This window comes from Pristiophorus japonicus, chromosome 2, assembly GCF_044704955.1.
Source record: "Pristiophorus japonicus isolate sPriJap1 chromosome 2, sPriJap1.hap1, whole genome shotgun sequence".
In the NCBI taxonomy this organism is placed as follows: domain Eukaryota; kingdom Metazoa; phylum Chordata; class Chondrichthyes; family Pristiophoridae; genus Pristiophorus; species Pristiophorus japonicus.
In genome coordinates, this window is record NC_091978.1 from 33,232,959 (window position 1) to 33,305,047 (window position 72,089).

Consider the following 72,089-nt stretch of genomic DNA (forward strand, 5'->3'; position numbering starts at 1 on the left):
CCAGGGTCCTCATTCCTACAGCAGCCGTCGGTGGAGCTCTCGGACGCCGGATCCGAAGAAGAGCTGGTCCTTCTGAGAGTGCACCATCACAGGACTCATGCAGACCATAAATCAGCTCAGATACCCGGTGACTCACAATTCAAAAGTACGCAAGAGCAGAGAGTGGTGGCAGGGACGGCAGTGGAGAGACCGAGTCGGAAGATGCAGACCCCCTCCAAGCCCTGCTCAGCTGGACACAGATGCAGTACCCTGGGGCCCAGCGATGAAAAGGATTGTCAGTGAAGGGCAGCAGAAAAATCTGCGACATACTGACAGACCTTCCATGCACACTGTCCACAATTGCGTCCACAATTGCAGAAAAAATGGAGGCGCCTGCCTCAAGCATGAGTGGGTGGATCTTGCAGGGCATGGCCAGGGTGTCTTCTTCCATGGATAGAGTGACCAACCGGTGGGACATCAATCGCGGCAATCAAATGAGCCCATGCAGGCCTTGAGCACAGCTGTGCAGACTTTGGATTCCGACATGAAAGGCGCCTTAAATAGGATGGCAGGCACCTTAGCCATTGCCTTTCACATATCCGCTTCGGGCTGCTCCCCTGCAGAGTGAAGTGCGGCTGGCCCATGAGAGGGATGATGGCGAAAAGGGTGATGGAAATGGGAACTCCAGTCAAAGCGCTTCCTCTTCTCGACCGTTTCCCCCCTCCCCGATGTGGCACTTCCTGTGCCAGTGGCCAGGTCTGCCCCTGCACAGGTACAGGTGGAGCAGTCTTTGGCGGGGCTCTCATGGGATCCAAAACCCAGAGGTCGTTGGCCAAGTGCACGCAACTGTCAGAGCAGGGATCTGAGAAACCTGCCTCTGCCTCTGCTCAAGCCACAGCGGTTGCACCACATGGGAGCGGTAGGAAAAGGAAGAGAAATGCTTTGTAGTTCAACAAGGATATGGCCCTGGATGTTAATGCAAATGTTAGGTGATTAAGTCTCCGTTGTTTAGTAGAAAATTTCTAAAAGTTATTACTTTGCCCCACTTTCCAACATTGACCATTCTTGGTTGCTGGTTGGCAACTCACTATTTCAGTTGCTTGTTGATGAATGGAAAGACAGGGACCAATGGGGGGCGGGGGCGGTGTGCAAATCGATGGTTGGTTGGTTACAGGGCTGCTTTGTGTCAGTAGGATTGGGCGGGGGACGCGGGGGGCAGGGGAGGAAGAGTGGATGTCGGATATGATTGTTACATCGGTCCAGTGGCAGTGGCTAACTGAACTGTACGGCTATAAGGAATCCATGACAGATTGGCAGTGATGGTATGGGTTTGGGGGTTCCTCGTCATTGGAATTGTCCTCGTCACCTGATTCTTCCTGCAGCTCCAATCCTTGCTGCCGTGCACGCCACCATCATTCTAGAGACCCTGGCTGGTGAGTACTGAAGGCTGCCTCCAGATCTGTCCAGGCACCTGAACTATATCTTGAGCATGACAATGGCCGGCTCGGTGACCCATCTGGTGCTCATATGAATGCCATTGTACTGCTCTTGGGCTTCTTTGGTGTCCCTCATTTCCAAGCGCCCATCCCGAAAGTCTGCTCACAGGTCGAAAGTGATCGGGGAGCTTAGACTGTCATGCGATGAAAGCATGATGGCAGCTCCCCTGGAATCGGGTGCACACCTGCACAAACCTTCTCCCGTGGTTGCACACCAGCTACACGCTGATCGAACAAAATCTATTGCGGTTGACGAACACTCCCGATTGGTCAGGTGCTGCGCAGATTGTCACGTGCGTGCAATTGGTGACACCCTGCAGCTGCAGGCCGCCAGCCAGAGACGCAAACCCGAGCGCCCACTCATGCTGACTCGTGGCTTCACAGACAAAGTTGACATAAATGCCAGCCCTGGCAAACAATCGATCAGACATCTGGCTTATGCGTTTATGAACAGCTGACTGCAGATCCTGTTTTATTTATAAAGCTTTCACTGCCTGCTCACCTCTCGTTATCATTGAAGTCATTTCATCCTTAACCACAAAGGCCTTCATCCAGTCTGGCCTATATCACCTTAATCACCTTGGGCTTGATTTTCGGTCCTCTGCCGCCCCCGCTAGTGCTCCGGAGAGTTAGCACTTCCGGGCGGGCGGCCAGCTTACAGCACCCCGCCGGGACATTCGGCGACTGGTTGCGACACCGGCCCGATATTTCGATCGCGCCTGACCCTCAGCACTCCATAGAGCGCGCTGCTGGGAACGCCTGTGGAAGTAGGTGTCCCAAGCTGTAGCGGCCACAGTGAGGTATGTAATCTCGACCGGAGGGAAGGGTGACTGATTTTGTTTTTGCGATTTATGTTGTGGGAATGTTTTTAGTGGGTTTTTTTTCAGATCCCCCCCGCTCCCCAAGGCCTCACTTAGGTTGCTCTGAGGCCATTGTTTAGCTCGGGATTTTCACTTGCTCAGTGTCCTTAATGTTCCCTGCAAGCTTCTTCTCGTACTCCATTTTCCCTGCCCTAATCAAACCCTTTGTCCTCCTCTGCTGAGTTCTAAATTTCTCCCAGTCTCCGGATTCGCTGCTATTTCTGGCCAATTTGAATGCCACTTCCTTGGCTTTAATACTATCCCTGATTTCCCTTGATAGCCACGGTTGACCCACCTTCGCTTTTTTATTTTTATGCCAGACAGGAATGTACAATTGTTGTAGTTCATCCATGCGGTCTCTAAATGTCTGCCATTGCCCATCCACAGTCAACCCCTTAAGTATCATTCGCCAATCTATCCTAGCCAGTTCACGCCTCATACTTTCAAAGTTACCCTTCTTTAAGTTCTGGACCATGGTCTCTGAATTAACGGTTTCATTCTCCATCCTAATGCAGAATTCCACCATATTATGGTCACTCTTCCCCAAGGGGCCTCGCACAATGAGATTGCTAATTAATCCTCTCTCATTACACAACACCCAGTCTAAGATGGCCTCTCCCCTCGTTGGTTCCTCGACATATTGGTCAAGAAAACCATCCCTTATGCAGTCCAGGAAATCCTCCTCCACCGTATTGCTTCCAGTTTGGTTAGCCCAATCTATGTGCATATTAAAGTCACCCATTATAACTGCTGCACCCTTATTACATGCACCCATAATTTCTTGTTTGATGCCCTCCCCAACATCACTACTATTGTTTGGAGGTCTGTACACAACTCCCTACTGCTAACAAACATGCCTGTGACCGACATTGGAATGGGGTAATAAAAAGTAGACGTGTTGGAGCTGATTATCCCCAATGGGTGGAAGTCATGTCTAATCGTGCTTTTTTAAAACATTTATTCAGGGATGTGGGTGTCGCCAGCTCATAAAAGCATGAAATTTCCTGGGTCAGCTTATCCTCCTCCTTATTCACTGATGCACCAGATGCAGAGCCTGGCTCGCATGTAAGGAGCATGTCTGCAGTGGTGAATGGAAGGTTGAGAAACTTAAAGGGACAAAGACAATGAAGCGGAGGTGTCACAAGTAGGGGAATAAAACCTTTTGGAAGATTTAAAAATCATTTCGATCTATTGGTAGCCTTTTATCCAAGGCTGGAAGAGCAAGGGAGTAAGAAGCGACAGACCCGAATAACTGTTTTAAAAAAGCACCATTAGACATGACTCCCACCAGTTGGGGATAATCAGCTCCAACATGTCTACTTTTTATTACCCCGTTCCAATTCTTCACTTTTTACTGCCACGGTTCTGCCACTGAAACAAGGAGAGACAGTTTTAGCAATGCAAACACCCGAGCCGGATTTTCCGGTCCTCTGCGCTCCGGGTTTCGCCCCGGAGCGGCATGACAGGCAGCGTTCAGGTCTCCAGCGCCCCTTCGCCATCCTCCGGTCCGGTTTTGCGGCGGTGCCGAGCAGCACCACCAGGAAGAGCTGCAGCGGGTGTGCAACGCCTCTGGTGGCGACACCGGCACGAGCTTGGACTTTTCCCCGGACCGTCCGCCCGGAAGTGCGCCCAACAATGACCACCTGGGAAATGAGTGCGGTCCAGCATTGCCGGCGGTGGTGAGGACGGTAAAGTTCTCCGAAGGTAAGTGCGAGTGTTTCTTCTTTTAATTCTGTTAGCGATTCGTGTTGTGGTGGCATGGGCAATGTTTTGTGTGTTTTTTTTTTAAGGTTCCTCCCCAAGCCTCTCTCGGAGCACACAGGGCCCGGCACTTTAGTTCGCGAGTTTCCCATTTTTGTGCCACAAAAAGTGTACAACGCCTCCCTTCGCACTGCGCCCCCTGACGCAGGGCCCAGATACCGAAACTTCCTTTACCAAAGGGCAAACTATTCCCGGCCGGTACTTTTCCCTCCCCCGCCTCCGTTTTTGCCCCGAAAACACAAAAGCCTAAAATGCAGCGCAGGGAGCTGGTGCATGGATGTCACTCTCCAATCCGTATGACAGAAGCTTTAAATATGAAAGCAAATTACAAAATGAAACTGCGGTAATTCAGTTCTATTTATTGAATAGTTGGACCCCACGTTATTTTCACTGATGTGCAATATTACATTTCTCAAATGTCACATTACATTTGACATTTGTCTGCCCAATTCCGTGACTGATTTGCACCCTTATGCACATTTTTTGCTGCATTCTCTTCACATAACAGAAAAATGCAATTCGACATGATAACAAAACCCCAGTATTAGGCAAAGTATAACATTATCAAATTAAAAGTCAATCAGCAGATCACAGTAACACAAGGGTTGTTAAATTAAATTAATTTTAGATACAAGTTTTAAGACATTGACAGTGTCACCTTCTTTCTCGCTCTACATTGCATTAACATTTACTTCACCAATTAGAATGGGTAACACAGAGGTTGCTAGTCATAAGAAAACATAAGAAATAGGAATAGGAGTAGGCCATTTGGCCCTCGAGCCTGCTCTGCCATTCAATAAGATCACGGCTGATCTGATCTTGGCCTTAACTGCACTTCCCTGCCTGCTCCTCATAACCCTTGACTCCCTTATCTCTCAAAAATCTGTCTATCTCCACCTTAAATATATTCAATGATATTCAGTCATATAGAACTTATACAAATACAACAAACTAAAGGTAGTCGATGGTTTCTTAGCTTGGGGGGGCGGGGGGAGATGAGAAAGAAGAAGAATGCCAATTTTACTGTAAAACTAAAGATGCCATTGAGCCTTTGCCTCTTCCATTCATTAGTAGAAAAGAGGCTCCTTTAGCCTCCACCCAGACAATGCAGGGGGTGAAACTGGCCTCCGCCAAGAGGTGCAAAATGGGCCGATCGCGAACTGACAGCCCGTTATACACCCTGCTCGATTGTCCTATCGGAAGTCAATGGGAATGAAAATCAGATGCAGTGTAATACGCTATCAGTCCTTTTTGTGCTATTGGCGGAGACCAATTTCACCCCCGCAGAGTTTATGTAAGAGTTTGAAATGTTTATAGTCAAGAAAAGGTTATGGGGAGGTGGTGGTTCAGAGAGGGAAAGAAAGAACTTGCATTTATATAGCGCCCTTCATGACCTCAGGACATCCCAAAGCGCTGTACAGCCAAGTGTAGTCACTGTCATAATGTAGGAAACCGCGACAGCCAGGTCCCACAGACAGCACTGTGATAATGAACAGATAATCTGTTTTAGTGACGTTGGTTGAAGGATAAATATTGGCGAGGGCAATAGGGGGAAGTAACACAAGAACGTGGAACAGGAGGAGGCCATTCAGCCCCTCAGTCCTATTCGGCCATTCCATTCGATCATGGGTGATCTGTATCTTAACTCTGTCCACCTCCTTAGTTTTGTACCCTTTCATAACCTTGCCTAACAAAAATCTATCACTCTCTGTTACAAAATTTTCAATTGAACCCCAGCCTCAACAGCTCTTTAGGAGATAGAGTTCCAGGGTCCCACCACCCTTTGTGTGAAGAAGTGCTTCCTGACATCACCCCTGAATGGCCTAGCTCTAATCTTCAGGTTATGCCCTCTTGTTCTGGACTCCCCCATCGGAGGAAATAGTTTTTCTCTAACTACCCCATCAACTCCTTTAATCATCTTAAACACCTCAATTAGTTCACCTCTTAATCTTCTATACCGAGGGAATACAAGCCAAGTATATGCCACCTGTCTTCATAATCTAACCCTTTCAACTCAGGTATCATTCTGGTGAATCTGCACTGCACCCCCATCTATCGTGAGGTGTGATGCCCAGAACTGAATGTAGTACAATGGGGTCTAACCAGAGTTTTATATAACTGTAACATAACTTCCACCCCTTGGTATTCCAGCCCGATGGAGATAAAGGTCAACAGTCCATTATCTTTTTAATTAGTTTTTGTACCTGCCCACTAGCTTGCAATGATTTCTGTATGCGGAATCCTAAATCGCTCTGTTGCTGCACAGTTCCTAGCTCCTCGCCATTTAGAACATAAACTAATCTACCTTAGGCCTAAAGTGGATGACCTCGCACTTTCCTGAACTGTATCTGCCACAGTTTTGCCCACTCATTTAATCTATCAATGTCCCCTTGCAAGTTTCTGCTCCCCATCGACACTATTTACTGTGTTCCTTCATTTAAGTCAGTCAGTTATTGATATAGTAAAAAGCTGAGGCCCCAGTACAAATCCCTGGGAGACACCACTCGTCACATCCTGCCAATTTGAGTGCATACCCATTATCCCTACTGCCTCGTTCTTCTTCAAAATAGTGCCTTGGGATCATTTACGTTTACCCGAGAGGACAGACAGGGCCTCAGTTTAATGTCTCATCCGACAGATGGCACCCCTGACAGTCCAGCACTCCCTCAGCACTGCACTGGAGTGTCAGCCTTGTGTCTCTGGAGTGGCACATGAACCCACAACCTTCTGACTCAGAGACAAGAGTGCTAGCCACTGAGCCACGGCTGACACCTGCAAGAGGGGGGGTTTTATTTAATGACTCTAGCATCTAAACGGCAAGACGTGGAGAAACACACAACGTTTGGCAGCGTATCTTCAGACAACTGCCATGTGGGGGACTTCCTCTCACCCTCAGCTCCACGGACAAGCAATTCAATCAACAGTTTCCAAACAGCTACCGCTGCTTTTGTTATGCCCCTCGTTTTATTAGAACGATAACTGAATACAGGAAGGCACTTACGATGAAGAAAATCAAAACGAGGTTAGAAGTGCATTGATTTAAAAACTAAAAAATAGTAGAGGAGTGTAAACATTAACATGACTAAAGCATTATCAGAATGTGTTAATTGTACGTTATACCCACATAAAAATGATTTGAACATACCCTTATTAAACAAGATTATAATATTCTACTTAAAGAAACGGTACATTGAAGATGCACTTTTAGTCCAGTCCGTACAAGATCTCACTAGTAAGTGGTTTGTTGGTTATTGAACTTCATGCCCTTTCCTTGGTAGAGGTCTTGATACATTTCCACGAGACGGGCCGCCTCTCGCTCACCAGAAAGCAAAGCACCATGGGTCGTTGAGTAGTACTTTCTGTGAGTGGCCTCCCCAGCAAATAAAATCTGCATCGGCTAATAGGAGCGAAAATACGTGTTACTAAACAATAGTTCTAATCTCTTTTTATTTTGCAAAATTCAAATAAAAGTTTCACCATTTCACCAGGCAACTCTAGACAAGTGAACATTTACTGTCTCCTTTTTCTAATGAAAGTTAGAGTGCATCTTCTCATTTTCCCGTTGTCAAATGGCTTAGGGAGACTGCCTCATGGGGTGGACTGTGCGGGGATGGGGCGGGGGGCAGGATAAGGAACCTCTCCTATTTGCATTCCTTCTAAGCAAGGAACAATATTGCTGTTGGTATGCTTAAGTCTACAATTAGTTTACCTGTTCTCCAGGGATGTGTGTATCTCGAAGGTAACAGGCTAGGGATGTACTTCATTAAGAGAGGATAAACAACTAGAATCATAGAATGGTTACAGCACAGAAGGAGGCCATTCGGCCCATCAAGCCCGTGCCGGCTCTCTGCAAGAGCACTTCAGCTAGTCCCACTCCCCTGCCCTTTCCCCATATCCCTCCAAATTTGTTTCCTCCAGGTACTTATCCAATTCCCTTTTGAAAGCCACGATTGAGTCTGCCTTCAGACAGTGAATTCCACATCCTAACCACTCGCTGCGTAAAATACATTTTCCTCAGGTCGCCTTTGGTTCTTTTGCCAATCACCTTAAATCTGTGTCCTCTGGTTCTCCACCCTTCCCCTAATGGGAACAGTTTCTCTCTATCTACTCTGTCCAGACCCTTCATGGTTTTGAACACCTCTATCAAATCTCCTCTCAACCTTCTCTGTTCTAAGGAGAACAATCCCAGCTTCTACATTTACAGTCTATTCATGCAACTGAAGTCCCTCATCCCTGGAATCATTCTCGTAAATGTTTTAAGCAGCCTCTCTCAGGCCTTCACAGCCTTCCAAACGTGCGGTGCCCAGAATTGGACACAATACTCCACTGGAGGCCGAACCAGTGTTTTATAAAGGTTTATCATAACTTCCTTGCTTTATAAAGGTATATCGTAACTTCCTTGCTTTTCCTACATTGAGAAACTTAGATTAAATGCCACACCCTCAATGTTGAAAAGATCAGCAGAGAGAAGACTAAGTAAGACAATCAAGATAGCACTTAAGTGATGACAATCATAAGTTTAAAAAATCTCTAGTCTGTAGGAGGAAGGCTGAGGATAGTAGGAATGTTGTAGAGGGAAAGGATGAATTAGTGTAGGAGACAATTCCATCAGGCTTGATTTCAACAGTGAGGATGAAGTGGGGAGCAAGGGCATATTTTGGAGTGAGTTATGATGATCTGGAATGCATTGCTTGAAAAAGGAGGGGGTGGAAGCAGATTCAAATCATAATTTTCAAAAGGTAATTGGATTTATACATGAAAAGGGATAAAACTGCAGGGCTGCGGGGAGAAAACAGGTGTAGTGGGACTATAGGTACAGCATTGAGAATCTGGAAGCTTCGGGACCGAGACCGTTCCGGATTCTGCATACCTCCGGACTTCGGAACGTCTTTCCGATGTCCCAAGTCTGGAAACGCCTGGGCCAAGTTAGGTAGGGGAGGGGAGGGTTGGTCGGGCAGCTGAGGTATTTGAGAGTTCGGTACTAGATGTATGGAAACGTCCACTCTTTCAATTCTTACTAAATACTAGCCCAAAACAGGTCAACTTTATTACATCCCAAACATGTAGCTCATTATTTCAGACTCTCTTACCAAATGTCCTTTTTCGATTATCCCCATTCTGGCAAAGTATCAGGTGAGTAAGCTTTATTTTCTTTATTAAAATGGAGCAGGTGGCGACTTTTGTTTTTTTTTCTGAATGTAGCTTGTGCTTTGAGGTAAGGGCGGGGTGGGGGGGGGGAGGGTGTCGGATTGCCGAGGTGGGGGGCCGAGGCAGGGAGGTCGGACAGCCGAGGTTGGTGGGGAGGGGGGGGGGGTCAGAGGTCGGGCAGCTGAGGTGGGGGGCCGAGGCGGGGTGGTCGTGCAGCCGAGGTTGGTGGGGAGGGGGGGGTCAGAGGTCGGGGGGCCGAGGGGGTCAGAGGTCGGACGGCCGCCCATGTCAAATAAAAAAGATTTTCCTTTTACAGCACGAGTTTCTTGTCTCACCCGCATTAATAGATGTAAAGGGTCAACAGGCCTTGTCTTACTTGAAGTCAGTCGTACCCGTGACTTCCAAACTGTGCTACTGCTCGTGTCCCACAGCATTCTGTTCTGCTACAATCTGTAGGCAGTTAAACTTCCAAGGTTGCTGCCACCTAATCAGCACTGCTTTATTTACCTCTCTGCTGCTATTTTTAGCCTCGTCGCTATCAGGTACTATGAGCCTTGGCCTTTCACTTTCGTTTGCTAAAAGCAACTTTCCAGAAAGGTTCTATGATCAAAGACAAAACTTTCCATTTTACATATGCAGCAAGTGTGTCGGCTATGTACAGTCACTATTGTGTGAGATCCCGTGAATATCTTGTTCCCTCGTGTGGACATCCCACTGACGGTAGGGCCTGGGGTATCAGAATTTGAGACCACCAAAGGTCAACAGTCGCCTCCCCCCCACCCCCCCCATAACCTTGTAAATATAGATGTGCTACTTACAGCTGCTTTTGTGCTTTTTGGATAAGGCAGTGGCTTTGCAAGTTTCTCGACATCTGCTCCGCTCGACCCAACTCGAGTGTAGGAGTAAGACCCGCGGATGTAAGGGTTGCTGCCCCATCCCGACCTCAGGATTCTCCGGGGTTTCGGAATGTCTGGATTGCCTGCGGGTAGAATTCCAAAAGAGTTCAACACATGCACGCCAAGGTACAGGTCGTTTGCCCTCCAAAATTTCGCCAACAGGCTCTTCGGTGAACAAGGCAAAAAAAAAAATAATCGATCCCACTTTGAAACGAGGCGATTTTGGCAATTGGCTCAGATCTGAGAGGAGTTGTGCAAGTGTCGGGAATAAAGCTTATAATCCGCACAAGTGAAAAAAGAATTTCAATGTACAAGAGTGGGCAATAAATGCCAGCCTTGCCAGCAACCTCCACATCCCGTGAACCAATAAAAAGCCATCAATGCTTCAACCTCTGACCATCTGCCAGTCCAAGGTACGTCACAAATAATGGGATTGAACAGTGCCATTAAGTTGTGCTTTTGCCACAATCTGTATTAGCTTTGGGTTTGGGTGTTCTTGAGGTGATAATGTACCAATTACAGATGGATAGATAGCCAAACATTGTAAATTTATTTACAAAATGGAACCTGAATAAACAGTTGAATACCAAAAAATCTTATGGAGCAGCTTTAAACTGTGGGAATGGTACATACTGTGCACAATGTGAACTGTTTGTGCACGTTTAAAAAGGCACCCAATGTGTCTGTGCAAGCCATTTATGCAATTTAGTTAACATGAAGCGGTTGTTTCTGGAATAACGACTAGAGTGCCCAATGTCACCACACAAGTTCCCACTTTGTGGTTGCCGCAGACTAAACGCACTGGTCCGGAGCTTCCATGTGATCTCCGCACAGACAACAGTGGAACCTGGGCGGAATTAAGTGAAGTGGGGCAAAAGATCGTGGAATTTTAAGCATATGAGAGTTACGCCCATAACCATTTTACGTTGGATTACACTGTTGGGTTCATGCTGATGAGTTTGAGTGGAAATTTTGGATCCAACTCCACTTCGGCAAATCCGGTGCAGTGCCCAGCGATTTCTCATGGTATTTTACTGATTGCGCCCCCTAGCAGAAACTCCAGGCCTGTGCGATTATTTGGCTCTCAGTTAACACACATTTAAAAAAAGAACTGGATGACGACCTGGTCCGGAAGAGAGCTGTGGAGTCCTACTATTGATATTGATAGTCAACTGTCCGCCATTTACACCCTATCTAGACTCATCTTTTGTTTCCTAACTTGTGCGATTACCATCTCAATTCTGCCCATCCTCCTCTTTTGGCTCTCAAATTTCTCCTGCCTTCCACCCTATCACCGACTTTCCCTTTTGTTCTTTCCTCCCCTCCCCCTTTCAGGGCCCTAGCACTTCCTTAAGAATCTGTAATATTTTGAATTATTGCCAGTTCTGACGAAGGGTCATCAACCCTTCACATCAATCGTTCACAATCTCGCCATCAATAGAAAACTGGTGAAATCTTACCCCCACAATGATTCCGGAGGTGCTGGGGCCATGGAAACATCATGCTCAGGCACCCAACCCAGCAAGGATGTACAAAGGAACATTACATCACTGGGCTCTTGTTCTGTGGATGGAGCAAGCCCCTGTGGCAGTAATGATACGGCTCAATATCATCTGTCGCTTGGGCCAGCTCCTCCGCTATTCAGCCCACTGAGGTGGTGAGATTGCAGCCCAAGAACTAGATGGCAGTGGTCTTAACTGTCGTATCCACCTCTGTGGCCCTAAAATGGTCACTCCAGCGAGGGGCTTGCTGTTCCACTTAGAAACTTAGAAAATAGGTGCAGGAGTAGGCCATTCGGTCCTTCGCGCCTGCACCGCCATTCAATATGATCATGGCCGATCATGCAACTTCAGACCCTACTCCTGCCTTCTCTCCATACCCCTTGATCCCTTTAGCCGTAAGGGCCACATCTAACTCCCTCAACTGGCCTCAACAACTTTCTGTGGTAGAGAATTCCACAGGTTCACAATTCTCTGAGTGAAGATGTTTCTCCTCATCTCGGTCCTAAATGGCTTATCGCTTATCCTTAGACTGTGATCCCTGGTTCTGGACTTCCCCAACATCGGGAACATTCTTCCTGCATCGGAACTGTCCAATCCCGTCAGAATTTTATATGTTTCTATGAGATCCCTTTCTCATTCTTCTAAATTCCAGTGAATACAAGCCTAGTCGATCCAGTCTTTCTTCATACGTCAGTCCTGTCATCCCGGGAATCAGTCTGGTGAACCTTCGCTGCACTCCCTCAATAGCAAGAATGTCCTTCCTCAGATTAGGAGACCAAAACTGTACACAATATTCAGGGTGTGGCCCCACCAAGGCCCTGTACAACTGTAGCAACACCTCCCTGCTCCTATACTCAAATCCTCTTGCTATGAAGGCCAACATGCTATTTGCCTTCTTCACCGCCTGCTGTACCTGCATGCCAACGTTCAATGACTGATGTACCATGACACCTAGTTCTCGTTGCACCTCTCCTTTTCCTAATCTGTCACCATTCAGATAATATTCTACCTTCCTGCTTTTGCCACCAAAGTGGATAACCTCACATTTATCTATATTATACTGCATCTGCCATGCATTTGCCCACTCACCCAACCTGTCCAAGTCACCCTGCAGCCTCTTAGCATCCTCCTCACAGCTCACACTGCCACCCAACTTAGTGTCATCTGCAAACTTGGAGATATTACATTCAATTCCTTTGTCTAAATCATTACTGTATATTGTAAATAGCTGGGGTCCCAGCACTGAACCTTGCAATACCCCACTGGTCACTGCCTGCCATTCTGAAAAGGACCCGTTTATCCCAACTCTCTGCTTCCTATCTGCCAACCCGTTCTCTATCCACATCAATACATTACCGCCAATACCATGTACCTTAATTTTGCACACTAATCTTTTGTGTGGGACCTTGTCAAAAGCCTTTTGAAAGTCCAAATACACCACAGCCACTGGTTCTTCCTTGTCCACTCTACTAGTTACATCCTCAAAAAATTCTATTAGATTTGCAAAGCATGATTTCCCTTTCATAAATCCATGCTGACTTGGACCGATCCTGTCACTGCTTTCAAAATGTGCTGCTATTACATCTTTAATAATTGATTCCAACATGTTCCCCACTACCGATATCAGGCTAATCAGTCTATAATTACCTGATTTCTCTCTCCCTCCTTTTTTAAACAGTGGGGTTACATTAGCTACCCTCCAGTCCATAGGAACTGATCCAGAGTCTATAGAATGTTGGAAAATGACCACCAATGCATCCACTATTTCTACTTCCTTAAGTACTCTGGAATGCAGCCTATCAGGCCCTGGGGATTGATCAGCCTTCAATTTCCCTAACACAATTTCCTGACTAATACGAATTTCCTTCAGTTCCTCCTTCTCGCTAGACCCTCGGTCCCCTAGTATTTCCGGAAGGTTATTTGCGTCTTCTTTAGTGAAGACAAAACCAAAGTGCTCCTGTTCACCAATTGCTCTGTGCCTCACCCTCTGTGTTGTCCTCAAGCTGACTAGCTAACTGGCCCCTGAGTTGGGTGTCTCTGTGCTGGTGTGTGGACAGGTGAGATACAGGGAGAGGGTGCTGCTGGTTGAGGAGGCTCCTGCAAAGAGAGAAAGACTTGGATTTACGTCGCTCCTTTCATGACCACTGGACGTCTCAAAGCTATTTACAGCCAATGAAGTACTGTTGTGCAGTGTAGTCACTGTTGTAATGTGGGAAACACAACTGACAATTTGCGCACAGCAAGCTCCCACAAACAGCAATGTGATAATGACCAGATAATCTGTTTTAGTGATGTTGATTGAGGGATAAATATTTGCCAGGACACCGGGGATAACTCCTCTCCTCTTCTCCGAAATAGTGCCATGGGATCTTTTACATCCAACTGAGAGAGCAGACAGGGCTTTGGTTTAACAACTCAACCAGAGCTCCTGAGAAGATACGAGAATGCAGCATGTAGTTGAGGCCAATTCACTAAATATATTCAAAAGGGAGTTAGATGAAGTCCTTACTACTCGGGGGATCAAGGGTTATGGCGAGAAAGCAGGAAGGGGGTACTGAAGTTTCATGTTCAGCCATGAACTCATTGAATGGCGGTGCAGGCTAGAAGGGCTGAATGGCCTGCTCCTGCACCTATTTTCTATGTTTCTATGTTTCTATGTGTCGGAAGTATCTTTGGTATTGCAAACTCCAGGCCGAGGATTTCCCTCCTGATTCCCCATCTCCAGCCAGCTCCAGAGTATCGTGGCACTGAAAGATCCAGAGACCAGGTCTGGAAGGATGAGGTCACTAATAGATGCTTCTCCAGTAACAGTAGCAGCCAGCTCCATTCTCCTGTAAGCTGTGAGGCAGCAATAGAACAGATGACATGAGCAGCGCCAGTTAACAAGACCTTGTGTGAAGGGCATCTGTGACGAGAAAGACGTGAATGCCTGCATGAGGTGCCTTGTTGCCTTGGCAACATGTACGAGTAGGGCTTGTTTGTGCTGGGTGTAGGACTGGTGTGCAAGGAAGGTGGTGAAGAGTGAATCCTTGAGGATATGGAACCTCGCTCTGGTAAGAGGGAGGGATTGTGAGGGAAGGCCTACGTAGTAGTTCAGTGATCCGGTGCGAGTCATTGGTAAAGAGCGCCAAGAGTATGTCAAGCCAGTGGCCTACCTTGCCCCTTCTGGTGAGAAGGTTACATTTCTTCCTACAGTGCAGCCAGGTGTACTTTGCAGTGCTGGTGACATTGACAAAGTCCCAGCACCTCCTGCCATGCTTTCCGGCCACTCTGGTTGGAACAGCTCCAATCTCCTCTCCTTTACTGCCCGTAACATCAGCTCAATGCTGCCAAAGCAGGGCCCCCTGCTTCCTCCAGGAAGTGGGTCCCGCCATTCTATACGGGCTGAGCAGCGGGAGCAGAGTCATAACATAAGAAATAGGAGCAGGAGGCGGCCATTTGGCCCCTCGAGCCTGCTCTACCATTCAACAAGATCATGGCTGATCTGATCATGGACTCAGTTCCACTTCCCTGCCCGCTTCCCATAACCCTTCATTTCCTTATCGTTCAAAACTCTGTCCATCTCCACCTTAAATATGTTCAATGACCCAGCCTCCACAGCTCTCTGGGTGAGAATTCCACAGATGTACGACTCAGAAGAAATTCTTCCTCATCTCAGTTCATAATGAGCGATCCCTTATTCTTAAACTACACCCTCTAGTTCTAGATTCCCCCACAAGGGGACCTGTCGAGCCCCCTCATTATCTTATATGTTTCAATAAGATCACCTCTCATTCTTCTAAACTCCAATGTGTATAGGCCCAACCTGCTCAACCTTTCCTCATAGTCTATGGGCGAAGGCACATAGAATGGGAACAAAGGGCAGCAAACTAAAGACACAGCAAACAGTCGAACACAATGCAGTCTGGAGTAAAGACAGAGCAAACCAGCTGCCACTGCTCAGACAGTCCACCATTGATTCAGGGTGCAGAGAATTATCCAGAGACACAGCCAGAAACACTTGCTCAGCTCACTGCATCAGCTGGCACACAGCAACATGTCCCTTTAAGCCAGTGGCAGCCTTTAAAGTCCCTCGTAAGGCATCATCCTTGGCTCAGTCGGTAGCACCTTTGCCTCGTCAGAAGGTCGTGGGTTCAAGTCCCACTCCAGGGACTGGAGCACATCATCTCAGCTGACACTCCAATGCAGAGCTGAGAGAGTGCTGTACTCTGAGCTGCCGTCTTTCGGATGAAATGTTAAACCGAGGTCCCGTCTGCTCTCTCAGTTAGATGTAAAAGATCCCATGGCGCTATTTCGAAGAAGAGCAGTGGCCTTCACTCTGGTGTCCTGGCCAATATTTATCCCTGAATTAACTTCACTAAAAAACAGATTATCTGGTCATTATCATGTTGCTGTTTGTGGGAGCTGGCTGTGTGCAAATATTCTTCTGCGTTTCCCACATTACAACAGTGACTACACTTCAAAAGTACTTCATTGGATGTAAAGTGCTTTGGGACCTCCTGAGGTCATGAAAGGCGCTATATAAATGTAAGTTCCGTCTTTCCTTTATATGCCTTTTCTCCCACTTGTGTGAATAGTAAATTGTGTGCCCCCTTACGTAGCCGGCGTATGCCCACCATGTGCACATTAGACCCCAGAGAAAATTGGGGGCACAAAGCTCAATCTCCTAGCAGAATGCATGTCCCATCCAAACTGTATTCGCGGACCATCCCATGAGGAGAAAGGTCCGCATAAAACGTAAAAGTGGGGGACAAGTGGCCATATGTGACAAGTAACCACAATAGAACACCACAGTTAACACCAGAAAAAGTGGAAAGGCCCAACAAGATCAACAACACATCGGTGGAGATTGTCTTGGAGTGCATCCAAAAAGGAGGATAAAGGGAATAGAGAACAGAACACCAATGTGTACAACGCCCCCACAGATACCACAATACCTCCACTGAACTTTAACAAGCCATGGCTCTGACTTGACAACAGAATGTGTTCACTTGAAATCCAATGAAGAACTAGCCGAATTGCATCACATGACTAAGTTAAATCATGCCAAGTTTTATTTCCTTCAAGGAACATAAAAACATGCCAAAGGGCACTCAAAAAAACAAAGTTTCCTCTTATTAATACCAAATCCTAGCTGCTAAAGTAACTTTCTCCAGAATAAACTTTTACCAATGTTGTTTTTTCAGGAGGGAGAGAAGAATGTTACAATGCTGAAATTGACAGAAAAGGCTGGAAGCATACACGACTCAGTTGCTAGTGTGCTCGTCTGAGGCAGAAGGTTGTGGGTTCATTGTCTCACTCGAGAGACTTCAGCGCAAAAATCAAGGCTGACACTCCAGGGTAGTACTGAGGGAGTGCCGCACTGCCGGAGGTGATGTCTTTCGGATGAAAGATTTGCTTTCTCAGGCGGATGTAAAAGGTCCCATGGCACTATTTCGAAGAAGAGCAGGGGAGTTATCCCTCGTGTCCTGGCCAATATGTGTCCCTCAATCAACATCACTAAAACAGATTGCTGTTTGTGGGAGTTTGCTGTGCACAATTTGGCTGCCATGTTTCCCAACTACAGCAGTGACCACACTTCAAAAAAGTATCTCATTGGCTGTAAAGCACTTTTGGGGATGTGCTGAGGTCATGAAAGGTGCTAATTGAATGCAAGTCTTTCTTTTCTTGCCCTTTCTCTTTTAAACCTTATTGTCCGTTGCCAGCAGTTTCCCTTTCCTTTTTAGCTCTTCTTTTCAGTTAAATTCTAGATCCTACTATTACAACCCCCCACTTGTTGATGTGCCTTGGGAGCTCTCTTTCCCTGCATTCAAAGGCATTCTGCGATTACTTGTTGCTGTTCACCCATGGTACACATTGACAAGATGAACTCGAGCACAGCTGCTTTAAAAAAGGGAGCCAAGATCAGCTCAAAGTCTTGTCAATTTTTCTCAACATTTCAGTAGATACTTGAGACAACAAACCATAGTTACAGTACAGAGATGTCCTGCTTAACATGAGAGTGTAATCAGTGACCCCAGTAACAAATCAATGGAAGAAGCTCAAAAACTATATTTTATGATGATGCTTCAGGTCTTCTTTCTTAACTCTCCTACTATTCCTTTGTATCTTCTTTCCTCTGCAAAGCACCTTTAACTACATCAACGGTGCCTTTTAAATGCAAACACGTCATTATTGTCCTAACTCGCGCCAAGTCCTGCTCACCCATCAACCCTGTGCTCGCTGACCTACGTTGGCTTCCGGTTAAGCAGCGCCTCGATTTCAAAATTCTCATCCTTATTTTCAAATCCCTCCATGGCCTCACCCCTCCCTATCTCTAATCTCCTCCAGCCCCCCCCCACCCCGGGATGTCTGCGCTCCTCTAACTCTGCCCACCTGAGCATCCCTGATTTTAATCGCTCAACCATTGGTGGCTGTGCCTTCTGTTGCCAAAACTCTTTCCTCCTTCAAGGCACTCCTTAAAACATACCTCTCACCTGCGCTAATTTCTACTTATGTGGCTCGGTGTTAAATTTTTATTGCAAAGTACTCCTGTGAAGCGCCTTGGGACATTTCACTACGTTAAAGGCGCTATATAAATATGAGTTGTTGTTATTGTTGAACCGATTCAGGGGATCCTATTGATAACATTTTGGGGCAAGAAGCTATTTGGTGGGAAATCAAACTCATTTCCATTACTGAAGTGACTATCCACAGGCACAACCCTCGATGCCTGCTTTCCCAGAGATCCTGGTCCAACGAGTATACAAAGCCAACTGAGTCACATTGATAAGCCATGTTCCAGAAGTTGCTAACATACTTAGGAACACAGTAACAGGAGGAGTGGATCATTTGGCCCCTCGAGCCTGTTCCACCTGAACTTGAAGGGTTACTTTTACTGCAGAGAGAGAGAGAGAGAGAGAGAGGAGAGAGAGAGAGAGAGAGAGGACGAGAGCGACACGTCCTTGCCTAATTTGCCGCTGTGGTACAGTGGGTAGCACACTCGCCTCTTAATCGGAAGGTTGTGGGTTCCAGTCCTACTCCAGGGACTCGAGAACAAGAAAATCTAGGCTGACAGTCCAGTGCAGTGCTGAGGGAGTGCTGCACTGTCGGAGTTGCCATCTTTTGGATGAGACGTTAAAACGAGGCCCCGTCTGCTCTCTCATGATCCCATGGCACTAGTTTGAAGAAGAGCGGGGGAGTTCTCCCCGGTGTCTTGGCCAATATTTATCCCTCAATCAACATCACTAAAAACAGATTATCTGGTCATTATCACAGTGCTGTTTGTGGGAGCTTGCTGTGCGCAAATTGGCTGCCGCGCTTCCCACATTGCAACAGTGACTACAGTTCCAAAAGTACTTCATTGGCCGTAAAGCGTCTCGAGACGTCCAGTGGTCACGAAAGGCGCGAGAGCAATGCAAGTCTTTCTTTTAATTTAATCTCAGAACTCGTCAACACTCAGTAGATTGCACATGGATTGAGGAAAAATGGTTCCTCCACCAAGAATCCCTGTACAGAATGGAGTGAAACGGGAAGCAGGTGGTAGAGTGTGATTCCATACAAGTCTCCTAAATGACGACTTGCACTGCTGCAGAGGCACCCGCGAATAGACCACAGAAAGAACGTTAATAACCTGTAAATCTTCGCAGCAGTTCCGTGCAAGTCTCGGCCACCGTCTCATCGTCGTATCGTTCCATGATAATGGCTTCCTCGCCACAGATCCAGCCGCTCAGCACGTGGCCATAGCGCTCGGGCGGGTACAGCACGTCGAAGCTGCAGATCTTCTTGTACCACAGGTCCTCCGGGTAGGCCAGGCTGTCGCTCTCCGCGTCGTCCTCCCACACAAATTGGATGCTGTTGCACTCGGGGCTCCAGAAGGGCTCCTCGAACTCCAGGAAGATCTTGTCCGTGGTGCCGATGCCCAGCATCTGGATGGCCAAGACCTTCTCCTCGGGCAGGTGTGGGTGAAACATGGTCTCGTGGTACTTCTTCAGCACGCCCAGGGACATGGTGATGATCACGTGATCGGCCGGGATGAACTCACAGTCCTCGCACTCCACGTACACCCGATAGCCCTCCTCCTCCTCCTCCTGGCCGTCCAGGTTGTGGCTCGGGAACGAGCTGTTGATAAAGTGGATTTCCTTGCTGACCGAGTGGTTCCAGTGAATGCACTTCACCGCCTTGTTCAGCTGGATCACCGACTTGGGAATGCCGCGCGCCAGGATCTCCACTACGTTAATGAAGCCGCTGGGAATGACATGGTGGGCACCGGGGATCTCTGTCCACTCGCCAAACTCGCTAAGGGACACTTCATCCATGCTGTGGCAACTGCTCTCACAGCTTTCAACCTGCCAACAGGAAGGAGAAAGGATTAAAAAAAAAAGGGGGCAAAGTCCTGCCCTGCCCCAACCCGAACGCTCAGAGTCAGATCGCCGCGATTCCAACCGACGCGAGAAAGTGCGGAACGGGAGATGGCCCTCCGAGCTACCCTCGTCACTGACCGTACAGAATCTACCCCGGTCATGCACTCGGGCTCTCCCCCCACCCTTCAATCTTCTGCCTGACGGATCTGCATCAACACTCCTCAATCCACAACATTAATCAAACAAAACGGCAGAATATTCAGCCATCTTCATTCCATTATACAAACTTGAGCCGCTGTCCTTTGCCTCGCAACCCACCCCCCCACCGGCCACCCCAGCACCCTCACCCCCCCACCCACAGTACAGGAACCAGTGGAGTATTGGATTATCTCTGTCTGGAGCTGTCTTTGGACGGCACAGACACGATGGGGCGAATGGCCTACTTCTATACCGTAAACATCTATGGTTCTAAGGGCCCAAGTTTCCACAAGAAAAAAAACGGGCGCCCCTCCGAGCTGAGCGCCCGTTTTTCGCGCCTAAAAAAATCCTCGGTATTCTCCACCTACTTACAGGTACAGGTCCTCTGGCCCTCGGCGCAGCCAGCACGAGCTGTGGGGGGGGGGGGGGGGCGGAGCCAGGTCCCTGCGCTGAAAACAGTGCCAGGACCTCTGCACATGCGCGCTACAGTCGGCACGCAAGTGCAGTAGCTCCAGGCGCCGAACTGTGTGGGAGGGGCCCGAAGAACGCAGCCCCTAGCCCTGGCTGAATGGCCTCACTGGGGCTGCGTGAATAAGGCTCCTCCCACGGCCAGCTCCTGCTCCCCGCCTCCGACAAGACCCGACACCCGCTCCACCCGCTCCACCACCCCCCCCCCCCCGCCGACCAGACCCGACCCGACACCCGCTCCCCCCGCCCCCCCACTCCCGGACTGGATCCGATCTCTCTCTCTCCCTCCCTCTCTCGCTCAGCGGCACAAATGGCTGCAGAATTCTCCCTGGCTGAAGCACTTTCACACAGGTAGGAAGATGGTTTATTTAATCTTTTCTTGGCTTATAAATGTTTATTCAGGTTGGATTTATTTGTATAATATTTGTAGAAGTATAAATAAGGATTTATTGTAGAATTTAATGAGTTCCCTTCCCCCCCACCCACCTCGTTCTGTAACCTGCGCCTGATTTTTTAATGCGTAGAACAGGTTTTTTCAGTTCTACAAAAATCTTCACTGGCTCCATTCTACTTTAGTTTGGAGTATATTTTCACTGTGGAAACTTTCAAAGCAGGTGTCAGTGGCCGGACACGCTCCCTTTTGAAGAAAAAATTCTGTTCTAAACTAGAACTGTTCTACCTGACTAGAACTGCAGAAAAAAATATGTGGAGAATTGCGATTTCTAAAATAGTCCGTTCTCCACCAGTTGCTCCTAAAAATCAGGCGCGAATCATGTGGCAACTTGGGCCCTGTGACTCTATGATTCTACCCCTCTCCATGTAATGCATCAAGCCTCAAATGTTTTTGCTGGCAGTCTATTCCACATAATCACTACGTGGCGGTTTTCGTTAGAACAGAGGAGATTACAGGGTGATTTCATGGATGTATTTAAAATGATGAAGGGATGGGTCAGATGAAATAGAAACAGACTGGGCCGAAAATTGCGGCCTCTCTGGGTGCGTGCAATGTGCACACGCACCCGAAGAGGCCTTGCAAAAGCCAGTTCTCGGGATGCAATGAGCATGTGCCGAGAACCAGCTTTTGCAATCTGTCACAATTTGTTTTGACAGATCGCACGCATCCCCGCAGGAAGGACATCCCCGCAGCAGCGATTAGGCTATTTGCCCAACTCTTGCCCAGCGAATGACCTTCAAACTCTTACATCTGGCGTATAGCTTACTTTTACCAGCTTAAGAGTTTTAAAACATAGGAAAATTAAATGTAATCATTCAGTTTTATATTAGTTTTATATTAGTCTATTAAGGCAAGTTTATTTTTAACCCTATTAAGACACATTAAAAAAAAATTCCCAAAAATATTTTCTTTTCCAAAACATTTAATTTCAATTCATGTTAAATACGTGGAGTGTTTTTTCAATTTATTGTGTTGTGTTTCTTGTTTAGAGGGTATTCTCATTGATGGTAATGGGAGCCCGTAAAATCAGAGCTCCCATTATCAATGGGAATAATCGATAGTGATTAGTGTTCCAGGCCCACATGATCCCAGGATACATTTACCTATCTTGAGGACAGATCCCCGTATGCTGTGCAGCGAATGAAGGCCTCAGACTGGAATCCTACGTTCCTCCGGGACCACCAGACATTTTCATAGGTTTTTTTTGGATTGGAGGCGTTCGTCCGAGGGAAGCCTCTGACCGCAATTACCGCCCCCACCCCGTTGTGTCCAGTGGTCGAGGGGGTCCAGTAAAAGGGGATATAGACATAAGATTAAATGTAAGAGATTTAGGACGGAGAGCAGGAGATTTATTTTTACACAGAGCATTGCATTCGTTTTTGAAATGCATGACCAGATTTAATGGTTGAAGCAGAGGCTATGTTGACATTTAAAAATAGGTTTGGAAATGTGCTTGAAGGGGAGTGAGATAATGGGATGTGGGACCAGGTCAGGCACATGGGATTACATCGGATATACGGCACAGAAACAGGATATTCGGCACAACCAGTCCATGCCGGCGTTTATGTTCCAGTCGAGGATTAGGACTACTTCTGTGTCGAGGATAGACTGGTTGAGGCGAAAGGCTTGTTTACTAAGGGAGGAGGAGAGGGTCTGTTATTTGCTGCATTCCTGTGATATAAAGGCCTTGCTAAACAGGCTGCTAATATAGACAGGAGACAGCTGGAAACTTTTTCACAGCTCGGGGTTAAAGTACTTGTTTCCAGGTTTAGCTTCAGGCAGATGGTAGAACTTAAGATTATACAGTGTTTTGTGAAATACGTTCCCCAGAGAATAGGTATGGAGATAGTCTGTTGCGCAAGGTTTGAGCTTGCAAGATTAACACAGAATATGGTGAAATGTGTTTCCATTCCTGTTGTTTATTAAAATGTTGATAATTGCCTTAAAAATTATTTTTTCCATCTTCCCCCTTTGTTGCTCCTCAAAAGGTTCTATATACAAAACATTGCCATCTTTCAGGGAAAAGTCCAGGTTTGTTTTTAAACATAGCCAAAACAAGTTTCCTATGAAGAGTCTTTGCTGCCCCAGCTCCACAGGCCGAAGATCAGCCTCCCTTGTTGCAAAGTGGATGTGTTGATTTTCCTAGGCTTGATCTTCCCTCATCCCTGAATCATATCAGGTTAGACTGGAGAAGCTGGGAATGTTTTACTTATTTTTTTTTTTAAATGGAGAAAAATTGCAAAGTGATGCAGTACAGAGAGACCTGGGTGTCCTTCTGCATGAAACACAAAAAGTTAGTATGCAGGTACAGCAAGTGATCAGGAAGGCAAATGGAATGTTGGCCTTTATTGCAAGGGGGATAGAGTATAAAAACAGAGAAGTCCTGCTACAACTGTTCAGGGTATTGGTGAGGCCACACCTGGAGTACTGCGCACAGTTTGGTCTCCGTACTTAAGAAAGGATATACTTGCATTGGAGGCAGTTCAGAGAAGGTTCACTAGGTTGATTCCGGAGATGAGGGGGTTGACTTATGAGGATAGGTTGAGTAGGTTGGGCCTATACTTATTGGAGTTCAGTAGAATGAGAGGTGATCTTATCGAAACATACAAGATAATGAGGGGGCTTGACAAGGTGGATGCAGAGAGGATATTTCCACTCACAGGGGAAACTAAAACTAGGGGACATAGTCTCAGAATAAGGGGCCACCCATTTAAAATTGAGACGAGGAGAAATTTCTTCTCTCAGAGGGTTGTAAATCTGTGGAATTCTCTTCCCCAGAGAGGTGTGAAGGCTGGGTCATTGAATATATTTAAGGTGGAAATAGACAGATTTTTGAGCAATAAGGGAGTAAAGGGTTATGGGGAGCGGGCGGGGAAGTGGAGCTGAGTCCATGATCAGATCAGCCATGATCTTATTAAATGGCGGAGCAGGCTCGAGAGCCAAATGGTCTACTCCTGCTCCTATTTCTTATGTTCTTACAATCTTAGAACAGCGAAGGTTATAGGGAGATTTAATTGAGGTTAAAAATGATGAGAAGTTTTGATAGAGTTGATAGGGAGAAACTGTTTCCATTCTCAGGAGGGTCAATAACCAGAGGACATGGATTTAAAATCATTGTCAAAAAAGCCTTGGGGGGGTGCTTACTTAGCGAGTTGTTATGACCTGAAAGGGTGGCAGAAGCAGATCCAGTAATAAATTGGGGAATTGGATCTCGACTTAAAAAAGGAAAATTTGCAGGGCTATGGGGAAATAGCTGGGGAGTGGGACTAATTGGAGAGCGTTTTCAAAGGGCTAGCACAGGCACTATGGGGAAAATGGCCTCCTTCTCTACTATATTATTCTCGAGCTAGATATTCAACTCATTTGTGCGCCAACGAGGCGCTAACGAGTTTGCAACTGGGCACGGTGCTCTTAACGGCGCCCGCCATATTGGGCGGGAGTTTAGCGGCGGCGGTACAGCTTTGGGCCCCGATATCTCCTGCGCCCGGAGATTGTGATGTCATCGCCACACGCTTTGCCCCATTAGTGCCCGGCCCTGAAATTATAATTCACCCCTTGCAGCAGCGCCAGGCGAAAATACCATCGGCTGCAGGAGGCAGGCCTCGGGCGGCCGGCCACTACCGGGGCAATGATTAAAGGCGGGGGTGGCAGAGTCAAAAATAAAAAAAACAACTGACCTTGGGTTTCCCGCTCCCGATGCGGTTTCTTTGCCAGGCCATAGCCGCGATCGCTTAGCGTGGCACTCTCCTCGAGGCTGGGCTGACCGCGCGGCACCCTCGCTCCCCGGTGGTCCAGGTAGGGCCCTCTTTCTTTTGCAGAGTCGGCAGCGTGGGGTCTTCCCTCTAACTGAGGGAGGGGCCCCTCGGACGCGGCAGTGCTGCTCGGCCCAGTTTGTGGCGATGTTGAGGAGTCTGCCCAGTTAGCGCCCCAGGAACGAAGGGGAGCACTTGATTTAGCGCTCCACTTCCTTCCGGGGGGGCAGTAACCCAAACTTCTGGATGGGGGGAGGGGGGGGCGGGGGGGCGAGACTTCAGCGCCTGGCGCGAGGTCCCCCGACTGTTACCACCCCCAAACGGGTTGATACCGAATTATTCCCCACACGAGATTATTTCAAGACAGCTCCTACCTTCAAGAACTGCTGAAGCATTGCCAGCTTCAGCTCCTTGGTGATTCCGGAGTCCTCAGGATCAGCTTTGAGGCGCTTACGCACCACGTTCCTTGTGAAAACGCCAACGCTGTTTTGGCTTTCTGCACCGACTGGTCTTCCATGTTGGAAGAACTCCTGAGTCAGGTTGTAGACCTAGGGAAAGAAGTTGGGAAGCATTAAAAACTTGCCCACAATTTCACCAATAACTTAAGTGGGCGAAAGCAGCCTCTTGTGAAACCCTGGAGGAAAGAAAAACCCTACAAATGGTCGACTGTGCAGGATTAGCTGATCTTAGCCAGAGAGGCGTTTGTGGCACTACAGTTGGCCTTCTTTTGTTCTCTACCCCTTGGTCATGAGCTCAGCCACATAGTGTGAGGCTGAAGCCACTAGCAGGCCAGAGGGTTACATGGAGGGAGCGGCAGCTCTCATCCCCGAGGGACATTAGCGGACCAAGCAACAATCTGGACTCTGTTGTAATCCGCATTCGAATATTCTTCTCATAATCGCCGGCTGCGCTCACAAGTGCAGGTTGATTCTGCTATCCAAACTGCCAAGAGGAAGAGACGACTGCCATGGGCCGGGGGCTCAGCAAATTGCTGGCAAGCAGCCCACAATTTTCCATCCAATTAAAAAACGCTGAGCTTCCGTCATTTGCCGGGTTGCACTCCCTGCAAGCGGCGCTCCCCGCTGAGGGTGCTGCACCGCAGAGTCATCCCTGTGAACTGCGGCCATTTGTGAAGTACCCAGGGGGGGCGGCGGGAGGGCACTGTCCGTGGAACCATATCCCGGTAAGAGTCAGCACATCCAGGAACAGAGGGGTGAAAATTGGGGATCGGGGAGGGTGCAGTTTAAAAAAAAAAGATATCGTTCATTGTGCACATTTATAGCCTTTTAAGATAAATTGAGAGAAACAACCATGACCGGAGAAATCTTGCATCCTCAACGGGTATGCGAGGTTTCAGAGGAGACAATCATTAATAACTCCAATAAAGGAATTCAGGAGAAACTCCTTTACTCAGAAAGTGGTGAGAATGTGAAACTCGCTACCACGCAAAGTAGTTGAGTCCATTAGCATAGTTGCTTTTAAGGAGATGCTAGATAAGTACATGAGGGAGAAAGTAACAGAACGAGTAATAGGGCGAGATGAAGTGAATAGAGCAGGAGGAGGCTGATGTGGAGCATCAACAGAGGATTAGTGGAATTGTCCCAACTGGACTATTTCCGTGCTGTAAATTCCATATAATTTAATATGGGCCAAGAATTGCGGTCGGAGGCTTCCCGCGGACGCAAGCCTCTAACCACGGAGTACGATGCACACCTACCTGCAGTCCCTGCACACACAGAGAATTCCGTGTTGGGCAGGGTTTATCGTTTAAAAATTAGTCCTAAAATGTAATTTCTCTGTCTTTTAAAACTCTTGCGCTGGTGAAAGCAGGCCTTACGCTTGCTTTTACCAGGCACCAAGAGTTTTAAGGACATTGGCTGGTCAGGAGACGCGCAAATAACCCAACTCTCCGCCCGCGGAGGCCCTCTATTTTCGCAATGGTACGATCAGGCAAAAGAAATGTTGACAGATTGCAAGTGCCGGGTTTAGGCGCACGCGCAGTGCACGCCCAAACCTGGAACTTGCGGGGCCTCTTCGGGCCATCGTACGCACCCGGAGAGGCTGCAATTTATGGCCAAATATGTTCCACTGATGTTTTTCTTACTCTGAGGTCCTCAATTCTAACTGCATATCTAAGCTAGGAGATTGAACATTCTGATTCATGAAATCAGTTGTGTTTACTTGTATGATTTCATAATTAGCTGTCAGCCTTGATTACCCTACCAACTGCAATATCAGTTCAGTATCTAAAAGGTGATTAGCAAGAAAACTGCCTTTTTTTAAGCCTAGCAATTTACATAAATGTATATACAAGTGCGCATCATATTTAAATCTGTTTTAACAGACCTGAGTAGGGATGAGCAAACTCAGACTTCATTGGCTTTTCCTGTTCATAGACCCCTTGGAGATTCCTCTAATTGTACTGGCAAAATTATTTATGCGACATCTTCAAAGCATTAAAGCCCACCAAAGTTATTCCTAGAAATCAAGGTTTTCATTGAGGAAAATATTTGGTTAGAAGTTTGGAAACAAATGTGAAGCAGTTACCTAAACATTAGAAAATCCTCATATTATCCAACTTTTGCTGGATTTTTCTGAATAGTTCGGAGGATGGTGCAATAGGGGGGAAATACTAGTCAGCCAATACTGGGGAAGAGGGCCTTCAGTTAGGTGGAGAGACTAGAGAGGCTGGGATTTTTCTCCTCGGAGCACCGAAGATTAAGGAGAGATTTAATCGAGGTGTTCGAAATTATGAGGGCTTTTGATAGAGCAGATATGGAGGAACTGATTATATTGGCAGGAGGGTCAGTTAGCAAAGGACACCGAGTTAAGATAATTAGCAAAAGAACCAGAGAGGAAGTGAGGGAAAAAAACATTTAAACAGTGAGCTCTTATGATCTGGAATGCACTGCCTGAAAAGGGTGGTGGAAGGAGATTCAGTAATAACTTTCAAAAGGGAAATTGAATAAATACAGGTACAACGTCCAAAATCCGGAATCCTCAGGACCGACTCCATTCCAGATTTGTTTTTTTTCCGGATTCCAAACAAGAAAATCAATAGTCTGAAATCCGTAATCCTCCACTAAATCCGTACCGGGTTTTGAGCGGCAAAGTCCGAAATCCGGCAAAACCCAAAATCAGATTCTGTCGAGGATTCCAGATTTCAGACTTGACTTTATTGTCTGAAATCCGAAATCTTCGACCGAATCCGTGCTGGATTTCGGGTTTTGCCTCAAAAATGTCTGGTTTTCGGACAATAATTCCGGATTCCAGACAACTCCATCAGCTATGCGCAAAATGTCCGGTTTTTGGACAATTCTGGACTTTGGAGTTCCGGATTCGGGACGTTGCACCTGTACTTGAATAGAAAAGATTTGCAGGGCTATGGGGGAAAATATATCCTGAAGAAACACACAGTGTTGTGCACTGCATATTCATGAAGTGCAGCGATGTGATCTCACCTCGTTGTATACATCGCTGAATTCTTCAACGACATCCTTAGGTATTCTCTGCCCACTGCTGGTACAGTAGTGTGCCACCCCATTCTTGGAGTAGAGACTGATACGGCCAATACTTCGCTCCCCATCTGTAGTTTCTTCAAGGAGACCATGGTCTTCTGCTAGCTGATAAACCGGGTTCCCATGAGCACCGTGAATCCAAGTGGCCCCAAGGTCAAATGTAGCACAGCCTGAGAAATGAATATCATATATATTATATATATATATATATAAATTATTACAAATAATGTAAAATGAGGCATTTATAGACTGGCCATATATATACACATATATAAATAATATCCCCAAAAAAGCACTCTACTCAGAGCACCGACACGGCAAGCGAGCCCCAGGTGGGCAGAGGAAACGCTTCAAGGACACCCTCAAAGCCTCCTTGATAAATTGCAACATCCCCACTGGCACCTGGGAATCCCTGGCCCAAGACCTCTCATAGTGGAGGAGAAGCATCCGGGAAGTCACCGAACACCTCGAATCTCTTCGTCGGGAACACGGGGAAACCAAGCGCAAACAGCGGATGGAGCGAACGACGAATCAAGCACCCCACCCACCCGTCCCTTCAACCACCTTCTGACAGAGAATGTAGATCCCACATTGGTCTCATCAGTCACCTGAGAACTCAGTAGTGTGGAAGCAAGTCATCCTCGACTGCCTAAGAAGAAGAATATAAAATACACCGATCTAAGAGAATTCCTTGTGCCTTTGTGTGCAGTTTGAAAGGGAAGTTACTCGGCAAAGTTCAGCCTGTTTTGCTTCAGAAGGTCTAGTATTGTGGCAGTCACCAATATCCCCCCCACTTCATTTTTTTCCCGTGTGCTGTCCCTTTAAGTTTGCTGCGCGACAGCTGCACGCGGGGTCTCTGTTCCGGCAGCTTGTGGGCAGGCTGCGCGGGACCTCGGATTGATGTGCACCCACCCACCTGCATACCTTAGGGTGATAGTCTGGTAGTCAGGCAGTACATCGATCTGAGTGAGTCTCAACACCAATGCAAGTTCAGCCATGAACTCATTGAATGGCGGTGCAGGCTAGAAGGGCCGAATGGCCTACTCCTGCACCTATTTTCTATGTTTCTATGTCCCATGCATGTCTCATTCTGTGAGGTTTTACAAACGCAATTTCTTGTGAGGTTCAAGAAGAGCGTTTCTTTTTAATAATCTGGATCAGATGTTGTAATGGGAGGATGGTAAGGTTGGAACTGTGGAGGGGTTAGATCAATTGGGCCTTGATCATCCAAACTTATCTTGTGATCCTATGAGAAAACGTTGCTAACCATCATTTTTAAAGTGACCTGTCAGTCAACTGAAGTTCAATCAAGCATCAGCTGTGGCTCAGTGAGTAGCAGTCTCGCCTCGGAATCAGACAGTTTTGGGTTCAAGTCTCACTCTAGAGACTTGAGCACAAAATCCAGGCCGACATTCACAGTGCCGTGCTGAGGGAGTGCTGCCTTGTCGGAGGTGCAGTCTTTCAGATGGGAAGTTAAACCGAGGCCCCGTCTCCTTCTCAGCTGGGTGCGAAAGATCCCATGGCACTATTTCAAAGAAGAGCCGGAGAGTTCTCCCTGGTGTCCTGGCCAACATCACTAAAGAATATTCAGATAATCTGATCATTATCTCATTGCTGTTTGTGGGAGCTTGCTGTGTACAAATTGGCTGCTGTGTTTCCGGTATTACAAACAGTGACTGGACTTCATTGGCTCAAATATTGGTATCCTGATATCATGAAAGGTGCTATAGAAATGCAAGATATTCATTCAATGCTCCTTTCCACTCTGGTTCAGTATGGAGCAGAAACCAATGGTCATGTGCAACACCACTGGATACGCACCTACACCAGGTCATAGCTGAGAAAAAACTGCATGTGCAATAAAAGCAGATCAGTAACTTATAGTATTGGTTGTAGGCACTGCAGGTCATTTTTATTCTAGTTTCTCATTTTCTTCCATTTGGCTTTAAAACTAAAGGAGAGCCTTAGCGTAAGCATAAATGCATAAAATGTAAATAATTCATTGTCATTGTTCTTAATAACAATGATCATTTGCATTTATATAGCACCTTTAACATAGTAAAACGTTCCAAAGTGCTTCACAGGAGAGTTACCAAACAGAATTTGACACTGAGCCACATAAGGAGATATTAGGACAGATGAGCGAAAGCTTGGTCAAAGATGCAAGTTTTAAGGAGTGTTTTAAAGGAGGAAAGAGAGGTAGAGAGGCGGACAGGTTTAGGGAAATAATTCCAGAGCTTAGGGCCTTAGCAAATGAAAGCACGGCCGCCAATGGTGGAGCTATTAAAATCGAGGAGGCTCTCGAGGCTAGAATTGGTGGAGCGCAGATATTTCGGAGGGTTAAAGGGCTGGAGGAGATTACAGAGAATAGGGAGGGGCGAGGCCATGGAAGGATTTGGAAACCAGGATAAGAATTTTAAAATCAAGATGGTGCATAACTGGAAGCCAATGTAGGTCAGTGAGCATAGGGGTGATGGGTGAACAGGATTTGGTGCGAATTTGGACACAAGCAGCAATTTTGGATGAGCTCAAGTTTACGGAGGTTAAAAAGTGGGAGGTAGGCCAATATTGCATTGGAATAGTCAAGTCTAGAAGTAACAAAGACATGGATGAAGGTTTCAGCAGTGGATGAGCTGAGACTCAGGTATTCGATGTTATGTAGGTGAAAATAAGTGAACTTAGTTATGCTGCGGCTATGTGGTCTGAAGTTCGATTCAGGGTCAAATATGACACTAAGGTTGTGAACAGCATGGTCCAGCCTCAGACTGAAGTTGGGCAAGGGACCGAAGTTTGTGGCGGGGACCGAAGACAATGGCTTTGGTCTTCCCAATATTTAGCTGGAGGAAATTTCTGCTCATCCTATACTGCGTGTCGGACAAGCAGTCTGACAATTTAGAGGCCATGGAGGGGTCGAGAGAAGTGGTAGTGAGGTAGAGCTGGGTGTTGTCAGTGTACATGTGGAAACTGATGGTGTTTTCGGATGATGTCGCCAAGCGGCAACATGTAGATGAGAAATAGGAGGGGGCCAAGGATAGATCCGTGGGGGACACCAGAGGTAGCGGTGTGGGAGTGGGAAGAGAAGCTGTTGCAGGTGATTCTGTGGCTACGACTAGATAGATAAGAATGGAAATAGGCGAGTGCAGTCCCGCCCAGCTGGATGATGGTGGAGAGGTGTTAGAGGAGGATGGAATGGTCAACCGTGCTGTTAGGTAGGGAGTTTCAGGATTTTGACCCAGCGACTTTGCAAGGATATTTGTAAGGGCTTATATCAGTAAAAGTTCTTTCTTCAAATAGCAACCAAAGAGAAAGAAGCTTTTCAGTTACTTAATGCAACATTTAAAGCAAATTGATGCATAATATTGAAGGCAATAATTTATTGCGAAATATATATATTTACGATTCCCCAACAAGGGAAAAAAGTGCAAGTCAGATTTTACTGCTTTTGCCCAGTACTACAATTACAGCCTCACTTCGAACAGCCAAAACGTATTCAGCAATATTTTGCCTACTAACAGCCATGCTCAAGTTCTGCGTACAGCCAATGGAGCAAATGAGCAGACCTCAACAACCGAATGGTATCCCACAGGACTCAGTCTTGGCACCATGACTTTTTAATATTTACATCAGTGATACCCTGCTGACCCAGTCAAGGAATTTTGGACACGCAGACAACTTTGCGATAACCATCCAAGTGAGAACTCTTGGCCAAGCGGACTGCACCCTTGCAGAAGACTTGAAAATACGAGGAGTATGGTGGCTTTGTCTGAGTCCCCAGAAAATGCTCGTCTCTGCATGCCAAGAGGCACCCGAGTGCTCTCTTCCATCTTGCTGAACGCAGGCACGGAGACTTCCCAAATTACCTCAGGAGTGGTTCTGGAACCTAATCTCACGTACCATCAACACCTGACCAAAACCGCAGGCAAGATAAAGACTAAGATCAACTTCATCCACACATCCACTGGAACCAGCTGGGGAGCAGATGCTCACACCCATGTGGACAGTCACCTTGGCCCTTGTTTTCTCAGTGTCATATAGAACATACAGCACAGAAACAGGCCAATCGGCCCAACAGGTCCATGCCAGTAATTATACTCCACACAAGCCTCCTCCCATCCTTCTTCGTCTAACCCTATCTGCAAAACCTTCTATTCCTTTCTCCCTCATGTGTTTATCTAGCTTCCCCTTGAATGCATCTATACTATTCCCCTCAACTACTCCTTGTGATAGAAAGTTCCACATTCTAACCACTCTCTGGGTAAAGACGTTTCTTCTGAATTCCCTATTGGATTTGTTAGAGACTTTCTAATATTTATGGCCCCGAGTTTTGGTCTCAGAAGCTGAATATTGTACAACAGCATGGGCAGAAATCGCACATACAAATCCCGTCAACGTATAGCAGAACATCACAGAAACTTCGATGGGAAAAATAGAAAAGCAGAGTATTTTTTAAATGGTGAGAGATTGGAAAATGTTGGTATTCAGAGGGACCTGGATGTCCTTGTGCACGAATCACTGAAAGTTAACATGCAGGTACTGCAAGCAATTAAGAAAGCAAATGGTATGTTGACCTTTATTACAAGAGGATTTCAGTATAAGAGTAAATATGTCTTACTGCAATTATACAGGGCCCTGATGAGACCACAAATGAAGTATTGTGTACAGTTTTGGTCTGCTTATCCAAGAAATGATATACTTGCCATCGAGGAAATGCAACGAAGGTTCACCAGACTAATTACTGAGATGGGGGGATTGTCCTATGAGGAGAGATTGAACAGGCTCGCGGGGCCGAATGGCCTACTCCTGCTCCTATTTCTTATGTTCTTAAACATTACAGAGCATTAAACCAGTGTAAACAGTTTGCCTTTCTGTCCTCATACATATCTCAGCACTACCTCTCAGAAGGGAAGCAACAACAGTTGGAGAATACAGGAAAGCCTTACGAAACTCAAATGTGCCAATTAATGAATAATCTCCGGAAGCTTTCGAAATACCACCTTAAATCCAAGAACCCTTTCCTGTCAACGGTTGAAGCTCTCAAAACCTCGAAATGCTCACCGAAAGAAAATTATCGGAGGATGTGGAAAACCAGTCAGGGGTCAGAACCTGATCATACACCCAGTGGCTTCACTGGGCCACCTAAAATATGGGTTACAGTGAAACGCAGCAGAACTTCATACGGGCATTGCAACCACCTGGCCATCCAAACCACGGAGTATCTTCTGCCCACATCCTAACTCGCACCAAGTCCCATTCCCCCATCACCCCTGTGCTCGGCTGACCGACATTGGCTCCCGGTCCGGAAACCCCTCCATATTAAAATTCTCATCCTGGTTTTCAAATTCCTCCATGGCCTTGCCCTTCCCTATCTCTGTAACCTCCTCCACACTGCTGATGGTTTCTCGCAGGTTGGGGCCTAAGCGCTTAGGTGTTACCTTGGATAATCCTTGCCACCGGACCAAGTGCCACATGCTAGTCAAGTGCCACGTGCTAGTCAGAGTAGGAATCGCAGGATAGTTCAGATGACTACGTGGCTTGAGCAGTGGTGCAGCAGGGAGGGATTCAAATTCCTGGGGCATTGGAACCGGTTCTGGGGGAGGTGGGACCAGTACAAACCGGACGGTCTGCACCTAAGCAAGACCGGAACCAATGTCCGAGGGGGCGTGTTTTCTCGTGCTGTTGGGGAAAAGTTAAACTAATATGGCAGGGGGATGGGAACCAATGCAGGGAGACAGAGGGAAACAAAATGGAGATAGAAGCAAAAGACAGAAAGGAGATGAGTAAAAGTGGAGGACAAGGCAAAAAACAAAAACGGCCACTTTACAGTAAAATTCTATAGGGTCAAAGTGTAATAAAAAGGCAAGCCTGAAAGCTCTGTGCCTCAATGCGAGGAGTATTAGGAATAAGGTGGACGAATTAACTGTGCAGATAGCAGTTAACGGATACGATGTGGTTGGCAGCAATAAGACATGGCTCCAGGGTGACCAAGGCTGGGAACTCAACATCCAAGGGTATTCAACATTAAGGAAAGATAGACAGAAAGGAAAAGGAGGCGGGGTGGCGTTGCTGGTTAAAGAAGAAATTAATGCAATTATAAGAAAGGACATTAGCTTGGATGATGTGGAGTCGGTATGGGTGGAGCTATGGAATACCAAAGGGCAGAAAACGCAAGTGGGAGTTGTGCACAGACCTCCAAACAGTAGTAGTGATGTTGGGAAGGGCATCAAACAGGAAATTAGGGGTGCATGCAATAAAAGTGCAGCAGTTATCATGGGTGACTTTAATATGCATATAGATTGGGATAACCAAACTGGAAACAACACGGTGGAGGAGGATTTCCTGGAGTGCATAAGGGATGGTTTTCTAGACCAATATGTCGAGGAACCAACTAGGGGGGAGGCCATCTTAGACTGGGTGTTGTGTAATGAGAGAGGATTAATTAACAATCTCGTTGTGCGAGGCCCCTTGGGGAAGAGTGACCATAATATGGTGGAATTCTACATTAGGATGGAGAAGGAAACAGTTAATTCAGAGACCATGGTCCAGAACTTAAAGAAGGGTAACTTTGAAGGTATGTGGCGTGAATTGGCTAGGATAGATTGGCGAATGATACTTAAGGGGTTGACAGTGGATGGGCAATGGCAGACATTTAGAGACCGCATGGATGAACTACAACAATTGTACATCTCTGTCTGGCGTAAAAATAAAAAAGGGAAGGTGGCTCAACCGTGGCTATCAAGGGAAATCAGGGAAAATATTAAAGCCAAGGAAGTGGCATACAAATTGGCCAGAAATAGCAGCGAACCAGGGGACTGGGAGAAATTTAGAACTCAGCAGAGGAGGACAAAGGGTTTGATTAGGGCAGGGAAAATAGGAGTACGAGAGGAAGCTTGCAGGGAACATTAAAATGGACTGCAAAAGCTTCTATAGATATGTAAAGAGAAAAAGGTTAGTAAAGACAAATGTCGGTCCCCTGCAGTCAGAATCAGGGGAAGTCATAACTGGGAACAAAGAAATGGCAGACCAATTGAACAAGTATTTTGGTTCGGTATTCACTAAGGAGGACACAAACAATCTTCCGGATATAAAAGGGGTCAGAGGGTCTAGTAAGAAGGAGGAACTGATGGAAATCCTTATTAGTCAGGAAACTGTGTTGGGGAAATTGATGGGATTGAAGGCCGATAAATCCCCAGGGCCTGATGGTCTGCATCCCAGAGTACTTAAGGAGGTGGTCTTGGAAATAGCGGATGCATTGACAGTCATTTTTCAACATTCCATAGACTCTGGATCAGTTCCTATGGAGTGCAGAGTAGCCAATGCAACCCCACTTTTTAAAAAAGGAGGGAGAGAGAAAACAGGGAATTATAGACCGGTCAGCCTGACATCGGTAGTGGGTAAAATGATGGAATCAATTATTAAGGATGTCATAGCAGCGCATTTGGAAAGAGGTGACATGATAGGTCCAAGTCAGCATGGATTTGTGAAAGGGAAATCATGCTTGACAAATCTTCTGGAATTTTTTGAGGATGTTTCCAGTAGAGTGGACAATGGAGAACCAGTTGATGTGGTGTATTTGGACTTTCAGAAGGCTTTCGACAAGGTCCCACACAAGAGATTAATGTGCAAAGTTAAAGCACATGGGATTGGGGGTAGTGTGCTGACGTGGATTGAGAACTGGTTGGCAGACAGGAAGCAAAGAGTAGGAGTAAATGGGTAATTTTCAGAATGGCAGGCAGTGACTAGTGGGGTACCGCAAGGTTCTGTGCTGGGGCCCCAGCTGTTTACACTGTACATTAATGATTTAGACGAGGGGATTAAATGTAGTATCTCCAAATTTGCAGAGGACACTAAGTTGGGTGGCAGTGTGAGCTGCGAGGAGGATGCTATGAGGCTGCAGAGTGACTTGGATAAGTTAGGTGAGTGGGCAAATGCATGGCAGATGAAGTATAATGTGGATAAATGTGAGGTTGTCCACTTTGGTTGTAAAAACAGAGAGACAGACTATTGTCTGAGTGGTGACAAATTAGGAAAAGGGGAGTTGCAACGAGACCTGGGTGTCATAGTACATCAGTCATTGAAGGTTGGCATGCAGGTACAGCAGGCGGTTAAAAAGGCAAATGGCATGTTGGCCTTCCTAGCGAGGGGATTTGAGTACAGAGGTATTACTATAGTTGTACAGGGCCTTGGTGAAGCCACACCTGGAGTATTGTGTACAGTTTTAGTCTCCTAACTGGAGGATGGACATTCTTGCTATTGAGGGAGTGCAGCGAAGGTTCACCAGACTGATTCCCGGGATGGCGGGACTGACATATCAAGAAAGTCTGGATCAACTGGGCTTGTATTCATTGGAGTTCAGAAGAATGAGAGGGGATCTCATAGAAACATTTAAAATTCTGATGGGTTTAGACAGGTTAGATGCAGGAACATTGTTCCCAATGTTGGGGAAGTCCAGAACCAGGGGTCACAGTCTAAGGATAAGGGATAAGCCATTTAGGACCGAGATGAGGAGAAACTTCTTCACCCAGAGAGTGGTGAACCTGTGGAATTCTCTACCACAGGAAGTTGTTGAGGCCAATTCACTAAATATATTCAAAAAGGAGTTAGATGTAGTCCTTACTACTAGGTGGGTCAAGGGGTATGGCGAGAAAGCAGGAATGGGGTACTGAAGTTGCATGTTCAGCCATGAACTCAGTGAATGGTGGTGCAGGCTCGAAGGGCCGAATGGCCTACTCCTGCACCTATTTTCTATGTTTCTAAGACCGAGCTCTGTCAAGCCCGTATGCTGGTTGGTGTGCAACGGCCACTACACGTTAATAAAATCCACACACAGGCATCTTCCACCCTTGAGGGTGTAGCTCGGGTCCTTCATTCAAAACACCTGTGAACTCATCCTTTTTTTCAGCGTGGAAGCAAGTCATCCTCGTTTCGAGGGACGGCCTATGATGGATGAACCTCTTCCAACCCTACAACCCCCCCCGAGATCTCTTGCTCATTCCCCATTTCCATCACTCCACCATTAGTGCCCGTGTCTTCGGCTGCCTGGGCCCCAAGCTCTGGAATTCCCTCCCTGAACTTTTCCACCCCTCTCTCCTACTTCAAGACATTCTTTAAAACCAACCTCCGTCACCTGTTCCATTATCTCCTTACGTGGCTCAGTGTCAGATTTTGCTTGATAACGCTCCTGTGATGCGCCTTGGGATGTATTACTATGTTAAAGGCGCTATATAAATGCAAGTTGTTGTTTTGGACTGCTGCTCGCCAAGATCCTTCGATTCACTCCACATCACCAGATGTTACTTTTCAAGCTGTCATACGAAAGAAGAAGACTTACCAAGTTTAATGCTTTGCACTCTGCCTCCAATTCGCTCAGATGCTTCTAGAATGGTAATATCTGTGAATCCATTCACTAGAAGTTGTTTTGTAGCAGATAGGCCAGCAAGCCCAGCACCGATAACTACTATTCGAGGTTGTCGCTTTCTCTGTGAGCCGCTACTGAGAGGATCATCTGCACTGTCTGAAGATATTTCACAACTTTGCATACCGCCCAAGCTCTTCTTCTAAGGAAACTAGGAAGGAGAATGATAGAGAGATTAATCACATTACAATAAGAACATAAGAACCTAAGAAACAGGAGCAGGAGTCAGCCATTCGGCCCTTCGAGCCTGCTCCACCATTCAGTAAGATCATGGATGGTCTTCGACCTCAACTCCACTTTCCTGCCCAATCCCCATATCCCTCTATTTCTTTATAGTGTCCAAAAATCAAACAATCTCAGCCTTGAATATACTCAACAACTGAGCATCCACAGGCGTCTGGAGCAGAGAATTCCAAAGATTCACAACCCTCCAAGTGAAAAAAAATGTCTCCTCATCTCAGTCATAAATGGCCGACCTTTATCTTATTTCTATAGATGTAGTCCTTACTACTAGGGGGATCAAGGGGTATGGCAAGAAAGCAGGAATGGGGTACTGAAGTTGCATGTTCAGCCTTGAACTCATTGAATGGTGGAGCAGGCTCGAAGGGCCAAATGGCCTACTCCTGCACCTATTTTCTATGTTTCTAAACTGTGTCCCCTGATCTTAGACTCTTCAGCCAAGGGAAAAAGCCTCTCAGCATCAATGACAGACATTCATAGACATTGGTGACAATATTGGTTAGACAGTGTGATGGGACGATTTTAGCTAGGTCTTCTCCCGATCTCCTGCCATAACTCGGCCAGGAACGCTGGAGAAATTGACTGTTTCTGTCATCTCTGCAGGGTTGCCCGCTGAGGTCCAGGAGACCCCCACCGAAATTCCTTCAGCCTTTCCATTTCAGGGGCTGAAATTGAATAGAGCCCAGAATGACAGGAGGAAGGTTGACTTGTCGGATTCTGTGGGAAATTATTTATGTAATCCCAATCTCACATTTTACCAGCTCCTCGTAGCCCTTTTAGTGACCGCATCATAGGGCACAAGTGTTGTTTCAAACCCTAATTTTTGATGCTGGCACTGTTTAAAATGTTTAGAGTTGCAACCACTTGTTTGAGTTACTAAGGGCTAGATTTTGCATCATGGTCTGTTGGCCGATATTTCTGGCGTAAGTGATAATATTATTTTTCGGGATTGCTGGAATATCGCCCATTTTAAACCCCGCTAGTTTCCATTTTTTAATTTGGGCATTAGCCGTAGCGATGTGAAATGGGCGTTAGCGAGTTATTCCATCGTGCAAGGTTGGCGCCCATAGCCACAGCCATTCTGCGCAAGCGGGGTTTTTTTTATGATTAACTTTTCCTGCGATTCAGGAAGTCAGGGGTCATCTGCACATGCGTAGAACAGAGAAAGAGAGAGAGAGAGAAGTGGTTGTGTTTGTGGATAGCTGGTGTGCAAAGTAGTCGAGATTTTTGTGATTAAAAGGAGATTAATATATTTTTGTGACAATGGAGCAAGCTGATGTAGAGCTGGAGGAGGTGACTGAAGTGAGTGATCTGGGTGAGGTGGGAGAGGAGATGGGTGGTAGAAGGCACGCAAAGCGTTTTTCTGAGCAGGCCAATGTTGCCCACTTTGCGGAGGTCGAAAGTCGTTGGGCCCAATTGACCCGGGGTGGTCGTGGGAAACAAGCCCCCGGGTTTACCAACGTATCTGGGCGGAGATTGTCAAAGTGGTCTTGTCAACTATACATGAGGTCCATGAGCCGAACCAGTGCCCCAAGTCTGGAATGACTTTATTAAATAAATTGTAATGATGCAATAACTCATTAATTCAAATATAGATGTGCTGGATGTAGTTAGGCTGGTAATCTTGGTGTCATGCGTTAGTTCCTAACCTCGATCTTATTAAATTTATTCTCAGACCATGCATTCAATTGCATATGAAGCATATTAGCATATAACGTTAACGATGAATAGCATGGGCGATGACTAATTGGGGATTATCTGTGTGTTCTTTGTGTTGTGTTGTGTTGTGTGTGCAATAGTAATAGTATCTATTAATATCTGTGAAATCTGTCACATCTGTAATAGTACCTAGGCAATGAACTTATGCCATGCTCTTGTCACCCTTGCAGAAGAAACTGTCGAAAAACCGGGCAGAGCAGAGGCGTACTGGGGGAGGATCAGTGGACCGCTGCCATCTGACTGACCTTGAAGACCAGGTGTTGGCCTTAGTGGGGGTCCACAATCGGTCGGCCACCCATGGTGGTGCTGAACCTGTTCTTGTGCCACGTGAGTAATGTATAAACCATTGGTGATTTAAAGTAATTTAGTGTCATTTCAGAACAACATATGATTGATGTAATGTTATGCAATTAATGATGGGATCATGACATATCACCGTAATGCAATATAGATTCTGTACTAACATGATGTTATGTAATGTCTGTCAGTGATATTTATTGCAGTACTGTTGCTCCTCCTACAAATGACTGCATAGCGTAAGCATTCTCATGACACACTGGCATCTTCTACTCTTCTCCAAACCTCATTTATGTTTTCTAGGTCACCAGGCTTCCCAGACTACCCAGGCTCCCCAGGTTCTCTCTGGAGGCGAGGAGGCAAGAGCCTGTTGCAGGTCCTCTTATCCACCGAGGACAATGAGGAGGTGGAGGAGGAGCCTGCAGCGGGGTCTTCCAATGTTCCTGCGGCCACATCCTCATCCACCGAGGAAGCAGCGGGGCCAAGCTCCTTGCAGCAGGGCACCCGGAGTGGTTCTATGCCTGTGTCGACCCCGCGGAGATTGGTTCAGCGAGGTTGGATTGCTCCAAGACAGGCAGATGTCAGCATGGACATGGTTCAACTGTCCAGGACGAGAGTCGACATAGGTCGAGAGCTCCTCCAGGCAATGGGCAGGTTAACAGGACACATTGCCACTCTGAGCGCGACAGTCTTGCAGAAGATGTCGTGCATGGAAGAGGTAATGGAGAGAATAGCCGAGTCCATGGATGCCAGTGGTCCCGGAATACGACACTGCACCCCAAGGTGCCGTACCGCCATTGCCACCAGCACATGCGAGTCAGGTGGAAGCTCTTGCTTCTGACTCGGAGGGCGTTTCTTTGGAAACGTCCTCTCCATCTTCTCCAGACCCATTTTTGACTCAGCCCCCACACAGCAGCAGCACTTGAGGTGCCCTGCTACAAGGCGGCTTGGAGTGTGTACAAGGAGGAGAGGTGGGGTTCAAATTGGCGGGAGAGGGGTAAAGGAAGGGAGGGGCATGGCCGCAAATAGGGGAGGGTGTGGAATGTATTTTGTTGTATTCTTATTATTATTCTTGTTATTAATAAATTTGTTGACTATTGGATGGTTGTTATATTTATAATTGTTTTTGAAAGTTTGTTGTTGTTATTGTTGTTGTTATACCATTATATATTATGCTGTTGTTATTGTTATTTATTGTTACAGGTATTTTAAAAATGTTCACTGTTGGGGTGGGAGTGGGGGGGTATATGGGTGTTTATTTAAAAAAAATGTTTTTAAAACTTTTCTATTCATTAAATGTTTTAATTTTAACTTAACATTATTGTGCAGTGTCTTCCAATAACAGAAACGTTAAACATATGCTAAGTTTATAAACAATGGCAAGGCAAAGATGAAATGTAATGTAACACAACTCTAATTGTAACTGTAACCAACGTAACGCAGAGCATTCATTTATGAGCTGCGGACACAACAGTCTTGCAGCTGCGTAACTACCACCAACGTAACTTTACGCAAAGCGTTCATTTGTGAACTGCTGACGCAACAGTCTTGCAGCTGCGTAACTACCAAGGGTTTTTTCCATCTGGAGCTTATGCAGGGGGGGTCATCAGCCAGCTGGCAAGGCCATATCCTTTATCCCCCAGCATCCAACTATGACCTTGTAGCTGACTCTTAAACAAGTCAGAGACAGTGCTCTCACGCAAGATGTGTGCATCATGAATGCTCCCTGGAAATTTTGCATTTACTGCCATGATTATTTGCTTGAGGTCGATAATGAGTTGCACATTCAGGGAGTGGAATCCCTTTCAGTTTCAAAACACCTCTGCATCCTGAAAAAGTGCTCATAGGGCAATGTGCGTACAGTCTATTGCTTGGGGAAGTTTACTATTCTCGAGAAACCTAAAACCCTCTCAGTCTGAGCCTCCCTGGTCATAGGGAAGTTTACAAAGTCCATCCTGCGAGCATAAAGGGCTTCAGTTACATGTCGAATACAGCAATGTGTGGCACGCTGAGAAATACCACAAATATCACCAGCTGAGGCCTGAAAGGGGCTCGATGCATAGAAGGAAAGTGCCGGAAGTAACCTTGACCTCAATGGGCAGTGCAGTCCTGATGGTGCTGTTAGGCTGCAGATCTCCCTTAATTAGCTGGCATATCTCACTGATGACCTCCTTTCGGAAGCACAGTCTCCTAAGGCACGTGTTATCGGACAAGTCCAAGTATAATCGTTTATCCCTGCATTGGGTGTAAGTTCTTCTCCTCCTCAGCAGTCTGCCACCTCTTCATTGGGCACATAATGCTCTTCAATAAACCTTCTCCCATCTCTAGTCTGCAGTATATGAGTAACCATCAATACTGGCTGAGAAATTACAGGCCCCATTACTATTACTAAATGCCCTATTTATATGTCTTCAAAATTATTAAATTGTCCTCTAAAAACACAATTAAAAAAAATCAAAATTCACCACAATATGATTAGATAGATGTCAAGAGATTTTAAAACCACCTTAAAAGCACTCACAAGTTACTTTAAAGCTCCCATGAACTTGAAGCAGCCTTTTATGAAAAATCCTCCGAATTACAAAATGGCTTCCCTACCGTTGGGTTAAGATCAGGTGAGTGCAGCTTTTCTTGAGCGTCTTTTTGGGCAAGTGATCTTTTGGGAGGTATGTGGGAGAGATGCTTGTGATAATCTTGGCGCTATTTAGGTGTTAGATTCCATTATATACAGTCTTCTGGGCGGTGCACGAGTGATGACGTCAGATTTTTTTTTTTTTAAATATGGGCGGGCGGTTGAGCTAATTCCCCGCGTTAACTCTATGGCGAAAGATATGCCGGTGATAAATGGGCGATAATTGGGAGTTAGTTTACATTTTTACTCAAATATGGGCGTTAAACTTAATCTCAGCGGTTAACTGGGCGGTAAATGGGCGATCCCGATGGAAAGTCTGGCCCTTAGGGTGTTAAGTCACGGAATGTTCATCAGGGGCTCAGAGGTCTTGCTGGTTGCAGAATAGTGCAGTTAGGACTTTGGTCTCTCTCCCCCTGGGAGACCAATATCCGCATGCCAGGTGCCTGTATTTACGTTGCTAAGACCCTATCTTAATGGCAGGTTCATAGAGTAATAGACTTCTGCTCCTATTTCTTATGTTCTTAGACCCACATTGTTGACACTGGATCTTCCACAACCTAAACTGCAGAAGCTGCAAAAGAGAAGCCACAAGTATCTGAGGGAAAACCTTTTTGCGCTGCAAGTGGTTAGGATCTGGAATGCACTGCCTGAAACCTGGGGGTGGAGGCAGACTCCAATCGTGGCTTTCAAAAAGGAATTGGCAGGGGAAAGGGCGGGGGAGTGGGACGAGCTGAAGTGCTCTTGCAGAGAGCCGGCATGAGCTAGATGGGCTGAATGGCCTCCTTCTGTGCTGTAACCGTTCTATGATTCTATGGTGTGGGGACTGGATATTTCACACTGGTGAAGCTGTAGGATTGAAGTTGAGGCATCTTACTGGGGCATTACAAAATAAACTTTATTTTGAAACTAGTTGTGCTATACAACAATAACAACTTGTATTTATATAGCACCTTTAACTTAGTAAAACGTCCCAAGGCACTTCACAGGAGTATTATAAGGCAAAACACATATTTGACACCGAGCCACAGGAGGAGAAATTAGGGCAGATGACCAAAAGCTTGGTCAAAGAGGTAGGTTTTAAGGAGCGTGCTAAAGGAGGAAAGAGAGGTAGAGAGGCGGAGAGGTTTGGGGGTGGAGTTTCAGAGCTTAGGGCCCAGGCAGCTGAAGGCACAGGCAGCTGAAGGCACGGCCATCAGTGGATGAGCGATTATAATCAGGGATACTCAAGAGGGCAGAATTAGAGGAGCGCAGACATCTCGGGGGGTTGTGGGGCTGGAGGAGATTACAGAGGTAGGGAGGGGCGAGGCCATGAAGGGATTTGTAAAAAAGGATGAGAATTTTGAAATCGAGGCGTTGCTTAACCGGGAGCCAGTGTAGGTCAGCGAGCACAGGGGTGAAGAGTGAGCGGGACTTGGTGCAACTTAGGACATATACGCTGACACAGTGTGCCTGAAGTAGATAAATATTTCCCTTGCTGGTATGCAAAAGAGGAGCACTGATACTTGTATGTGATGCAGTGTCAACTGCGGCTTAGTTGGTAGCAATCTCAGAAGGTTGTGGCTTCAAGCTCCGCTCCTGAGCACAAAATCTAGGCTGACATTCCAGTGCAGTACTGAGAGACTGTTGCGCTGTTGGAGGTGCCATCTTTCAGATGAGACGATAAACCGAGGCCCCATCTACCCTCACCAATGGATGTAAAAGATCCCATGGCATTATTTGAAGAATAGCAGGGGAGTTATCCCCGGTGTCCTGGCCAATATTTATCCACGAACAACATCAGTAAAACTGATTATCTGATCAGGAAATTGCAGCCATCATCTTTCAAGTTGATTTCAGTTTCTTTTTCTCATTATATCAATTTGGCTTCCTACATCCATTCTCTGTAATGGAACTGGAGATGAAAAGAAAGAAAGACTTGCATTTATATCGCGCCTTTCATGACCTCGAGGCTTCCCAAAGCGCTTCACAGACAATGAAGCACTTTTGATGTGTAGTGACTGTGTTAATGTAGGAAACACGACAGCCAATTTACACACAGTAGTGAGATAATGACTGCCCCCCCCCCCCCCACCCCCGCCAATTTTTCACCAGATCTGGGCAAGGGCTGAAAACTGCTCGGATTTGCGATCTGCCACGTCCATCCCTTGCTGAGATTCTCGCATTGGCAGACAATACAAATCATCCCACGTGGCTCATTAATGGAGGAGCCCCAGAATTTCTATTCACTGCCATGAGGGGTTGCAGGGGCCAAAGAGGCGACCCGACATTTCTTTGGGCAGCGTGGAGGCTGTGTGCACTGCTGCACTACTGCCCCCAATATGGGGTGACTCCCAGCAGACACCGGAGACGCTCTCAATGGAGCACCATCTACAAGATGCACTGCAGCAGGTCTGCAAGGCTTCATTGCCAGCACCTCCCAAACCCACCACCTCCAGCACCTGGAAGGACAAGGACAGCAGGTGCATGGCAACACCACCAACTCCACGTTCCCCTCCAAGTCAGACACCATTCTGACTTGGACTTGTATCACCGTTCCTTCATTGTTGCTGGGTCAAAACACTGGGATTGCCTACCGAGCAGCATTGTGGGAGTACCTTTATCGAATCGTAGAATGTGATATAGCACAGGAGACCATTCAGCTAATTGTGTCTGTGCCAGATCTTTGGATGAGTTATCCAATTAGTCCTACTTCCCTGTTCTTTCCCCATAGCCCTGCAAGTTTTTCTGATTCAAGTATTTATCAAATTCCCTTTTTGAAGGTTGCTAATGAATATGCCTCCACAACCCTTTGAGACTGCGCTTTGAAATCATAATAACTTGTAACAAAAAATGCTTCCTCATGTCACCTCTGGTTATCTTGTCAATTACCTTCTGCATCCTCTGATTGCCGACCCTGCAGTTTCTCCTTATTTACTCCATAGAAACATAGAAAATAGGTGCAGGAGTAGGCCATTCGGCCCTTCGAGCCTGCACCGCCATTCATGGCTGAACATGCAACTTCAGTACCCCATTCCTGCTTTTGCGCCATACTCCTTCATCCCCCTAATAGTAAGGACTACATCTAACTCCTTTTTGAATATATTTAGTGAATTGGCCTCAACAACTTTCTGTGGTAGAGAATTCCACAGGTTCACCACTCTCTGGGTGATGAAGTTTCTCCTCATCTCGGTCCTAAATGGCTTACCCCTTATCCTTAGACTGTGACCCCTGGTTCGGGACTTCCCCAACATTGGGAACATTCTTCCTGCATCTAACCTGTCTAAACCCGTCAGAATTTTAAACGTTTCTATGAGATCCCCTCTCATTCTTCTGAACTCCAGTGAATGCAAGCCCAGTTGCTCCAGTCTTTTTTGATATGTTAGTCCCGCCATCCCGGGAATCAGTCTGGTGAACCTTCGCTGCACTCCCTCAATAGCAAGAATGTCCTTCCTCAAGTTAGGAGACCAAAACTGTACACAATACTCCAGGTGTGGCCTCACCAAGGCCCTGTACAACTGTAGTAACACCTCCCTGCCCCTGTACTCAAATCCCCTCGCTATGAAGGCCAACATGCCATTTGCTTTCTTAACCGCCTGCTGTACCTGCATGCCAACCTTCAATGACTGATGTACCATGACACCCAGGTCTCGTTGCACCTCCCCTTTTCCTAATCCGTCACCATTCAGATAATAGTCTGTCTCTCTGTTTTTACCACCAAAGTGGATAACCTCACATTTATCCACATTATACTTCATCTGCCATGCATTTGCCCACTCACCTAACCTATCAATCCGTTCATGATTTTGAACACCGCTTCGCATAACTGAAGTCCCTCATACCTGGTAATACTCGAATAAATCTCTTCTGCATCCTCTCTAAGGCCTTGACATCCTTCCCAAGATGTGCTGCCCAGAATTGGACATAATACTCCAGTTGCGGCCTAACCAGTGACTTATAAAGTTCTAGCATAACATCCTAGCTTTTATACTCTCTGCCTCTATTTATAAAATGTACGTTTTTTTAAACAGATTTAACTTGTCCTGGCCACCAAAGATTTGGGTAGATACACCCCCGATCCCTCCGTCCTACAACCTTTTAAAATTGTAACATTTTGCTTACATTTCCCCTCCTCATTCTTCCTACCAGAATGAATCACTTCACACTTCTTCGCGTTTAAATTTCATCCATCATGTGTTTGCCCATTTCACCAGTCTGTCTATGTCCTCCTGAAGTCTATTACTATCCTCCTCATTATTTATTACATTTCCAGTTTCTGTATAATCTGCAAATTCTGAAAGTATGCCCTGTATACCCAAGTCCAGCTCATTAATAAAAATCAAAAGCAGCAGTGGTCCTAATATCGACCTCTGGGGAACACCACTGTATTCATCTCTACAGAATGAAAAACAACCACTACTCTGCTTTCTGTCCCTTAGCCAATTTAGTACCTATGCTGTCATTGTCCCTTTAATCCAATGGGCTTCAAATTTTCTAACAAATCTATTCGGTGGTCTTCTTCAAAATCCATTTGAAAGTCCATATCATCATCGTCATAGGCAGTCCCTCGGAATCGAGGAAGACTGGCTTCCACTCTTAACATGAGTCCTTAGGTGGCTGTACAGTCCAATACGAGAACCACAGTCTCTGTCACAGGTGGGACAGATAGTTGTTGAGGGTAACGGAGGGTGGGACAGGTTTGCAGCATGCTCTTTCCGCTGCCTGCTCTTGATTTCTGCATGCTCTCAACGACGAGACTTGAGGTGCTCAGCGCCCTCCCGATGCACTTCCTCCTCTTAGGGCAGTCTTTGGCCAGGGACTCCCATGTATCAGTATGAAAGTCCATATACACAACATCAAACGCACTACCTTCATCAAACCTCCCCATTACTTCATCAAAGAACTCAATCAAGTTCATCAAAACACGATTTGCCATTACCAAATCCATGCTGACTTTCATGTATTAACCCATACTTCTCCAAGTGCCAATTAACTTTGTCCCGGATTATTGTCGCTAAAAGTTCCCCCACAGCCCATTTCTGCACGGACTGCAGTGGATCAAGAAGACCCAACAGCAACCTTCTCAAGAGCAACTAGGAATGGGTAATAAATACCGGCCTTGCCAGCGAAGCCCACGTCCAGAGAATGAAGATATAAAAAAACAGCAGAAAATCCAAGTCTAGTATGTCGACACAGAACAGTAACTCACACTTACTGTACCAGGACAAGCAAATGGATGTCTTAGCTAGAACTAGAAAATATTACAGTAGCCTGGAAATCTCTGTGTGCAATAAGAGCGTACAAAAGCTTTAGTGTCCATATGACATGACTTTTCTATTTTAAAACCGACAGTAACCTATCTATTTTAAATGGGTTAATGTCTCCACTGAAATATTAAAATCATAGCATACAAGCATGTATGCTCTTAATATCTAGTCACTGGGTCTTAAAATCAACATTCCCACTGAATACACTGAGAGGACCATTACCAATTGCTCATAGAAAGAAAGGGTTTTCCAGGGCCTGTGTCTGTTTACACAATGCGTACGCAGCCGTAGGTGCCCCACAAGTTCCGGGTCTCCGCATGCGCTGCACTTGCGTGAAAACCCAGAACTTGGGATCTGTTAAGTTTCAGCTTGATGGATCATCCACATCCCTGTGAGATGGGCACCCACTGGTGGGGAGAGTTGGGCTATTTGCCCAGCGACTGGCCAGCGAATGCCCACAAAACTCTTACGCCGGCTAAAAGCAGGTGTAGGGCCTTCTTTTACCAGCGTAAAACTTCAAATTTAGTTATAGGTTATTTTTAGCCCCTTTAAAACATTTAAATTTATTTTTCAAAAAATGTAAATTTTGTTTTAATCATTTAATTTTATTGTATGTGCATTAATTTTGACCATGTAATGATTTATTTTTAATTATGTTGTGTGAAATTTTTTGGTTTTTTTAGTTGCGCTTATGGGGATTCCGTATGTAAATGCAATTCCCCCATAAGCATAATGGGGAGCCCCATTCTAACAGGCTGGGCTGGCCCATGTGATTCCAGGGGCACTTGCGAATCGCCTGTGTCCCTGGGCCTTTACGCATGCGTACGCGTAGAAGCCCGGGAGCACGAGTCTACGAACCTCCAGAGGCAGCAGGTAAGTTTGTAGTTTTCCTGCGGTTCGGAGGCATTCACCCGTGGGAAGCCTCCGACCGCAACTTCAGACCTAAAGACTTGAATTTATATAGCACCTTTCACAACCTCGGGACATCCCAAAGTGTTTTACGGCCAATGACGTGCTTTTCAAGTGCAGTTGCTGGAGCGGGACTGACTGCCATGTACCTAGCAAGTGGACAGGATACCGATCTCACAGGAGAGCGAAAGGTTTTAGGAAATCCTTGGTGATCATGGTCCCAGCACTGAAGCACTCGACGGTTGGAAACGATCAAGGCTTATGTTGGGAGTGGTGGTCTGTTTTCTTTAAACAATACAATCACACAACTTCTGACTCAGAGGGGAGGGAGGATGCTCCCAACTGAGTCACGTGTGACACAGCTAATTATGTACAAAATAGTATCATCGTCATCATAGGCAGTCCCTCGAAATCGAGGAAGACTTGCTTCCACTCTTAGCATGAGTTCTTAGGTGGCTGAACAGTCCAATAAAAGAACCACAGTCCCTGTCACAGGTGGGACAGATAATCGTTGAGGGAAAGGATGGGCAGGGAGTCTGGTTTGCCGCATGCTCCTTCTGCTGCCTGCACTTGATTTCTGCATGCTCTCGGCGACGATACTCGAGGAGCTAAGCGCCCTCCCGGATGCACTTCCTCCACTCTATGGCCAGGGACTCCCAGGTGTCAGTGGGGATGTCGCACTTTATTAGGGAGGCTTTGAGGATGTCCTTGTAATGCTTCCTCTGCCCGCCTTTGGCTCGTTTGCCGTGGACGAGTTCAGAGTACAGCGCTTGCTTTGGGAGTCTCGTGTCCGGCATGCGGACTATGTGGACTGCCCAGCGGAGCTGATCAAGTGTGGTCAGTGCTTCAATGCTGGGGATGTTTGTGTGTCTGTCCTCCCAGGGGATTTGTAGGATCTTGCGGAGACATCGCTGGTGCTATTTTTCCAGCAACTTGAGGTGTCTACTGTACATGGTCCACGTCTCTGAGCCATACAGGAGGGTGGGTATTACAAAGTTTATGACTGACTGACTCAAAGGAATGCTGTCAGGTAGGAAGAAGTGAGATGCCACAAGGGTTTGTTATATCACATCACTTTTCAAGGGTTGTTGGTTGACATTTGCAGTATAACTATAAAGTGGATCGGATAGCAGTTTCACAGCAGGGCCAGGAGTTTAGGACGTTTTTGGTGATCAGACCACGATGCTGCGAGCACTGAAGCACTCAATGGTTGAAAACGATCAAGGCTTGATTTGGGAGTGTGTAGAGTGCTGTTTCACCAAACACTCGTCACACAACTCCACTGTGTCTGAAGATGCGGTGTACGTGTAATCACGTGACCCGAGACAGCTGATCGAAGGAGCTCCTGTCAGTTACAGAGCTGTCAAGTGCTTGGTCCCTCGGCCCAGACTCGCTCACTCAGCGTTTAAAACGCAACCTTTTATTGTTTTTTGATGTTGTTCCTCTTAAAAAAACAACAAACAAACACGCAATTCAACGTCTGGCCCTGAAACTGCATTGTGGGACAGAAAAGCCTGGCGATTCTTCCATTTTAAGGGAAGCGCTGATCAAAATGTAAAGTAAAAGGGAATAAGGATTTCGCGAATAAGGACCGCAGCGAGAAATAAAAGGGAATTTCCAGTCGGACCCACTACCGTTGTGTGTGTGTGTGCGTTAGTATCCCGTGGCGTCGATTCACAACCAAATATTGTTTCTTATCTATAAAAATAAAAGCATCAAGCCCATTTATCACATTTCCCTCGCGGTGACATTCCTGCAAATATGAAATAATGGGCCGGGCACGGTTGGATTTAAGCAGTGTGGTCCACAGCTGGAGAAGCAGGGGGAAGAGAAGTGCGGGCATGCCCTTTGTGATGGGAGAATGAGTACAGGGTACAGGTAAAGTGACACCGTGCAATTGCGATCTGCACCAATGCAAGTCTTTCGTTCTCCGGGCTGTGGAAAAGTTGCTCTAAAAGCCACCTCTCCACAGCCCAGTGAAAGTGGCGAAAGGTTAATTTGCCTGGTTCAGTATCCAGATCCAACACGTAACGCTCATCGCCAGCCACACGATCGCATCATTCTCCACACTTACAGGCTTGCCACAGGCAATTTCATCGTTAAACTCGTCGTGAAATGGACAGTCTGAAGTTAGATGAAGAAGGGACGGGAGGGAGGCTGGTGTGAACCGCTAACAACTTGCATTTATATAGCGCCTGTTAACGGCCCATGGCGCTTCACAGGGGAGGCTTACAAAACAACATTTGACACCGAGCCACATTAGGAGATATCAGGACAGGTGACCAGAAGCCTGGGCAAAGAGGTAGGTTGTCAGGAGCGTCTTCAAGGAGGAAAGATAGTCGGGAGGGAATAAACAGTGCATGGACTAGCCGAGCCGAATGGTGTGTGCCTGTGCTGTGCATTCTATGTCAAGAGGCCGGCGAAGACATTGCGAACTTCAGCCCAAATACTGAAATTAGAGTCTCTCTCTCTCTCTCTCTCTTTAAAACCAAACTTGTTCTCCCCACCATTAAAAAAACAGGTGCACAAACCATAACACCGAAAATGAACATATGTGTTTACAGTAGTTCCGTTACTTCATAGTGGAAAAGCAGCTGACGACTGAACGCTCCGAAAAGGCAAGATAAAACAAACTTTAAATAGTGCAGCCGATCTGAGAAGCTCGGTGTGTGTGTGTGTGTGCGCGGAAAAAAGGGGGCATTTTGTTTGCATGTAACAGTTCTGTTCCCAAACAGGATATCAAGTAGACCCAGTGGAGGACGGGGTTTTGTTTTTAAAAAGTGCGGATAAAGAGCTGTTAAAACTGAGCTAAAAGGTATGCAGGGGGCATCGGTGAACCTAATCGCCGATTTGTGGCTCGTTACATTTTTATTTAGAGAGAGAGAATTCCCTGATTTCCTCCTTAAGATCCGTGTAGTGCAGCTCCCAATGTGAAAGGACAGTCTCTGGCAATTGAGCAGTCTGTTGCCACGTACTAAAGGTGGACAAAGCATTACTCTGTATCTGTGTGGAACAAAAGCACTTGGATTCTCTGGAGACAGCGCAGCCCCTTTGTAAAAGGCAGAAGAAACACTGCAATAATTATTAAAACAATAGTCCAGGAAGAGATCGGTGTAACCGACATGGCAATAGAGACCATCTCAAGAGGCAATTTTCATACGTCTCTGAACCCCGCATTTAATGAATCATCAGGCTGCTAAATGATATTTTTTCCCCCTGACAAAGGAAGTATTTATTTATATTGTGCCGAGCCTCCATTGCAACAGGAGGAATTTTAAAAAAAAGCAAAAAGATCAAAAGGGTTTCTACCTCGCCCCGATCGTCCTTCCGCAACACACAATCGCCAGCTGAGCCCCCCTTCTGTCTGCGGCCGTGCGTCTCCGCTTGCCCAGCGTTCCGCTCCGCTCGCCCCCTCCGTCTGTTTTGCCGACGATCCGGAGAAACCCAGAAGTAACCAGTCAGCCAGCGAATCCCTGCCGAGCCCGGGCGCAGGCGCAGCTCGCCAGAGCCACTGTGTTAATTTCACCCAGCGCCGAAGCTCCGCCCACCTTGGGGGGGGGGGGTTGCTGGATCTAACAACAACAACAACAACAACAACTTGCATTTCACCATCATCATAGGCAGTCCCTCGGAATCGAGGAAGACTTGCTTCCACTCCTGAAGTGAGTCCTCAGGTGGCTGAACAGTCCAATACGAGAGCCACAGTCCCTGTCACAGGTGGGACAGATAGTCGTTGAGGGAAGGGGTGGGTGGGACTGCTTTGCCGCATGCGCTTTCCGCTGCCTGCGCTTGATTTAATCAGGTGGGGAATCACAGTCTCTGTCACAGTCGGGACAGACAGTGGTTGGAGGAAAGGGCGGCTGGGGGAGCCTGGTTCGCCACACGCTCCTTCCGCTGCCTGCGCTTGGTTTCTGGCGTGCGCTTGGCGACGAGACTCGAGGTGCTCAGCACCCTCCCGGATGCTCTTCCTCCACTGAGGGCGGTCTTGGGCAAGGGATTCCCAGGTGTCGGTGGGGATGTTGCACTTTATTAAGGAGGCTTTGAGGGTGTCCTTGAAATGTTTCTTCTGCTCACCTGGGGTTCACTTACCGTGTAAGAGTTCCAAGTAGAGCGTTTGCTTTGGGAGTCTCGTGTCAGGCATGCGGACGATTTGGCCCGCCCAGCAGAGCTGGTCGAGTGTGGTCAGTGCTTCGATGCTGGGGATGTTGGACTGATTGAGAACATGGATGTTGGTGCGCCTATCCTCCCAGTGGATTTGCAGGATCTTGCGGACGCAACACTGGTGGTATTTCTCCAGTGCTTTGAGGTGTCTACTATATATGGCCCATGTCTCTGAGCCATACAGGAGGGCGGGTATCACGACTGCCCTGTAGACCATAAGGTTGGTGCCAGATTTGAGGTCCTGGTCTTCAAACACTCTCTTCCTCAGGAAACGGAAGGCTGTGCTGGCACACTGGAGGCAGTGTTGGACCTCGTTGTTGATGTCTGCCCTTGCAGACATTAACAACGAGGCTCCTGAGGTATGGAAAATGGCCACGTTGTCCAAGGCCTGAACATGGATTTTGATGACCGGGGGGCAATGCTGTGTAGTGGGGTCAGATTGGTGGAGGATCTTTGTCTTATGGATGTTTAGTGTAAGGCCCATGCTTTCGTATGTCTCGGTGAAGATGTTGACGATGACTTGGAGTTCAGCCTCTGAATGTGCGCAGGCGCAAGCGTCGTCCGTGTACTGTAGTTCGATGGCAGAGGATGGGACGAACCTGGATCTAGCCTGGAGGCAATGAAGGTTGACCAGGTTTCCATTGATTCTATAGTTTAATTCTACTCCTGCGGGGAGCTTGTTGAGAGTGAGATGGAGCATTGCAGCAAGGAAGATCGAGAAGAGCATTGTCACGATGACGCAGCACTACTTGACACTGGTCCGGACATGGATTTGTAGGGGAGGACGAAAACCCCCTCATTTTACCCAGAAGGAAAAGAGCTGTGGGATCTGTCTGTGCTGCAATGTGAATTGAAACCGAGATGGTTTGACCTTGGCAGAGCAGTGATTGAACGGGGGAGGACACCGGAGGGCAAATGGTGGGACAGAGTCAGCCCGAAGCATGGGGCTTTCAAGCCAATGGGAGAGCACTTGCTCGAAAACTGTGGGACTGACTCATCGCCATTATCGGGCTATTGTCTTCCCCATGTTTACACTATGGAGGGAAATTATGTAGACCTTCAGAAAACTAGGGAACCCAAAACAAACCAAGGGCCTACACAATGGCTACAGGAGGCCAACGCAAGCAACACCTACTCAAACCTTGAGTAGGTTAACATCAGTGGAAAAAACCCGCACTAATCTAAAACAGGTAGCACCAGCCCGAGGGGCAATTGATGGGGGGGAGGAATTCTTCCTGGAGGTTGCGACCAGTGGCGACAGCTTAAGTGCAGTGTTGCTCCAGGAGCGAAACGGTCAGCTGAGACCAGTGGTGTACTCCTCCAGGGTCCTCACGGAGGTAGAAAAGAGATACTCCAATTGTGAGTGGCACTTGCTTGCCACCCACTGGGCAGTAAAGAGAGCTCAGACCTTTACCGGAGTATCCCCCATTACACGCCTCACCCATCATACCCCGACGCAGATGTTGTTGGATGGGAAGATTAAGGACGGGACAGTGAGCAGTGCTAGAATCACTCGCTGGACCCTCCTCCTCTCCAAAATGACTTTAAAAGTCAAGGGCCTCTGCGAGCCCAGGCTCGCAGCAAATTTAATCTATCCAGGGCAGCCGCATAGATGCTCTGTGGAGGGGGTATGGGACATCAACTTTGGATTTCGGGCAGGGATACGTCCCACAGGCTGCGAGATCTACGTTGATGGCTCCAGTTCAGTGTCTGTGGGTACAAGACTCACGGGCTGCGGAATTTGGGATCCCATGGCAGGGATTGCCTTGGCTCTTAAACTCCCATGCACCCTGAGCGCCCAGCAGGCGGAACTCTCGGCGGTGATGTATGTGGTCACACACCCCGAGGAATTCTCTACCCCATACACAATTTGCTCGGACAGCATGTTCACTTGCAATTCGTGTACAGAGTATCTGCCGATTTGGTCACGCCGGGGATACACCTCTGCGGATGGGAAGCCCCTTGTGACCAAACCCCTGCTAGAAAGGATCGTGGCTGCAGTGGGAGAAACCGGGGATGTATATATCCATAAGGTAAAGGCCCACTCCAAAACTGAGCCATGGGGGGAAGGTAACCAGCAGGCAGACCTGCTGGCAAGGGAAGGTGCTCGTACAGGTTGCCCATGGGACTCATACGATGCAGGCAGGATATCAGCAGCAAGAAGCAAGCCAGGGACACAAGGGAGCGTAGGGGCGGCTGCGGCCCCGGACCTTAAAGTAGTCCAGATGCAGGATCCGGTCCTGAAGGCTGCCTTGGCTGCTATCAAAAAGGGGGAAATGGCTGAGGGCCCATACAGTGCTGCAGATATTGCTGTGCGGGAAGGCATGTTGTTTAAAGGGGACAAATGGGTAGTACCGCCACAACACCGGAGGGAATTCCTTCAGCTGGCCCATGAGGGTCCAGGTGCGGGACACCACGGACCGGAATTTACATGGCAACGGGTAGAAAAGGCAGGGTGGTGGCCAGACCTCCGGGAAGACATCCGCGACTTCTGCGCAGGCTGTCTGGTTTGTGCTGCAAACAACCCAGACCCTCAGAAAAGGGAGGTGTCTATGGGACACGTCAGGCAGGTAGAGGGACCATGGCAGTCGATCCAGATCGACTACATAGGGCCCCTACCGGCCGGCCAGGGAGGTTATAAATACTGCCTCGTCCTGGTGAATGTGTTTTCAAAGTGGGTGGAGCCTTCCCTTGCCGAACAGCTATCGCGGTGGGGATTGCAAAAATCCTGGTTAGGGAGGTGTTCTCTCGGTGGGGTCTACCTCAAATCGTGGAGTCCGACCGGGGAAGCCACTTCACCGGCCAGGTGATGCAGGCCACCCTAAAGGTGCTGGGGATAAGAGCCAAGTGGCATGTCGCCTACAACCCTCAGTCCTCAGGCCCCGTAGAACGCCTGAACCGGACCCTAAAGGAAAGGCTGGGCAAGGAGATGGGAGACTCACCGAACAAGTGGGTGGAGGTCTTACCGTTGGTCCTCATGGGAATCCGGGCCAGTCAGTCAAAGAGCACAGGGTACTCACCCCATGAGCTGATGACGGGCCGGATCATGAGAACCCCAGTGCATGTGTTGGTGCCGGTTCTCACCGAAGGGCAGCTTCGAGAGGTGAACCGGGACCGCTTCGTCAGGAATCTGTTTGAAGAGCTTCAACAGATTCACTGGCAGGCGGCCAACAACATGGGTAAACAGCACCGTGCCAATCGGCTGCTACTGGAACCCCGCAGTCACCATGATTGGGAGGTGGGCGGCCAGGTGATGGTGAGAAGCTTCGCCCGGGTCGGGGTATTTGAACCACTGTATATGGGACCATACAGCATAGTCGACAAGGCTAGCCCTATGGTCTATGCGGTTCGATTGCCTCGCCGGGTGAAGTGGTATCACATTAATCAGTGTAAATTGTTTGACCCCAAAAGAGGTAAAAAACAGAAGGGACGAGCAAGGGAAGGGAATCAGGCACTGGGGGAAGAACAGGCCCCGGTGGATTTGGAGGCTCAGGAGGAGGCAGCGGACCCCGAAGCTCTACAGCCAGGGCTGGTTCACTGCTCCTGTAAGGCTATCCCACCACTGGGTAGAGGTTCCCAGCCCACTAACAGAAGTAGGGAGAAAGGCTCTACCATTAGCAAGGTTCAAGGGGAAGCTGAACCTCCCATGGTGGATCAGCTGGGGCTAGCCCAAGAGGTGGAGGAGATAGCATTGCAGCCCATAACGTGGAACTCTGCACCGACAGTAAGGAGGAGTAACAGAGTGCCACAGACCAGGGCACCGTGGTGCCCTGTTTACTTAGCTCCCCGCCCCAGATCGAGAAGGTGAAAGACAACAGGGAGGGTGCTCTGTTGCGCTAGCAAGGGTCTCCCACCGATTATCCGGGACTCGAGAGGGCCTTGGAGGGCAGCACAAGACTCATTAAGGGGGACTATACGAGCCCCTCAGCAGAGGGCATCCTGGTCCCCAGGGTACGGTCAGCCGAGTGGTCGACAACGCCTGTACAGTGTCAGGATGTAGCCTGGCCACCCGGGGATGGGTGGCGGTGTATATATTTTCCCTTCCTGTTTTGTTACTTTGTGTTGTGTGCATATGTGTTTAGGTAAGGCAGTGACGGTTGGTACAGCATTTTCGTGTTTGGAACATGTTACGCGGGCCGAGCCTGGAGAGGTCTCTCAAGGCAAGGCCATGTTCTTCTTGCCTTTCAGATGTCAACACCTCCCTACTGGATGTTAGTGATGCTGGTATCGCTAAGGATCTACACCGGGCACCGAGAGGACACCGAGGACTCCCTGGTTTTCGGATGCTCCGGGGGAAGAGCGCCGACAGTGACCACAGGAGAAGGGACTCCGGCGGCGGATGGCCGGGTCACCTGCTCCCACGAGGGGAGATGGCCTGGGTGGTTGGGATCGAACTCCACCAAGTACTCCAACCATAAGGACTTTACCTATGGAGAGGCCTCCATCCCCTGCCCGGAGATCACTGTGGCCACTTCCAGAGTGAGAGTGAAGAAGGCAGGAAGGTATGCCTAACTTGCCAAGGGGACATACCTCTGGGACGGTGGTGGTGGCTCAGAAAGCTCAAGAGGGACGTGGGAGACCGACACTCGGACTGGGAACGTCTGGATAATGATCCTACCGAACCATCATGAGGTCATCTGGCGGGGTCACGGTGTGCTGGGAGAAATGGTGGTCGTACGACCAAGGAATTTATTTGTGTATGTGGGGATCCACTCGCGTGTGTTCAAAGGGGGTCTCCATTGCTTTCTATAGGTGGTGGCAGGATGTCGGGGATGGGGTGTATGGGATCGCAGCGGGGAGGCGGGGAGGCGTGTGTGACCCCCAATCCCCGGGTACCAGTAAACGCCACCGAACTTGTAGTTCGGGAAAGAAAATCCCCACCCACGGCCAAGCCCACCATCACACACGGGTGCCCGACAACAACCAGGGGGCCGGGAAATGGTTTCGTGTTGGTCCCTACCGAGAAACTACTTTATCAGGGGGTACACTACGCAGTGTCATCAGTGGTGCTAAATCTGACAGAAGTCCGCCTACCTACATGGTGTCCCCCGGAAACCAAGCTGTTATACCAGGCTCTGCTGCGGGGGATGTTCCAGAAGTTCTATGAACTGGACTTCGGGAATGTCAAAGTGACAGACTTGTATAAACAGTGGGATAGGGCCGAACCGGGCAGGCAGAGGCGTGGCACTTTAAATGACATTTTTACGGGGTTTAACACCGGGGCGTCTGCCATAAACAGTTTGGATAACATGCAGCTGGCCCTCCAGTTAAATGGGTTAAAGAATCAGCTGCGCAAAGTCCTGGGAGACGAGAATACCGTAGTGGGATCCTCGCTCCACGAAGAAGTGGCAATGACAGTTCACTTAAAGGAGATTAGCTCTCAATTGGAGGCACAGGCCAGGGCTGTAAACGCCTTGATTCGGGAGGATAGAAACGCCTCCGATCAAGCCGCCCAAAATGAGGTGTGTGTGCTCTGTGGGGCCTGGTTGCTGGGAGAGGGACGGAATAACCTCGAGGATCTGAGACAGGGACAGGTCCCCTCCTGGATCAGCAACCAGCACTTAGCAGCACTGCACTCTTATGATAATGTTTTGAGTCCTTGCCAACTTCATGTAGCATCGGAAGCCTACCTGGTACCGGTGGACTGTGGAAAGTCAAACCATACCATCATGGGTGTGGTGGTCAGGATGCCCGTGATGGGGGTGTCCCCACGACCAGCACCCCTGTACCGAGTGGAGAATGTGGGAGTCATTCGTGGAGGGGTGCATGTTCGATTCCAAGAGGTCCCACCTTATGTCACAATGTGGGAGCACACTGTGACAGGTACAGACCTCTCGGATTGTTGGAGCAGGGAAGCACAGGTAATCCTGTGCCCCCAGCACTTGAACGCTTTTGCAAGGCCACAATGCGGGTTCAGCACTGCTGGGGCAGAGCCTATCAATTGCACAATGGAGGTAATGGCCCCTAACCACATGCCTCCACAGGTAGCATATGTAGGCGGTGGGACATATTGTGTCACCACAAGTGCCCAATGGTATGAACATGGACAAGGAAGGTGGTGTCCAATACCGTACAGCACCTTTTGCTTTAAACCCAGGGCAGAGGTTCAAGTGGCACGCACCAGAATCACACCCATCCCTGAACCTTCCACGATTCACCTCACGGTACAAAATAACCTCAGCCACCTACAACAATATGTTGCCCATTTTGGCTATCCCATTGCCCCACTAACTGAGAAACTTACAGCCCTCCTCCAGGCAGTGGATTTGTCTCAAAAAAATTCTAGCAAGGGAGATTGCCCAGATTAAACCCCCAGCATGGTGGGATTTGGGGATATGGGCAGACATACCTGCATGGATCCAGGTGGGATCGCATGCCTTAGTAATTGGCCAACTCTTGATTGTAGCATATCTTCTAGTTACAAGCTGTAAGCTCAGGAGAAAAAGAAAAAGAAAGCAGTTCCTCAGGCTACTACACAGACAGGAGAGCCATTGCTAAACACTCAAAGGCGTGTAAACAAAGCTTGACCGCGACACTCAAGCGGTTTTATTATTCCCAGGGATGACTGCGTTTTCATACATGGCCCCTGGGGAGTTTGTAGGGCAGGTTTCTTTGTTTTACGGTTAAGACTGAAATGAGACTCAATGTACAATTACTGCTGTAACCTTAAGTACATATATGTATATTGCTGTCGTATATTGTAACCTGTTGGATTCTGTGTTTTGTACCGCGTTAAAAGGAATTATGACATATATCGACGGGATCAGTTACGAGTTAAACTGGGGAAAGTTGAGCAATTTGGGAGACCTAGGGTTTTCTCACCACCCTGAACTTTGACACACTCGAGTGGTGTCTGACTGTGTCAGATGGGGGATTATGTAGGGGAGGACGAAAACCCCCTCATTTTACCCAGAAGGAAAAGATCTGTGGGATCTGTCTGTGCTGCAATGTGAATTGAAACCGAGACGGTTTGACCTTGGCAGAGCAGTGATTGGACAGGGGAGGACACCGGAGGGCCAATGGTGGGACAGAGTCAGCCCGAAGCATGGGGCTTTCAAGCCAATGGGAGAGCACTTGCTCGAAAACTGTGGGACTGACTCATCGCCATTATCGGGCTATTGTCTTCCCCATGTTTACACTATGGAGGGAAATTATGTAGACCTTCAGAAAACTAGGCAACCCAAAACAAAGCAAGGGCCTACACAATGGCTACAGGAGGCCAACCCAATGAACACCTACTCAAACCTTGAGTAGGTTCGAGAAAACTGAATTGGAGGGAAATTATGCAGACCTTCAGAAAACGAGGGAACCCAAAACAACACAAGGGCCTACACAATGGCTACAGGAGGCCAACGCAAGCAACACCTACTCAAACCTTGAGTAGGTTAACATCAGTGGAAAAAACCTGCAATAATCTAAAACTGCTGCATTTTTCAAAATCACAAAGCCCACCAATAGGAAGGATTGATTTCAGCATGAGAGGCTGACTTGATAATCTGGCTATAAAAAGGGGTTTCTGACCCAGTGTGTGTTCTGCTCTGCTCTCGTGATCCAACAACCAGCAAGCCTCTCGACACTGAAGGAAAACCAGTGTCCGAAGACACCGAAGATAGAAGAAACAAACCACCAGACGACAAAAGGCACAGTAGTGAGTATAACCTCTGGTCCCCAGAACTCCCAACTCAGTTAGGCCAGGAAAGGTGGGAGGTTGGGCATTGTACTGCTAAACTTGTGTAAAGATTTTCGTTGTGTCCGTTTAGTGGGATTTAGGGGGATTGTTTTGTTGGTGTATTGCTGTTTGTTGAGATACACCTTGTCAAATAAATTGGAAGCCTAAGTTCCTCTTGGAATCACCTTGTCTCAGTTCTATTGTATTACATGTCCTGATCGTGAGTCTTATGTCAGAACAGTGTAAGGGAAGCTAGGAGCGCCTCGAAAACGCTCAACTGTGTGTCACAGGCTAGGGAAGAAGGGGTTAGGAGTGTTTGACACTCACAGGTGCCTCACAAGCTAGGCATAAGCTGTGGGGACTCACGAGTCTCAAAATCCCCTTTATAAGCTGTGGACACAGTCTCTCCAGGGATGCTCTTGCAGCACTCAGGGTACCTCACAGGCCAGGCATAAGCTGTGAGGGCAGAAGCCCAGAGAGAGACACCCAAGGCACAACAACACTCCCCGAGAACCTCTTACAGATTCGGTCTGTGGTGGATCCATTGGTCAGGATCACAGCTTGCATGTCGTCATGGAGCAGGCGGAGAATGGTGACAAACTTTTGGGGGCAGCTGAAATGAAGGAGGATGCTCCACAGTCCCTCATCACAAATCTAACTGTAAAAAGTTACAAAGTTGGTGGATGAGGGAAGCCCAGAAGACATTGTCTGCTGAATTTCCAAAAAGCTTTTGACAAGGTACCGCATAAGAATCTTCTCTATAAATCAGAGCCTCTGGTATTAGTGAAAATATATTGAGTTGGATTCAGAACTAGCTAGCAGAACGCAGGCAAAAAGTAGTTATAAATGGATTTGGATCTGTTTGGAACCCGGTTACCAGTGGTATCCCACAGGGATCAGTGTTGGGACCATTGCTTTTCACTATTTTTATTAATGATCTGGATTTTGGGGTTGGGGACACAAGTTGCAAATTTGCAGATGATAGCAAGATCTGTGCTAGTGTTAGGACTGCAGAAGATGCTCGTCTGCTTCAGGCAGATCTTAATATGTTGGGAGATTGGGCTGCAGACTGGAAAATGATGTACAACTTAGATAAATGCAGTGTTATGCATGTGGGCAGGGCAAATGCTCAACACTCATACACCCCCTCCAGGGAAGGCATTAAAGATGGTGGAGATAGAAAGATTTTGGGGAATTCTAGTACATACATCCATAAAGATACATGAGCAATGCTGTGGACTGTTAGATAGAGCACATAGGGTGTTGGGATGTATCCATAGGACAATTGAGTATAAGATGAGGCGTACTGTTTTGTCCTTGTACAAGACCTTCGTCAGGCTGCACTTGAAATACTGTGTCCAGTTTTGGTCTCCTCACATGGTGGGTGATATTGAGGCTCTGGAAAAGGTGCAGAAGTGGGCCACTAGACTAATTCCAAGTCTAAAGCATCTTAATTATCAAAATAAGCTAAAAGAGTTTGGACTCTATACCTTAGAGCAGCGTAGACTATGGGGGGATCTGATTGAGGTTTATAAGATAATGAAGGGAATAGACGGTGTTCTAGCTGATAGTTTATTTCAATTAAATAGGATAGGCAGGACCAGGGGTCACAAATATAAGTTGTATAGGGCTAGATCTAGGTTTGATGTCAGGAGGTGGTTCTTTTTTCCCAAAGAATAATTGGACTGGGAAAATAGATTAAAGTGTGGGACAGTTGATGAACAGTGGCAGACATTTAAGAAGATATTTCATAACTCTTAACAAAAATATATCCCAATGAGAAGGACAGACTGTAAGAGAAGGGGTAACCATCCGCGGCTAACTAAGGAAATAATGGATGGTATCAAATTGTAAACAAGGGCATACAAAATGGCCAAGACAAGTGGGAGGCCGGAGGATTGGGAAACATTTAAAAGCCAGCAAAGAACGACTAAAAAAATAATAAAGAGAGGGAAGATACAATATGAAAGCAAACAAGCACAAAATATAAAAACAGATAGTAAGAGTTTCTACAGGTACATAAAAAGGAAAAGAGTGCTAAAGTAAATGTTGATTCTCTCGAGGATGAGACTGGGGAATTAATAATGGAGCACAGCGAAATGGCAGAGACTCTGAACAAATATTTTGTGTTCATGGTAGAAGACACTAAAAACATCCCAATAATGGATAATCAAGAGGCTATAGGGAGGGAGGAACATAAAACAATCACTATCACTAAAGAAAAATTATTCAGTAAAATAATGGGACTAAAGGTGAATAAGTTCCCTGGACCTGATGGCTTGCATCCTAGGGTCTTAAAATAAGTGGCTGCAGAGATAGTGGATGCATTGGTTCTAATCTACCAAAATTCCCTGGATTCTGGAGAGGTCTCAGTGGATTGAAAAACCTCAAATATAACGCCCCTATTTAAAAAAGGAGGTAGGCATAAAACAGGAAACTATAGACCAGTTAGCCTAACATCGGTTATTGGAAAAGTGCTGGAGTCCATTATTAAGGAAGCAGCAGCAAGAGATTTGGAAAAGCATAATTCAATCAAGCAGAGTCAGCAAGGTTTTATGAAAGGGAAATCATGTTTGACAAATTTGCTGGAGTTCTTTGAGGATGTCACGAGCAGAGTGGATAAAGGGGGAACAGTGGATACGGTGTATTTAGATTTCCAGAAGGCATTTGTTAAGGTGCCACATAAAAGGTTACTGCACAAGATAAAAGTTCATGGGGTTGGGGGTAATATATTAGCATGGATAGAGGATTGGCTAACTAACAGAAAACAGAGAGTCAGGATAAATGGGTCATTTTCCGGTTGGCAAACAGGGGTGCCGCAGGGATCAGTGCTGGGTTCTCAACTATTTACAATCTATATTAATGACTTGGATGAAGGGACCAAGTATAATGTAGCCAAGTTTGTTGATGATACACAGATGGGTGGGAACGCATTGTGAGGAGGACACAAAAAACTCTTAGACAGGCTAAGTGAGTGGGCAAACATTTGGCAGATGTATATAATGTGGGAAAATGTGAGGTTATCCACATTGGCAGAAAAAATAGAAAAGCAAATTATAATTTAAATGGAGAAAAATTGCAAATTGCTGCAGTACAGAGGGACCTGGGGGTCCTTGTGCATGAAACACAAAAAGTTAGTATGCAGGTACAGCAAGTAATCAGGAAGGAAAATGGAATGTTGGCCTTTATTGCAAAGGGGATAGAGTATAAAAGCAGAGAAGTCCTGTTACAACTGTACTGGGTATTGGTGAGGCCACACCTGGGGTACTGCGTACAGTTTTAGTCTCCATATTTAAGAAAGGAAATAATTGCATTGAAGGCTGTTCAGAGAAGGTTCATTAGGTTGATTCTGAAGATGAAGGGGTTGACTTTTGAAGATAGGTTGAGTAGGTTGGGTCTATACTCATTGGAATTCAGAAGAATGAGAGGTGATCTTTTCGAAACATATAAGATACTGAGGGGGCTCGACAAGGTGGATGCAGAGAGGATGTTTCCACTCATAGGGGAAACTAAAACTAGGGGACATGGGGCTAGAACCTCCACTTTTGTGCTTATCACCCAACCGGAAGCCAATGTAGTTCAACCAGCACAGGGCTGATGGGTAAGTGGGAATTGGTCGAGTTAGGACATGGGCAGCTGAGTTTTGGATGACTTCAAGCTTACGTAAGGTGGAAAGTGGGAGGGCAACCAAGAATGCTTTTGAATCTCACTGAGTAACTGGGTCCAGTGACTGCAAGCAAGCTTGCAGGTGTAGAGAGTGTATCTTTGCTCTCTCATTAGTGAGGACTGCCTCATTCTCAGGCACTTCACATTATATTTAATTGTACAATTTAAAATATGCTCTTTTTAGAAAATTCATTCACATCGCTGGCAATGCCAGCATTTATTGCCCATCCCTAATTGCCCTTGAGAAGGTGATGGTGAGCTGCCTTCTTGAACCGCTGCAGTCTGCGTGGTGAAGGTACTCCCACAGTGTCTTTGTCGTAGCGGTTCGGTACAGCTGAGTGGCTTGCTCGGTCATTTCAGAGGGCAGTTAAGAGTCAACCACGTTGCTGTGGGTCTGGAGTCACGTATAGACCAGACCAGGTATGGACGGCAATTTCCTTCTTTGAAAGAAATGTATTTAATGTTGTTGGTAAAATGTATAACACTACGGTGTGCCGCATGTAAAAATTGTACAGAAATGTTAGCAGAGAAAGAGCCAATGCATGCAATGCTTAAAGTATTATTTCCATCGTCAAAACAGTGGGATCTTGGAGCTGACACAAATGTGTGGTCGCCCGCCACCTGCCTTCACTTGAAGCAGCTTCACAATATGTCACAGTGTAATTCATTGAGTTTGACTGATATGGCTGTCATGGATTATTAGCTGGCAGTGTATGCACGCTGTGAGTTGTGTCTGTGAGGCTTGCAGCAACAACAACAACTTGTATTTATATAGCACCTTTAACGTAGTAAAACGACCCAAGATGCTTCACAGGAGTGTTTTAAAACAAAACAAATACATTTGCCACCAAGCCAAATAAGGGGAAATTATAGCAGGTGACTAAAAGCCGGGTGAAAGAGGTAGGTTTTAAAAGCGTCTTAAAGGAGGAAAGCGAGGTAGAGAGGTGGAGAGGTTTAGGCAGGGAGTTCCAGAGCTTATGACGTAGGCAGCTGAAGGCATGGCTACCAATGGTTGAGCAGTTATAATCAGGGCTGCTCAAGAGGGCAGAATTTGAGGAGCGCAGACATCTCGGGGGGGGTTGTGAGGCTGAAGGAGATTACAGAGATAGGGAGGGGCAGGGCCATGGAGGGATTTTTAAACAAGGATGAGAATTTTGAAATTGAAAAGTTGCTTAAGCGGGAGCCAGTGTAGGTCAGCGAGCACAGGGGTGAAGGGTGAGCGGGACTAGGTGCGAGTTAGGACACAGGCTGCCGAGTTTTGGCTGACCTCAAGTTTACATAGGGTAGAATGTGGAAGGCCAGCCAGGAGTGCGTTGGAATAGTCAAGTCTAGAGGTAACAAAAGCATGGATGAGGGTTTCAGCAGCAGATGAGCTGAGGCAGGGTCGGAGACGGGCGATGTTACAGAGGTGGAAATAGGCGGTCTTAGTTATGCTGCGGATATGTGGCCGGGAGCTCATTTCAGGGTCAAATATGACGCCTAGGTTGTGAACAGTCTGGTTCAGTCTCAGACAGATGCTAGGGAGATGAATGGAGTCGGTGGCTAGGGAATGGAGTTTGTGGCGGGGACCAAAGACAATGGCTTCGGTCTTCCCAATATTTAATTGGAGGAAATTTCTGCTCATCCAGTCGTGGATGTCGGACAAGCAGTCTGTCAATTTAGAGACCACGGAGGGGTTGAGAGAAGTGGTGGAGAGGTAGAGCTGGGTGATGTCAACGTACATGTGGAAAGTGACTCCGTGTTTTCAGATGATGACACCAAGGGGCAGCATTTAGATGAGAAATACAAGTGTGCCAAGGATAGATCCTTGGGGGATCCAGAGGTAATGATGCGAGAGTGGAAAGAGAAGCCATTGCAGGTGATTTTCTGGCTACAATTAAATAGATAAGAATGGAACTAGGCAAGTGCAGTCCTACCCAGTGAATGTGAGGTATGAGTGATGGTTGATAGTGATTGTTGGTAGGTGGGTAATGGGGGCGTGGCATAAGTGGCACAATCGGATGCAGCTGTAGCTAACTGGAGGGGGACAGGCACGCCTATATATCCTGAGCCCGCTCGGTGCTCGCCATAATTGGCGTGGCTATGACTGAGGCTGTGGTCAGCGGCCATGCCGAGACCATTGTATAATACCTTATGCTCAGCCCTAATCCTCCTTCTTACATCTCAGTTCCCCCTCATCCTTCTGACTTACAAGTTACAAATGGTGTAAGCAGGCCCCTCACCACAACCTTACCCTTGTGCCTTCCTCATTTCAGAGATCCAAGAAACCCAACCTGGCCAGGCAGTGGTGTAAGAGGAAGAGGAGAGTGATGCTGAAGAAGGAACACCCTCACTCGATCTGACAGTGGCAGTCACCAGCTCAGATTCTGGCACTGCATGGACTTCAGAGGGTAACCTAGAGGCGGGATCTGTACGTGGTGAGTCACCGGGCACCAGTGGGCTGCAGCCAGGGCAGGGGGTAAGGGTAGCCACTTCGTTTGTTGTGGTGGTTCGAATACAGCGGACTGCCACAGAATGAAGGCATCATGGCTGCCCCTAGGAAACCAAGCGTTGACTTGCATGATGCGCTGTGCATGGTCGGTCGCGCACCAGCTGGACAGTGAGGGAGCGGAGTCCCTTCCGGTTGCGGTGCGTCTCCGAATGGCGGTGCGGCGCTCGCGAAGCAATGTGTGTGCAGGCAATGGCCCCCTGCGGCACGGGGAAGCCCGCTATCCTGGCGAAGGCCCGCGCTCGCTCCGCCTGCTTCTCTCTGGCGAGAGAGAATGAAACGTGAACTCAGCTCTCCTTGCATACTCACCTCCCTTATACGAGAGTGGTCGGTGAACTGGGAGCTGCTCCAGATGTCATCCGCTCCAGTCTGGAAGGAGCCCAGCCCGAAGAAGTTCAAGGCCCCGGTCACCTTGACAGCCGCTGGCAATGCTGCCTTGCCCTGGACGGCAGCAGGCGGCAGATTTCAGCGAGCATCTCCTCAGCAAAACAGAGAGGTCACATGCACTGTTCCCCACTAAGGGTGGGGTAGGAGAATTGCTCCCTGAAGGCCCTGGGTGAAGCTGGGCTCCTTCTGAGAGCCCTTCGCCCCCGCCTCCTCCTGCCTCTCCGAGCACCTTGTTCTGCTCTGTGTCGCCTCTGCTCATTCTCTCAGTCAGGCTGCAGACCAAGGGGGTGGGGGGGATACAAACTACTGCATCCATGTTTGAGCAGAACCCCTTGCAAGTCAGTACCAAGTCCTTGAGCACGTGCCACACCATTCCTTGTAGACTTTAGTCAACATTAAAGAACTCTAGAAATGACCAAACACATCGACAAACTCCGCAGCAGCTGGAAGAAATCAATCAGCAACGAACCTATCAGTCGGTGGTGATCCCTGTAATATCGCGGGCGGAGGATCCTCCCTGCTGCTGAATGCACGTTCAGCTGTGCGAGGTTCAGAGAGGGCGTTAACTGGAGCGTTGAGGTTGAAAGTGGCTGGTGTCAAATCAGCACTTCACGATGATTGGCGTCACGATCAGCGTACTTTGCACACTAACGTCACATGCTCCCGGCCCCGACACAAAGGCCCTCACCAAAATGCGTCCAGCGTGGCCCAGACCAGAAGTGTGCGCGCCTGTAGCGTCCAATCAACGGGCACTATACAACAGTATTTTTAGCCCGTTGCTTTGAGAGAATGTTCGTGGCATCTGTTATTTTTACGAATAATATATGAATCCATCCACCGTGTGGAAAATATACGAATCTGCCATCATGACCCCGCTTCTCAAAAAATTTATCTTTACCATTTTTGGGTGGTCTGCGGACCAGCCTCTTCTAGTCCCTACAGTGTACCCGCCATATAGTTCACGCCCAAAAATAGGTGCAAACTTATTTATCACTCAGTCTTTAATCCCGGGTTAATTAATTTATTTTTAATTAGCTACCGATTTGTCTGTACAGATGATAATATCAGAAAACTCGGCTGCCCATGTCCTAACTCGCACCAAGACCCATTCACCCATCACCCCTGTGGTCGCTGACCTACATTGGCTGCCGGATAAGCAATGCCTCAAATTCAAAATTCTCATCCTTATTCTCAAATCGCTCCATGGCCTCACCCCTCCCGATCTCTGTAATCTCCTTCAGCACGACAATTCTCCGAGATGTCTGCGCTCCTCTAATTCTTGCTCTCTTGAGCATTCCTGATTATAATCACTCAACCATTGGTGGCCGTATCTACTGTTGCCTAGGCCCCAAGCTCTGGAACTGCCTGCCTAAACCTCTCCACCTCTCTTTACTCCTTCTGGACGTTCCTGAAAACCTACCTCTTTGACCAAGCTTTTGGTCGCCTGTGCTAATTTCTCTTTATGTGGCTCGGTGTCAAATGTTTTATCATAATACTCCTGTGAAGCGCCTTGGGACTATTCACGATGTTAAAGGTGCTATATAAATACAAGTTGCTGTTGTTCAGAACCATCATCATCATAAGCATCCCCTCGAAATCAAGGAAGACTTGCTTCCACTCTGAAAGTGAGTTCTCAGGTGGCTGTACAGTCCACTACGGGAACTCCAGTCTCTGTCACAGGTGGGACAGGCAGTCGTTGAAGGAAAGGGTGGGCGGGGAGTCTGGTTTGCCGCACGCTCCTTCCACTACCTGCACTTGGTTTCTGCATTCTCTCGGCGACGAGGCTCAGAAGAACATAAGAAATAGGAACAGGATTAGGCCATACGGCCCCTTGAGCCTGCTCCTCCATTCAATAAGATCATGGCTGATCTGATCATGGACTCAGCTCCACTTTCCTGCCCGCTCTCATAACTCCTTTTCCCCATTTAGTTTAAGAAACTATCTATTTCTGTCTTAAATTTATTCAATGTCCCAGCTTCCACAGCTCTCAGAGGCAGTGAATTTGACAGATTTACAACCCTCTGAGAGAAGAAATTTCTCCTCATCTCAGTTTTAAATGGGTGGCCCCTTATTCTAAGATCATGCCCTCTAGTTCTAGTCTCCCCCATCAGTGGAAACATTATTCTCTCTGCATCCACCTTGTCAAGCCCCAAATATAGAAACATAGAAACATAGAAAATAGGTGCAGGAGTAGGCCATTCGGCCCTTCAAGCCTGCACTGCCATTTAATGAGTTCATGGCTGAACATGCAACTTCAGTACCCTATTCCTGCTTTCTCGCCATACCCCTTGATCCCCCTCGTAGTAAGGACTTCATCTAACTCCTTTTTGAATATATTTAGTGAATTGGCCTCAACAACTTTCTGTGGTAGAGAATTCCACAGGTTCACCACTCTCTGGGTGAAGAAGTTTCTCCTCATCTCGGTCCTAAATGGCTTACCCCTTATCCTTAGACTGTGACCCCTGGTTCGGGACTTCCCCAACATTGGGAACATTCTTCCTGCATCTAACCTGTCTAAACCCGTCAGAATTTTAAACGTTTCTATGAGATCCCCTCTCATTCTTCTGAACTCCAGTGAATACAAGCCCAGTTGATCTAGTCTTTCTTGATATGTCAGTCCCGCCATCGCAGGAATCAGTCTGGTGAACCTTCGCTGCACTCTCTCAATAGCAAGAATGTCCTTCCTCAAGTTAGGAGACCAAAACTGTACACAATACTCCAGGTGTACACCAAGGCCCTGTACAACTGTAGTAACACCTCCATGCCCCTGTACTCAAATCCCCTCGCTATGAAGGCCAACATGCCATTTGCTTTCTTAACCACCTGCTGTACCTGCATGCCAACCTTCAATGACTGATGTACCATGACACCCAGGTCTCGTTGCACCTCCCCTTTTCCTAATCTGTCACCATTCAGGTAATAGTCTGTCTCTCTGTTTTTACCACCAAAGTGGATAACCTCACATTTATCCACATTATGCTTCATCTGCCATGCATTTGCCCACTCACCTAACCTATCCAAGTCACTCTGCAGCCTCATAGCATCCTCCTCGCAGCTCACACTGCCACCCAACTTAATGTCATCCGCAAATTTGGAGATACTACATTTAATCCCCTCGTCTAAATCATTAATGTACAATGTAAGCAGCTGGGGCCCCAGCACAGAACCTTGCGGTACCCCACTAGTCACTGCCTGCCATTCTGAAAAGTACCCATTTACTCCTACTCTTTGCTTCCTGTCTGACAACCAGTTCTCAATCCACATCAGAACACTACCCCCAATCCCATGTGCTTTAACTTTGCACATTAATCTCTTGTGTGGGACCTTGTTGAAAGCCTTCTGAAAGTCCAAATACACCACATCAACTGGTTCTCCCTTGTCCACTCTACTGGAAACATCCTCAAAAAATTCCAGAAGATTTGTCAAGCATGATTTCCCTTTCACAAATCCATGCTGACTTGGACCTATCATGTCACCTCTTTCCAAATGCACTGCAATGACATCCTTAATAATTGATTCCATCATTTTACCCACTACCGATGTCAGGCTGACTGGTCTATAATTCCCTGTTTTCTCTCTCCCTCCTTTTTTAAAAAGTGGGGTTACATTTGCTACCATCCACTGATCCAGAGTCTATGGAGTGTTGGAAAATGACTGTCAATGCATCCGTTATTTCCAAGGCTACCTCCTTTAGTACTCTGGGATGCAGACCATCAGGCCCTGGGGATTTATCGGTCTTCAATCCCATCAATTTCCCCAACACAATTTCCCGACTAATAAGGATTTCCCTCAGTTCCTCCTTCTTACTAGACCCTCTGACCCCTTTTATATCCGGAAGGTTGTTTGTGTTCTCCTTAGTGAATACCGAACCAAAGTACTTGTTCAATTGGTCTACCATTTCTTTGTTCCCCATTATGACTTCTCCTGATTTTGACTGCAGGGGACCTACATTTGTCTTTACTAACCTTTTTCTCTTTACATCTTAATGTTCCCTGCAAGTTTCCTCTTGTACTCTATTTTCCCTGCCCTAATCAAACCCTTTGTCCTCCTCTGCTGAGTTCTAAAATTCTCCCAGTCCCCGGGTTCGCTGATATTTCTGGCCAATTTGTAAGCCACTTCTTTGGCTTTAAAATTATCCCTGATTTCCCTTGATAGTCACGGTTGAGCCACCTTCCCTTTTTTATTTTTACGCCAGACAGGGATGTACAATTGTTGAAGTTCATCCATACGGTCTCTAAATGTCTGCCATTGCCCATCCACTGTCAACCCCTTAAGTATCATTCGCCAATCTATCCTAGCCAATTCACGCCTCATACTTTCAAAGTTACCCTTCTTTAAGTTCTGGACCATGGTCTCTGAATTAACTGTTTCATTCTCCATCCTAATATAGAATTCCACCATATTATGGTCACTCTTCCCCAAGGGGCCTCGCACAACGAGATTGCTAATTAATCCTCTCTCATTACACAACACCCAGTCTAAAGATGGCCTCCCCCCTAGTTGGTTCCTCGACATATTGGTCTAGAAAACCATCCCTTATGCACTCCCGGAAATTCTCCTCCACCGTAATGCTTCCAGTTTGGTTAGCCCAATCTATATTCATATTAAAGTCACCCATGATAACTGCTGCACCTTTATTGCATGCACCCCTAATTTCCTGTTTGATGCTCTCCCCAACATCACTACGACTGTTTAGAGGTCTGTACACAACTCCCACTAACGTTTTTTTCCCTTTGGTGTTCTGCAGCTCTACCCATATAGATTCCACATCATCCAAGCTAATGTCCTTCTTAACTATTGCATTAATCTCCTCTTTTTAACCAGCAATGCTACCCCACCTCCTTTTCCTTTTATTCTATCATTCCTGAATGGTGAATCTTACATGTTTCGAT

At 47.2% G+C, this 72,089-nt stretch overlaps 1 protein-coding gene across 1 annotated transcript; it reads right to left on the bottom strand.

Moving 5' to 3' along the window:
• Positions 1-4,435: 4,435 nt before the first annotated feature.
• On the bottom strand, positions 4,436-52,233 carry smox (spermine oxidase). Its single transcript, XM_070866822.1, has 7 exons — positions 52,136-52,233; positions 37,703-37,937; positions 28,318-28,544; positions 25,231-25,404; positions 19,255-19,969; positions 10,063-10,223; positions 4,436-7,493 (listed from the first exon to the last, which is right to left on the bottom strand). The coding sequence occupies exons 2-7, from the start codon at positions 37,908-37,910 to the stop codon at positions 7,326-7,328; spliced, it is 1,653 nt and encodes a 550-aa protein (XP_070722923.1). The 5' UTR covers positions 37,911-37,937; positions 52,136-52,233; the 3' UTR covers positions 4,436-7,325.
• Positions 52,234-72,089: the final 19,856 nt, after the last annotated feature.

What these genes read in the sequence shown, in the direction of transcription:
- smox (XM_070866822.1), bottom strand. Translation starts at nt 37,910, where the DNA reads ATGCAAAGTTGTGAAATATCTTCAGACAGTGCAGATGATCCTCTCAGT. An exon ending in AGTGCAAAGCATTAAACTTG is followed by an intron (nt 28,545 to 37,702) that starts GTAAGTCTTCTT and finishes TTCATTTCTCAG; the next exon opens with GCTGTGCTACATTTGACCTT. An exon ending in CAAAAAGCACAAAAGCAGCT is followed by an intron (nt 7,494 to 10,062) that starts GTAAGTAGCACA and finishes CGCTCCTATTAG; the next exon opens with CCGATGCAGATTTTATTTGC.